The sequence below is a fragment of the Cynocephalus volans genome, chromosome 2 (genome assembly GCF_027409185.1).
Source record: "Cynocephalus volans isolate mCynVol1 chromosome 2, mCynVol1.pri, whole genome shotgun sequence".
Classification (NCBI taxonomy): domain Eukaryota; kingdom Metazoa; phylum Chordata; class Mammalia; order Dermoptera; family Cynocephalidae; genus Cynocephalus; species Cynocephalus volans.
In genome coordinates, this window is record NC_084461.1 from 156,117,431 (window position 1) to 156,189,519 (window position 72,089).

A 72,089-nucleotide genomic window follows, 5' to 3' on the forward strand; every position below is an offset into this window, starting at 1 on the left:
TCCTGCTCATCCTCTGGGGACAAGAACCAGTGCTGACCCAGAGTTTTTATCACCATCAAGTCTAAGTGTCTGCCTGAGCCAAGATTTCTTAAGGGAACTGATCCAGTCTGGCCTGGGTGGAGTGAGGGACACAGTCAGCCAAGGAGAGATGCCAGGAGAGAGGGTATCCCAGCTAGCCAGTCCTCCCTTCCCTAGGGCCAGCCAATAGTCACCTCCCCAATGTGATGCCCTGTCTGCCCCCACCAACACCTCTTATCCTGTCTCTACTCAGACCCCTCATTACCTCTCCCCTGGACACCTCACCTGCCTCTCTCAGATCCCCCTACACCTAGCCACTCCCCATCTGCCCCATCACTATAGTAAGCTTTCAAAAGCACAAACCTCACCACCCCTGCTCAGTAACCTCCACTGCTTCCAGCCACCCGCTGGACACAGCCTTGTGTTAGTTTCCTGCAGCTGCTGCTGTAATGAATCATCACTCACTTGGTGACTGAAAACAACATGCATTTATTCTATTGCAGTTCAGAGCTCAGAAATCTGAAATCAAGGTATTGGCAGGCTAGTTCCTTCTGGAGGGTTCCATGGAGCATCACTTTCCTTGCCTTTTCTGACTTTTAGACATTGCCTGCATTCCTTGACTCATAGCCTCTTTCTTGCATTGCTCCAACCTCATACTTCATCGTCACATCCCCTTTTGTTCTGCAGCCAAATCTCCCTCTGCCTCTGTCTTATCTAAGGACACTTGTGATGACATTAAGGGCTCACCTGGATAATCCAGAATAATCTCCCCATCTCAAATTCCTTAACTTGATCACATCTGCAAAGCCCCTTTTGCCACATAAGGTAACATTCTCAGGTGATTACGACACAGACATAGTTGGGGGCCATTATTCAGCCTGCCACAAGTCCCAGCTCCATGGCCTGGCATTAGAGGCCCTTTGTGATTTGGTCCCTGTCCACCTTCTGGCTCCCTTTCCTGCCACCATCCCCAGGCCCACCCTCCACCACCCTTGGCCCTAGCCAAAATAAACCACTTAGAGTTCATTCATTCAAAAGCATTTACCAAGGACTTGCTATACACCAGCACTGTTTGGGGCATAGCAATGAGAAAAGCATTGGCCCTTCTCTCATAGGAATGATATTCTAGAGCAGTGTATGTGGTCCGCAGACCAGCAGCAGACTCCCAGAAACAAAGCAGCTGGTGCCAGGCCCCACAGCCTCATATGTGGCAGGGCTAGGATTCAAGCCTGAGCCCATCTGATCTCAAAGCCTGGGCTCTTCATGATGAATGTTGCCTAGACTTGAGCTTGGTTCTGTTTTTGATCATTTTTTCAATGCTAGTACTATAGATATTAGGAGGGGAAACTAAGGCACGAGAAGGCAAGGGACCCATCTGAGGTGCAAAGCAAGCTAAATTAGACTGGAAGCAGGACCCAGTACCTCTGGAGCCCTGCCCTGAGCTCTTTGGGTCCTTTTCCTACCCTCCGCTTGCTCTTAGCAATCTCCCAAGGCAGGGAGATACTATTCATGAGCACCTGGACTATCAGCAGTCTCTCCCAGGGCATGGCACTTCCTCATTCCTGCAGAGCCCCTGAGCCTGTGACTTTGATACTCCCAGGTGTCTGGAGGTTTGGAGTTAGTGCGTGGTGCCTCGGGCTCCTTCCAGCTCTCCTTTTTCCCGTAGACCTGTGTCCCAACTGGCCCCTCGAATCTGCTCTCCTTCCCTCTACAGCCCAGCAGAGCTCTTCCAAACATAAATTGCGTTATATTCCACTCCTCCTATTGCTCTGGGAATAAAACACAAAGCTCCTTTCCCAGACTCCAAGGCCTGCATTGCTGGGCTCCTGCCAGTGCCCCAACCCCCTCTCATTTCCCTCTGATCCCCTCCCAGGCTACATGTTGTCCTATCCATGTGGCTTCCCTTCAGCCCGACCCTCCTCTTCCCCCTCTCAATGCATTCAGTTTGCTTAATGTCTGCTCCCCTAGACCACAAGCTCTGTGGGGGCAGCAGTACATGTCTGTGTGTTCACCGCTGCATCCTCAACACCTAGTACTGTGCCTGGCACAGAACAGGCTCAGGGATGTTGTTGAATAAATGAATGAATGAGTGACTGTCTCACTCTAGGTACCCAAGGGCGCTAAGAAGTACCACCCCCACTGTAGAGATTAGGAAACCAAGTCTCGAAGAGAGAAGTTCCAGGAACCTAGTGAGAGCTCAGAGATTCCTGGTTCCCTTTTCTAACTTGGAACATCTCGATGGACCTCCCTGCAAATGCTGGCATCGGGGGCAGGCTCTCAGCAGAATGCAGTGCCAGCTCTGAGTAAAGCGTTTTGCAGTGGGAACAGCCCAGTCCCTCCCCCCAGCTCTGTTACAGAAACACCCAGAGAGGTTAAGAAACTTTGCCAGCAGCACCGAAAGTGAGCTTCAGAGCTGGGATTGGAATCCAGAGGTCCCCACACCTGGACTGTGTCCACTGCATCCCTACAGCATGTCCTGATGTGCCCTTGAGGACACAGGGGAAGAGCGGGGCTGACGTTGTCCTCTGTTCCAAGTCCCGTATGGGGAAGAGGAGGCTGCACGTCCATGGATGTGGAAGAGCCCCATGTCTGACACACACAAACTTCTCAAGAAGAGCTGTTGCTCAGAAGGGAAGTTCCCTTTAAGGGCCTCAACTTGTTCAGCCCTTCAGAAGCTCAAACTTGTTTAGGTGTATCATTTGGCTTTCTGCAGTAGTCTCTTTGGCACATTGGTTTGAGCATTTCTTTGCAGAGCAGCTTGTCCCCACACTGAACGGCTGGCCCCTGTGCTCTGGGATCCTGCTGGCCGCCTTGTGTACGACCACTTTTCCTCCTGCCTTCTTTTTCTGGCTGGTGTACCTCAAGGCTACCTGGATGTTCTGGGGTGCTGGAAGTCAGGCAGACCTGGTGTGAGTCAGAGTCCTACCACGTGCTGGTTGGATGATGTCAGGTAAGCCGTGCAATAGTTCGAGCTGCAGTCTCCTTACCTGCAGGATGATGGTCATGATCAGACCCTGCAGAGACTTAAAACTAAGAGCAAAGGGTCCAGACACTTAGCTAATTCCTGGCATGGGGCACATCCTTCAACAGACATGAATTTCATTCTCCACCATCATCTCTTTCTCCTCCTTTCTTTCTTTCCATATAACAGTGTTATTGAGATACACTTCATGTGTTGTACAACTCACTCATTTAACGTGTACAATTTTAGGTTTCTAGCATCTTCATGGAGTTGTGTAACCATCACCACAGTAAATTTTAAGACATTTCATCACCCCCAGAAGAAACCTCGCACCCTTTACCTGTCCCTTCCCAGTCCCTGCATCCCGCTTCCTGCCCCCCAGCCCCCACGCTGAGACAACCACTGATCCACTTTCTGTCTCTGGAGATTTGCCTATTCTGGACATTTCATATGATACGTGCTCTTCTGTGCCTAGCTCCTTTGACATTGTATAATATTTTCAAGGTTCTTTCTTTATCTTCTGCCTTTTCTTCCTTCCTTTCTTCCATTCTTTTTGTGTTTTATTTCCCTCCCCTCTGCCCTCTGCTTCCTTCTATCCAGTGTCCCATCTCTCCTTCACCAAGTTCTTGGGCTTTATGGGAGCTCTTGGCCATTTGTAGGCCCTGAGTGGAGAGCTCCAGGTGTGAGGCTGTGTCATGGACCAGCCGGGTGGCCCAAATCCCTACCTCATGCCCATGTGGGCTTAGAACAACCCATCTCAGAGCCTGCACTTCTGCATGGCTGCCAAGCAGAGCAGATAGGCCACAATGAGGACTTAATCCTCTTCCTCTTCTGTCTCTTCAGAGTGTTTGGGGAGTGAGAACCTCCTCCCACTCCTCGGAGAGGAAGTCAGGGGAAGGAGAGCAGAGAGAGAAGAGGTGGGAAGCCTTTTAAAGCATCAAAAGTCAAGGAGACTAAATCATGGCCCCCCCCAGGAGTCACCTGAAAGGTAGAGAACTTCTCATTTGCGGGTCTGGGAGTTGTGCCTCTGAAGCTAGCTGGAGGTCTTGCTTGTACCTGTGCCTTTCCCCAGCCTCTACCTCCTGGCTCCTTCCAATGCAGGGCTGAAGGTGCTGCCTTCCTGGGGGCCATGATGGGGAGGAAAGAACTATACCTTCAGGGCCACTGTTGCTATCTTTGTACCCTTAAGAGAAAGGAGCACAGGTGAACAGGTGAGGAAAGAGCTCTTCCTCCAAGGGACCCAGGCCCAGGCACATGGCTTGTTAAGCAGACCCTTCCTCTGATCCTTTTGCAGAGAACAGCACAACCATATTGGGGTTGGGGGCTGCATGCCTCCAGACCCTACGGGAGATGTAGCATGGCACGGGGCAGGGGTCAACAAACTTTTTCTGCAAAAGGCCAGATGGTAAATATTTTAGGCTTTGCAGCCCATGTAATCTCTGTTGCAACTACTCACCTCTACCGTTGTAGCATGAAAGCAGCCCTAGACAGCACATAAGTGAATGGAGTGGCTCTGTTCTGATAAAACTTTATTTATGAACACTGAAATTTGAGTTCCATATTATTCTCATGAGTCACAAAATGTTATTCTACTATTCGTTTTTTCAACTTTCAACAAAAACAGGTGGAGGCTAGATTTGGCCCACGGGCTATCATTTGCCAACCCTGGTGTAAGGAAAGAAATAGATGCCAGTTCCAGTCCCTGGCTGTGTGACCTTGGGCGGGTGGCTTGCCCGCTCTGAGCCTCGACTTACTCATCTGAAAATTAGGATAAAAATGCCTCCCTGTGCAGATTATGATAACACTTAGCACCAATTTATGCAACAGGGGAAATGCTTTGTCAGTGGTAGCTTTTATTTTTTCCCCCTTGGCCCCTTGGCAAAGGAGCAACTGAAATGTTCAGGGCAGGCTTTGTGAATATGTGTCTCAGCTGTGCAACTGAATTGCTCTAGTCAGGTCCTGAACCCAAGCCTCTTGTCTCTCATCTGAAAACGGGGAAATTGGATCAGTCTCAAGGGACCATTCCAACACTAACTATATATAAATGCTTAACAAGGGAGAGAAATTATGCAAAACCCCCAACTGTGTTTGTGTCAAGAATCTTCTGGCAAGGGCGGTGAGGAACGTGTTTTTCATACTAATGAATCAATCTGAGTGTGGAGGCAGATTCAGTAAAATAAGTCCTCATCACGATTTGAATTGTGGGTGCAGAAGCAGGGAAGGTGAGGGTGCAGACAGGGTGCATGGTGGATCTCCAGAGAGAGCCCCGCCTGGGGCGCAAGTGACCTGAGTTTCTCATGCCCCTGCCACAGACTGGCGACTGTGTGACCTTGAGAAGATCACATCCCTCTCTGAGTCCCAGTTTCCACATCTATTAAAGAGAGCTAAGGATTCTGGCAGCTGTCCCTGCCCCTAAAGAAACAGCAATGAGTCACAAGGCTCTCTGTTTTGGGGTGACACTGGTGTTCATTAAATTCACAGCAGTTGTTTGTGGCACAGTGTCTGGGAGGCAGGGATGGGGTGTGCCTGAGACCTGCTGGGCATTGCAGGATGTCCACAGCCCTTGAGGCTCTCCTGAGGCATGAGCACCATTCCCTCCCTCCTAGAGTTAGGAAGGAGGGGGCAGGGTTGTCCCAATTTCTTGCCAAAAAGTGGTGGTACAGAGCCATTAGTTTGTCTGCTTCTCCTGTATCTGATCTGTTCAGAAAGCTGCAGAGTGCAGGGACAGTTGGTGGGGGGAAGGGGGGACCCAGACTGGACATCACAAATCGATGGATGACGCTCGTCCTTCCTCATTCGAGGACTGACCATATGCCATCGTCACCCCAGGACAGACATTCAGAATGGGTGGCAGGGCAGTTCCCAGTGCCCAGAGGATTCAGAGAAATCCCCTTCCCAGGCTGACTCAGGAGACACAGAGTGTTTATAAAATTTAATTATTGTTGAAACGGAACATAAAACTGAAAGTCATGGAGAAACTCCATTCCTGTTGCATCTTACCCAATTCCCAAAGTCACTGCTCTGTACTTCCTTCCCGTCTGTCCTTGTGCAAATAAGGTCTTAATATCACGGTGCTGAGAGGATGCACACAATCTTGTGTCTGCCCCCCTTTTTGTGCCCATTAGCATTAGCTTCTGGCAGGCTGCACGTCCCTCGTCCCTCGTTTTTGTGGCTGCTGGCCTCCCACTGATTCATCCACTCACTCATCCTCGACCAGGCACACTTGCAGGAAACGGGAAGCTTTTCAGTCTGCTGAGAGCTCTCGGGGCCGACCTGGGGCAAACTACTTCCTCTGTCTGATACTCTGGTCCTCATCCGAAAACTGGGGCTGACAATTACAGCACCTCCCTCCCAGGGTCCGGGAAGGACCAGCTGAGTTCATCACGTGCCCCAGGGAAGAAGCTTAGAGCGTGCATCTGCGCATGCCCGGGTGTAAGAGTCTTTGATTCATTCTGCTCAAGGAACCCACAGGCCGCCACTTCACAGAGGGTGGAAAACAAATTTTCCAGGAGCTAGTTTACCCCCAGTAGTAAACATGGTGACTTTGGAAGTTGAACAAAGTCAGCACAGGATTCTCTCCACTCCCCACCTCCGTTCCTGCAGGGCAAGATCCCAGAGGCAGTCTGGGCCACTCCAGACTTGTCCTGTGGGCTTCACTATTCACAGCACCCATGTGGACACAGCTGGCCTACTCCTGGGCTCTCCCTGGCACTGTCAGAACCAGACACACCCTTCCACAAGCCTTGGCCTCTGCTACAGGCCCCTGCCCCCTTGGGACACCCCCAGCAGGCAGACCTCGAAACTCAGCTGTGTGCTGGGCTCACTGTAGGTTCAGGGGGATTTTAGGGATCCCCTATACCTCCCTTGGGAACAGAGGTATTGAGGTGCAGAGGCAACATGAGGCAACTTTGTCCTGGGCTTCTGGACAGGAAGTGGGACACAAGTCCCTGTACTCCAGACCCCCAGACTCATCCTCTAGTGACCCCCATCTCATCTCTAATCAGGGTTTTGGCCCCAAAGGAGGGGGGAGCAGGGCCCACCCGAGCACCTAACAGCCTCCTGCGCATTCCCCAGCTGGCACCACCCCCTCGCTGGGTGGTGGGGAACTGCTCTCAGGGCTGGAGAAAGCTAAACGCACTTTGACTTCCTCACCACCATGAATGTTTGGGGCTAAAGAAACCGTCTCAGCCCCTGCCTACCGGCAGCCCCTGCCCAATGCTGGGGCCAGTGCTGAGGATGCGGGCAAGCAAAGGTTGGGGCCGCCACAACCCCTGTGTGTTTCAAAATGCATGGTATCCTATCCTGCCCACCCGAGAAGCACCTCACGCCACCTGGAGCATCAGCCCACGTCCAGCAACTACCTGTCCTGGGATCTAGTACCCACCACTGCTCTAGTAACCATTGATCCTGCTGGAGTCACACTACCTGGGAGCTCACTGACCCTGGGCACTAATTTAACTTTTCCATGCCTCAGTTTCTTCACCTGTGAAATGGGGATGTTACTTGTACCCGTTTCAAAGGGTTGTTATAAGGATTAAAGGAGAGAATGAATACAGAGGCCTGACAACAGCATCTGGGACATGGGGAGCCCCCAGTGACCACCTGCTCATGGGGGTTTGCTGGTGTGGAAGTGGGGTAGGTGAGGAGCCCTGTGAGCGGCCCAGATGTTTCCTTATTGTTTTACCTGCCATTGTGTCTGCATTTGTTTTGCTATTATAAGCAACCCTATGGTGAACATCTTTATGCAGAAAACATTTTGTTTCTTTCAGATTATTTCCCTAGAAACTGATTTTCTGGAAACAGAATTACTGGCCAAATGGGAGGGACATTTTAAGTCTTTTGTTACACTTTGCCTGTGTTCTAGACAGGCTGTAGTGGCCTCCCTGCTGCGGCCACATCTGAAAGTATAAATCACTTCCTCAAAGCCGTATCAGCACTAGGCTCCTGGAAGTGTCAGGAGGATGGCTGACTAAGGCAAAGGGTGTAGACCACAAAGAGAAGGAACCAACGGCATCTAAAGATGGGCAGAGAGAAGGGGGAAGAGGAGTCCTTGAAGGGGCTGGGAAGGAACCATCTGAGAAGTCTGAGCCATTCAGAGACTGAAGAGCCAATCGGGGTTTCAAACCGAAGAGACTGGCAAGGTGTGCAGGGAGTTAAGCCCAGTATGCAGCTACCAGCAGGCCTGGATTGTCCCAGCTCTGCTGCTGATCTCTGCTAGATGCCCGGGGCATGTGACAGGCCTCTTCAAGCCTCAGTTTCCCCATCTATGAAATGTGCATGACCCTTCGCCTGCCCGCCTCACAGGGATGAGATGTAATGAGGGACGGGAACTGACTGAGAATTGCCTTTCCATATGCACCCACTGGCATGAATGGGCAGGAGCTTCAGTTTAAAAAAAAAAACACTACACTGTTTCAAGGAGACGACTGGTCATGCCAGCCAGTCTCAAATGGTGGTTATTGGAGAGTTTGAGCAGCAGGGCAGGGTGAACACAATGCCAGGGCTCAAGAGATCTGAGTGAGATCCAAATTCCAGAGAGGTGTGGGGACGACACTGGGTCCCCTCTGAGCACTACTTTGTGCATTGTAAAGGAGGGAGCAGAGAGCCTCCCGCTTTGCAGTTGGGCTGACCTGGGCACTCGGGAGGCTCTACCACCTATTGCTGTGAGTCCCTGGGCAAGTGGCTGAAGTTCTTTGGGCTTGGACTTTCTTGTCTGTTAGAAATAAGAATATGATAAATGTATCATATGTGTATCATATGGATGTTGTACAAGGGTAATGAGATTGTGGATGTTAAGTGGCTGACCCATGAGAACCGTTATCATTTCATTGTTTAGCAGCAGGGAGTGGATGACACGAAGGCAGGGGAGAGGTGGAGCAGGAAGTAGGGCTCCCTATGCCTCCCCCCTCCTTCAAGCAGCACGTCCAGTGTGCTGTAAGATATCTAGCTCCAACTTACTGGCTGTGTGACCTCAGGCAAGTTTTCTAACGTCTCTGTGCCTTAGTTTCCTCCTCTATAAAATGGGAAGAATAATAGTACCTACCCTGTGGGGTTGGTATGAGAATTAACCAAGTTAGTACGTACAAAATGCTAAGAGCCAGACCCGGTGTGCAGTAGTAGCTCAGTAAATGGTAGCTCTTGTGTGCCTGTTCTTAGGGCTCAGAGCACAGGCTTTGGACCTAGCAGACATGGTGTGGAGCCCCTTTCCTCCACCCACCAGCTACGTGCCCTTGGACAGATCACTTAACCCCATGGAGGCCCAGGCTCCTCATCTGTAAAGATGCAGGTGGTGGTGCCCACTTGTCAGGGCTGCTGGGAGGGCCTCGAGCTAATCACACAGTAAGCACTCAGCATGAGTGTTGAATATCACGTTTCACCCAAAGTTTGACCTTTAAAGAGAGCACCCATGAAAACTGTCAGACCCACTCCCCTGCAGCCTCTTCTCTCCCAGTGGTGAGTGAATGAATACTCCTTACCAGAGGGGCAAGCTCCCTCTCCCATCTCCCCCTACCCCCTCCCACCCCTGCACTTACTGCCCCATGTGGTCCTAAAATCTTGGAGAAGGGCCAGTCCTGGCCACAGGCTGAGACCACTCCTTGGTCAGTTCCTGACACTCCCAGGCTCCAAAGCCTTCAGTAGCTCTCCAGTGCCTGCCGGTCATACACAAACACCTTGAGCAAGACACCCTGTCTGGCCACACAACCCTTTCTGCTCTCATCTCCCTCTGCATCCCTACGCTCCTCCTTTTCCAGCTGAGCTAAACCATTCCTTATTCTCAGAGCACAACCCACAGTGCATGCTGTTCCCTCTGCCTGAAGAACCTTCGCCACCCCTGTTAAATTCCCACTCATTGCACCAGGCCCAGTTCAAATGCAGCCTGCTCCGTGCAGCCTCCCCCAAGCACCAGGGCCAGAAATGGCTTCTGTGCACACAATCCTGCTGGTGCAAACTTGCACTCGAAGGCTTACACACCCACGCACACTCAGGAACTGACACACACCCACTCTCTTGTGTGCATGCATACCCACCCATGTGTGTTTGTTCACACACACGTACACAATGACGTACCCACATGCACGTGCTCACTTACAGGCTCACATCCACACACACGTGTAATTTTAGTTTTACACTGCAGTGATTGACCCATGCATATTATCACCCATAAGTTACCCTACCCTGATCATCTCCATATCTCTCATATTATTGCTCAGTACTGTTCTGTCAAATTCATTTAGTCTGCCCCACAGGAAGCAGCATACCACAGGAGGGTGGAAGTTCGCTTTGGAGTCAGACAGCACGGGTTCAAACTTGAGCTTTGCCGCTGAGTGACCCAGGGCCTCTGTCCCCGCCAGGAGCCTCAGTTATATGGTCTGTGAGATGCAGACACCTATACTTGCCTATAGTGCCATTGGAATGGTTAAATAGAAAAAGGATGCAAAACACCCGCTCAGGACCCAGAACACAAGCGCTCAGTGAGTGCTACTTTCTGCCAATTGTTTATTCGTTCACCAGCACAATTCACGGATGCCTGCTATGTGCTGGGCCTCCCAGGGACTGCCAGAGCCATAGCCAACTCCTCCCTCAGTGAGCTCCAGGTCTGGTCCCAGGCTGTGACGTGCCAGTGATTAAGGATGTGTGTCCTGGGAGGTCCCTAAATAAAATCCCCTTTATGAGCCTAAAGCCCCCAGACCCTCACTATCTATTTCCCTTCTCGTGGGGAAAAAATAAAAGGGAATTAATGGTTTGTGACTGTTAACTGTCCGTCTCAAGTAAGTCCCAAGGGGTTCTGAGGATGACTTTCTTGGATAAATTTAACCTTATTTGTTATAAAAATGAGCCCAGAGTGTTTGCAAAGCTCTTGCAGGAAGGCTTTGCCCAGCCTGCTCACACCAGCTTGCTCTTGAAGCTTGCTACTGAAGGACAGACAGTGAGCTCTGTCTGTGGACTTATGATTGGGTGGCATCCCTGCCAATCATACCTGCCCCTGACCACTCCTTCAAAGCAGACCCTGGTGACTGTGTTTACTTCCAGAAAATTATAATATAAGAGAGCCATGAAAAAATAATTTCTTTCATGAGCAGAGGGCTGAAGTTTGGTGATTGTGGCATGTTGGATAATACGAGGGTGCTTCAAAAAGTTCATGGAAATTTTTGCATTATCTTTAATTCTTTCTTTCCATAAACTTTTTGAAGTACCCTCATATTGGTTTATGGTATAAAACAAGGGGTACAAAGAGAACACTATGATTGGTTTCTGGGTAACTTACTGTCCCGAAATTTCCACCATGGCATTTTAAAACAACCAAAAATTAGGCGTGGCCTGGAGAAGAGGGTTTCCCCTGATTTTAGCAAAAGCTTAAGGTGATGAGAAAGACCCCTGGCAGGGTGCGACTCCGAGGACATAAGTGATCTACTTCCCCTTTCCACCCTCCTCCACTCTCATTTCCTCTTAAAGAAGAAGGAACTTACTGGTGACCCAGCTCCCAGGGTGTAGGTGAAACTGACCCTCTGGGTCTGGTGGTTCTCCCTGCATTGTTGGGTACAAGAAAAGCAAGAAGCAAGGATCAGCCCAGAGCCCCAGCACACAGTCCCTCAACGGTCAGTTTCTTGGTGATTCTGAAGGAAAAAGCACCTAATGCCTGAACCCATTGCAGGTAACAAAGGAGGGGGAAGAGGAGAAGCCCTTGAATTTCAAAACATTTTGCTTCTCCCATCTCATCTCACGACTCCAGCAGCCTTTTCTTCAGGATTATCTCTGTGTTACAGATAAGGAGATAGAGCTTAGGAAGGGAGATGAGTTGTCTGAGAGCCAACAGCAGGGAAATGAGGGAGGCTCAAACTGAACGCAGGCATTCTGCTTCCAAATCTCACATGTCCTGCCAATCACCCCAGCAAGTGCTTGTGCTCACGTTTGCTGAAATGGTAAATGTCCGCCTCTGTCTCTCTTAGGGCTCCTGCTCACAAGGCTCTTCCAGGCTAGTGGTGAGAAGGTAGATTAGAAATAAAGCTCACACGGGGGAAAGGCTGCCAGAGAAAGACAGCGGAAGCTCTTTTGCTTCTGACCATCTGTGAATTTGGAAAGTCAGGAGACAGGAGAATCACTATCTAACTGAGATTTATTGGGTTTTTTATGCACTAGCTCACACTCACAAACACCTAGTATAAACTTAGTAGAAGATTAAAGATCCAACTTGTATGCCTCTATGACACTCCTGGTTTAGTCTGAGAGACAGACAAGTAAACCAATGCCTAACCCAGAGAGAGCAGTGCCACAGCAGAGGGACTGTAGGAGCCAGGAGGAAAGCAGTAATCCTGGGAGACCTCAGACACGACTGCCCAGAGGAGGCAATGCCTGAACAGAGTCTTAAAACGGGAGTAGAAGTTGGCCAGCAAAGAAGAAAACTAGGGAACTTCAAGCAATAGGAATAGGATGCAAAGGCACATATGCAAGAAATAGCAGGGTAACACGTCCAGGTGGTGGTTCTGTCTGATCATTCGCACTATAAGCAGTGCACTATAATGGAAAAGGCACTTGCATTTATTATATGTAGTCCTGTGAGGTTGCTTTTATTAACTTAATTCACAGATGAAGAAACCAAGGCTCAGAGAGGACCCCAGCAAGGCTTCTCTCAAAGAGTAACACTGAAACTGGGCTCTAACCCCTGGTGGCCGGACATATTATAACACCCTCAATGTGAAAAGATGAGATTCAGATTAGAATAACATTTATTTAGGAATATTATCACTTGGGACACTGTTAACTGCAAGTGGCAGAAACCCACTTAGAAGAGGATGGGGTTGGTGGGGCTAGGTAGTTGACTCATAGAACTGAAGAGACTAAGAGTAGCTTCAAGCACAACTAGATCCAGATCCTCATATGTCATCAGGAATTTAATTTTTCAACCGCTTTCCGCTCAGCTTCCCACTGTGTTGGCTTCATTCTCAATTACGTTCTCCCCTGCGGGGCCACCAGCGTATATCTTACCTTCTTTGCAGACTCAGTGGAAAAGTATGTCCCTTTCCTACTGTTCCAACAAAAAGTGTCAGGCTTAATTTCCTTGGCTGGATTGGGTCATGTGTCTACCTCTGAACCAACTCTCATATACCCAACCCTGGAGCCAGGGCAAAGGGAAAGAGGTCAACCCCACCTCATCCACATGGACAAAAATGGGGAAGGTTGGATCCCAAGTAAAAATCAAGGTGCTGTTACAAAGAGAAGGGAAATTGATGACAGAAAGGTGAGAATGCCAGGTGTTTATCAACAGCACCTACTACATGGCAGACACCGTATTATGTGCTCTCCCAGATCCCCACTAACATCCCCAGCTTCAAGTGTTAGGGATCAGGGCAAAGATGGGCCACGGGGCCATGAAGGGGGTTGAAGAACATTAAACCTACTTGAATCTTTACACATATCTAACAGAGTCTACACAGTGTGGGAATCCCAGCTTACATTCGGTATGGAAGGCCAGATAAGTAAAGGAGGGAGGGCTCCATGCCACTAGACTTTTTAAAGTTAATTATGCATGTTAAAAATGCCTTGGCTAAGTGCTTTTTTTAAAAAATAAAAGGCAGAAATTCCATATGGTAGAAAAGAGAGTGAGAAAGAAAAAATCAATTTACAACAAAGCAAGAAAAGGGAGGGGGAAATTTAGGAAAGGTGGGACAAATGTAAAACAAAAAAGATGGATGACATGAATAAATATATATCAGTAATTGCAAGGAATATAAATGGAATAAACTGGCCAATTAAAAATTTACAAAATTGTCAGACTTGATTTTTTAAATCTAAACAAGTGTTTTCATAAGAGACAGACTTAAAATATAAGGAAACAAAAATTTTGAAAGTAGGAGGGAAAAAAAGACATACTAGGCGAATACTAACTGGAAGACTGGGTGGCTATATCATCAGACAAAGTAAACATTAAGCAAAAGGTATTACAAATGATAAAGACAGTCATCCTATTTTGACAAAGCATTCAATTCGCCAGAAATATAATAACTCTAAACTTGTATGTAGCAAATAACCTAGCTTTAAAAATTTGTGAAGTTGACAGAACTACAAAGAAAAAGTAATAAATAATCATGACAGTAGAAAATGTGTATTATATATACCTCTATCAATACTTGAAGATCAAGCACATAAAAAATCAGAACATGTCATATTTGGAAAACACAAGTAAAACCTGAACATAATGAGCAAACAAAACACTGCTTCCAACAACTAGAAAATGCATATTTCTTTCAAGCATACATGGAACATTTAAAAAGTGGAACATTTAAAAAGTTGATCATGTCCTAGACTACAAAGCAAGTATCAACATGTTTCAAAGAATTATCTTCACACAGAAAAATTATCTGACCACAACAAAATTAAATTAAGTAACAACAACAGCAAAACCCTCACATATTTGCAAAAATATGTCTTAGTAGATCATGAGATGAAGAAAAATCTTTATGGACATTAAAAAATATTTTAAAGTAAACAACAATGAAAATACTGGACATCAAAACTCATATGCTACTAAAGCTCCATTCAAAAGGAAATATATTACCTTAAGTGTTCATATTTCAAAAATAAATTTGAAATTTAATGGTCTAAACACTGAATTTAGGAAGTTAAAAGGAGCAAAATAAATTCAGATAGTAAAAGGAAGAAAACAGTAGAAACAAAGGCAGAAATTAATGAAATAGAAAACAAAGATCTAATAAAGAAAAGAGTTACAAAACCAAAAGTTAGTTGTTTGAAAATTTTGGCAAAACTTAAGATAAAAGTGTAAACAGCATAAGTAAACAATATGAAGAATGATGGGGGAATGTAGATATTGCAGATATTAAGAAAAAAATAAGAACACTGTGATCAACTTTATACCCAAAACAAGGAAGAAGGAAGGTGGCGTAAACAAACTCCTAGGAAAACAGAATTTGCCAAAACTGATTTGGGAAGAAATAGAAAACCTGAATGGTCCTATTACCATTAAAAATAAATAAAATGAATAAAACACCAGTAGTACTTGGCTTTGCAAATAAGTTCTACCAAACACTAAAAGAACACAGATCATTGCAGTCCTACACAAACTCCCTCGGAGGAGGGAAAAGAGGGAAACTCCTATTCGTTTCATAAGGGTAGTATACTGTAGATTCAAAACTGAGTATGAGACTAGCAGAGGGCTTCCAGTCAAGATGGCAGAATAGATGGTCCCCAGCATTTCTCTCTCCCACAAATCAACCAATTTACAACTATTAAAAAGCAATGACAGCCAAGCTGGGGCTGCTAGAGCTGAGGGGAAGAAGAGGAGAGACCTACAGAGTTCATGAAGGGGGAGAAGCCATGAAGAGAGAACGAAAGGATCACTCCCCACCATTTTGAGCCCCCATTGCTTCAAGGCTGGAGCTGGTGAGCACACAGAGTGAGAGCTGGCAAAAGCCACAGCTGTGCCCTTCATATGAAGTTGCTTGGAGGTGGCAGGGGAGAAGAGTGTCTTGGTGGCCCTCAGGCCAGCCAGACCACTAACAGGGTTCCTGTGGACCCACATAGGAGCAAGGAGCAACAGACAACAGAAAAAAGGAAATGCTCAGAGACTGGTGAATCATTGCAAGGGACCAGAGCACAGTCTGTCTCATGGGAAGTGTTTGGAGTAAGGGCGGTGGGGGAGAAGGGCCCACCAGGGTAACCCTGAGGCACAGCATGGGCAGCTGATCTGCCTTCCAATCAGCACAGGACCACTCAGCAGAGACTGGTCAGTAACATAGAATGGCAGCAGGTACAGTCTGCTGAAAAGACTCAGGCCCAGACCAGAGTTTCCACACAACCCAGGTGTACCGGATCTCACAAGACCCAGAAGTACATACAATGTCAACAATTAAAACCTGAGCTGCACAAAAAGCCTTCCCCAGAGAATTAGCAGCAAAGTGGCAATTTAGCTCAACTACAGGGCTCAAGTGCTGGTTCCCACAGAAGTTCCCCCATTACAGAAGAAAGCAAAGGACAACAAATTAGTTCCTGTGCAGAGTTTGAGTGGTGGAAACAGTGAATAATCCAACACAGAACTGAAAAGAAAAAACAAAATACCCACAGATCAGAGACAAAGTTTCATATTAACTAGTAAAGGTCTAACACCACCAAAGAACACCTATAAAATCTAGAAGGATCAGAAGCCCCTGGGCTCCCAAGCCAGGGCAACAGAAGGCCAACAGCCTCAGACACACCACACAATATCCACAACCAGCCCAGTGACAACCACCAGTCACCACAGGAAGCACCCAAGACTCCCGATTTGGGGCAGTGGAGGACTGAGGGCCTCAGCCACACCCACCTGAAATCTGCATCCAGCCCAGCAATGACTGAGCCATTGCTGGAAACCCCCTGATCTCCCCTGCTGGAATGAGAGGGGTGCCACAGGCCTCAACCAGCCCCCCCTTCCTACTCCTCCCACCCTATTTCCTTCCCCTTCCCTTCTCCCCCTCACCCACAATTGCTCCATAACAACATCTTAGAACATAAAAATAATAATAATATGAATAAATGAATAAATTATAAAAAATAAATAAATTTTTAACAAACACGAGTATGAAAAGGAAAATTACAATATAATCAGGAACAAGAGCACAAATACAAAAATTCCAAAGTATTAGCAAACACAATCCAGCAATATTTTTTAAAGAAAAATACAATACCTCATAACCAAGTTAGATTTATACAGAAGAGAAAGTAGCTTTAGTATTAGGAATTTTATTAATGTAACTAAGCTCATCAATGAATTAAAGAACAAACTTTATGAGTATATCAATAGAAGCAGAAAAATTATTGGACAGACTTTAGTACCATTCATTATCTGAAAAACAAAAAACAAAATTTCAGCACATTATGAGTAGAAGAGAATTTTCTTAATGTGTAGAAGTATTAATGAAACACTTCGAAGATGAGGAACAGGACTGGTTATCACATTCCTATCCAATGGCTTACTAGAGGTCAACACAGGAAGATAAGAAAGAGAAAAACAGAATGAGAAAAGAAGGAAACTATTGTTATTCATAGTTAATAACCATCATGTATATAGAAACGAAAAAGTACCTACAGACAAATTATTATAGTGAATGAGAGAATTCAGCAGCATTGCCAGACGTAAAATCAATGTACCTTGTCAACTTTCATAAAGTACCACTTATAATAACAGTTATAAAATTAGACATTGAATAAGACCTAAATAAATATCTTTCAATCATTTTATATTTTTCTTCATAAAAATCTGGAGTTTTTTCTGTTGTTGCTGTTGTTAGATTAGTATCTCAGTGACTGTCTTGTGATTTTTGTTGTTATTGTAAGCAGTATCCTTTTTATAGATTACATTTACTATCTGTTGCTGATACATAGACAGAGAATTGAGCTCCATATGTGACACTGAATTTTATATATTGATCTCATGCCCAATAACCTTGTTATGCCTCTCATATTAATTCAGATAACTTGTAGATACTAGACTCAATAGTATGAAGATGTTTGTCCCTCACCAAATTAATTTGTACATTCAGAACAATTCCCATTAAAATCCAAGCAGTGTTCTCTTAGAAATTGACAAGCTGATTCTAAAATTTACATGGTTAAGAATAAGTCAGGTATAGCCAAGACTTCTCAAGAGAAAAAAATAAGATATAGCAATTAAGCCCTTGTGACAGTGCTGCAAGGACAGACAGACAGACCAGCGGAAAAGAACAGAGAGTTCGGCTAGCACTGTAGATCAGTGGGAAAAAGTCAATGAATAGTCTTTGGATGTTGAAACTGGGAGACAAGGTAGAGGAAATGAGGAAATAAAACAACATTGAATCTCACATGATACACAAAAACCAATTCCCGATAGGTTAATAGGTTAAATATAAAAAACAAAAATTTAACTTTTAGAAGAAAATATAGGATATGTTTGTGACCTTGAGGTAGGAAAGGATTTCTTAGATAAGGACCAAGAAGCCAAACCACAAAGGGAAAATAGATAAACTTGACTATTGAAATTAAGAAATTCTGTTTTTCAAAAGACGTCATAAAGCGAGTGAAAAGACAAGCCACAAACTGGGAGGAGCTTTGCAACACAAATCAAAGTGGTGGTATTCAGACATGTAAAGACCTCTGTGCATCAGTAAGTAAAGGCAGAGGGCGGAGCGGGATGAGGAGAGAAGAAAGGAAGAGAAGAAAAGAGAATGACGGAAGAGAAAGGAAGGGAGGAAGAAAAGAGTAAAGAAATGGATAGAAGACCATCCATAAACAGGTATTTCAAAGAAGAAATGTGAAGGGCCAATAAAAACAAAAAGGATTTCAACCTCATTAGTAATCAGGGAAACATAAATTTAAAGAAAAATGAGATTCTATTTCACACCCACCAGACACAAAATTTCAAGAAGCCCAACAAAGCCAGATGTTGGTGAGTACATAATAAAACAAAGGCCTTCTCCTGCCCCACTGATGGGAAGGGAACCAGTATCGCCACTTTGGAAAGCAATTTGCCCAAACCTACTAAATGTGAATGAAGCCATCTACACTCATGACTTAGCAATTGAATTCCAGATAACTACTCTAAAGAAACTTTTACACGTGTGCACCAGGAGACAGGTCTAGGGATGTCCCGAGCAGCATTTTTTGTAACGGCAGCAAACTGGAAACAATCCAGATGTCCACCAACAGGTGAATGGGTAAATACACTGAAGTACACTCATGCAATGGAATCCTTTATGACAGTGAAAATGGCGTAGCGGTGTGCCCGTCCACACTGTTTAATCCCAAAAATATAATGTTATACAACGATAAAAAGTTCAGTACAGAAAAAAAATCATGAAACATTTACATAAAGGTAAAATGCAGGCAGAACAACACACTGTATTGTTTAAGGATAGAAGTGTTGATGAAACAAGTCAGGTGCTGGTAAAGTTTAGTTTCTTAACCTAAGAGGTGGTTACACTGGTATTTATTTTAATATTCTTTAAACCATGATTATGTGCTTTATATAGAGACTCTTTGGGTGACTGATGTATTTTACTTTAAAATATTTAATGACTGAATGTAACAAAAAGATATGTCTGAGTAGAGGAATTGTCAATTTTTGTGTTCTGACATTTTACTATGAACATGTGATATTTCCAAGAGTACTATTGTAAGTGATTTTTAAGCCCTCTAGAAGAAGAGAGGTAGTTATTTCCTAGCTTGGAGTTAGATTTTCTTCAATAATTTCACTGTTTTCAGTGAGAGTCATTTTCCCAGAGCCACAAGCCGTGTCTGGAATGTTAACCCAAGGGCAGATACCCGCCTGCTTGGTCAAATATGTACACTGCTAACATGGAAAAGGACACCTGAAGCCTCTGAAATGCCAGAGGTGTGACCTTGAGGTGCAGGTGAGGGTGGGAGTTCTGGAGAGGGAGGGGCTGACCAAGCTACAGGGAGAGCTTGGGTCACACCAGGCCTCCAGCAGTGGCCCAGCCAGGATGTGCCCACACAGTGAGGGTGTTACAGGCTATGTCCCTGCTCACAAACCCTTGCAAAGCCAGGCTCCAAACCCACACCTGACGTCAGATAGACTTTACAGAGAGGCACAGTGCTTGCCCCTCACTCTATGTGGAAGGGAGGGGAAAAGGGACTGTGATCTCCCAATGTGCTCACAACTGATGTTAATGCAAGGCAGAGTAAATCTTTGAGTCTTTCTCCCAACCTCCCCCAGCTTATGCAAGGCATGCTGTAGATGCTCTGGACCCATTTCATTAAGATTTGGAAATTGCAAACATTAACTGTGCTCCTACTATGAGCCAACCTATGTGTGGCATGCTTTAACATGTATTTCTTAACACTGAATTATTTCAAGAGTTGGAAAGGTAGATATTTTTACATCAATTTGAGATTCAGAGAAGTTAAGTAACTTGACCAAGGTCATCCAGCATGTTAGAAGCAGAGTTGGGATTTGAAAGCAGATCTACTGAATGCTCCTCCTTGTGAGTTGAAGGGAAGTCTCTGTTGCCTGTGGACAGCCTGGGCGGCAAAGGGTCCTGTGGCTCAGCCCATCCCACCCTTCCTGGGGCCTGCCTTAGTAGAAGCAAAGTTGAGAGGCTAAGCCCTGGCCCCACGGGCCTTGCTCAGTGGCCACCTCAGCCCTGACCTGTGCTTGTGTCTCCTCAGGAAGCCAGCACTGTCCTGCACCATGTGCTCCAGCAATCTCCTGAGCTGCTGCAAGAGCCTTTGGGGGCTTAGGTTCCTCCAAAGACACATGGGAGGCCCTTCAAAGAAGCAATTGGGGGAGCCACTGTCTGAGGAGCCACTGAGGACACTGCCCCATGAAGTAGTGAGGACACTGCCCTCCGAGACTGTCTAGACACAGCCCCAGGACACTGAGGATACTGCTCCTGCTCACCGAGATTTGACTCCTGGAGCCACGAAGGACCCAGCCCCCAAAGCCACCGAGGATGCACCCTAGACTGAGTCTGGGGGTTCCTAAAGCACATGGCAGGCACTGGGGTACTCTGGCCTAGCGTGCTGAGCATTCCCAGACGGGTACTCAGGACTCCTCTGGGGCCAGCTATGCTGAATCCCATGGGTTCAAAGCTCACACTGGTGCTGCTGGCCCTGTGAACAGAAACAGCAGGAAATACAGGGATGTGTGCACATGTGTGTGCATAGATGTGTACCTGTAGGAACATATGTGTTGTCTGAGCAAGGCAGAGGGTATTGCTATAAAGCATTGGCCTCTCACTCCCTCATGGGTTCTGCAGGAGGAAGGAAAGGAAGGAAATTAGCCTTTAACAAATACCCACTGTGTGCCAGATACTTCACCTGCGTGAGCTCTCATAATCCTTCTACCAACATGAGCTTATGGTAGAGATCACCACCCCAACTTTACAGAAATGGAAACCGAGGCTTAGAAAAATATGAGGCCTGCCCAAGACACTCAGCTAGAAAGTGTGCCTGGCACGTAGAAGGCGCTCAGAAAATATTTGTTGGATGGATGGATGGATGGGAGATTGCATGAAAGCCAGGCCTCAGCCCATGCTCTTGACTCTACACTACACTGCGTCTCAGGAGAGAGGTCAGACGTTTCTTTGACTCAGCCTACCCTCCTCCTGGCAAGGCTTACACCCCAGAGGCTGGGGACTACCATATGACTCTCTCTGGTGCTTGTCATCAACTAGAAGTGGTGTGCAGAGGACTTGCCGGGAAGTGTGCCCATTGACCAGGCACAAGGGAGGGAGAGCCAGAGGTGGAGGAAATGTAGATGGTGAAAGGGGGAGTTGGCCCAGCAGCGCCGTCTGCTGGCTGTGTGAGCCGGGGCACATCACCAGACCCTCTAAGCAGCTTTTCACTCCTCTGTCCAAGGGAGTAAGCTATCCTTTCCTATTTACAGGATTGTTGAAGAGACCCCAGGAGATGAGGGTGTCGATAGACTTCCACCCCCAGGGCTTCTCAGTGGCATCCCTCTTCGCTGACCACTGCCTCTCCTGACACCTGCTCTTCCTCAGTTTCCAAGACCCCTCTTGGTTTTCCACCTCCCTGTCCACCCACGTCTTTTCAGTCTCTTTTGCAACTCATCATCCTCTACCTGGACATTAAAGGTGGCAATTCCCCATGGCTCAGTCCTGAGTCTTCTTTCTCTTCTCACTTCAATGTCTCTTCCTCTGTGACTCCATCCATCTACACCCGTGACTTCAGTTGCAAGGCACAAGATGATTGTTCACAGATTTACAACTGCAGCCAGGCTTCTTAGGGAGGCTTCAGACCTACCGCTGCCCCCAGAACACCTCCACCTGGATGTTTCAAAGGCTCCTCACTTTTAGCATGTCCACACCTACACTCTCGACCTCTCCCTGCACCTGCACCTCTCCCAGGGTCCCTCTTCTCAGAAAAAAAAGCCCCACCATGGGCTTCAAAGGCTGAAGGTCAACCTTGGCACCTCCCTTCACCTCATTCCTCGTGGTCAGCCCTCTCAAGTCCTAGCTCCCATGTGGATCCGCCATCTTCTTCATTCTCTCTGCCTTGTCATTTCTCAATCCAACCACCATCGTCTCCACCAGGACAATTGGAACAGCTTCTGACACCTCTTCTCTACATTCCCTGCTCCCCTTCCTCCAGTCCACTCTCCACCCAACAGCCAAAGTGAACTGTGCAAAATGCAGACCTGACCACTTCACACACATGGTAAAACCATCTCAGCATGGCCCTCAGACCCTGCGTGGTCAGCCCTGCATGTCCCTCAGCCTCCTCCTGCACATGCTCCCCTTCATCACTTCACTCCAGCCCTACTGGCCTCTTCCTGTGTGGTTATTTAACTCACTTTGCTCCTTCCAGCTGCCAGGACGGGTACGGTGCTGTTTCCATGTCTCAGAATGCTCTTCAGGCCCTTTGGGCCAGTTAGGTCCATGAGATCTCAGCTAAAATGTCGCTTCCTTGAGGAAGTCTTCCTTGACCCTCCATACGAGGTCAGGCCCCCTGCAGCACACCCTCAGCACTTTCCTTGGAAGCCACTGACAAGGCTATAACGCTACATGATCATTTGTGTGATTCCTTGAACCTTGTCTGTCTCCTCTACTCATGAGGCCATGGGTCCTGCCTGTTTTTGTTGACCGAAGTCTATCCCCTAGAAGAGTGTTTAGCACATAGAAGGATCTCAATAAATATTTGTTGGATGAATGAGCAGAAAAAATATAGAACACAGAGAGTGGGCAAAGCAGATACTTTCAGCAGTTTATCTGCCGATGAAAGTAAAGATATGATTTGCCCATATGACCCCTAGAGATGCTTAGTCTTTTGGCTGAATTCCTTCTGGAAGCCCCAGAATCCCTTCCTCAGAAGTTTTCCTAGGAGTCTGAGGCATGTGAGTCTCTAAGTCATGGCCAAGGAGCTGGAGGCATAAGACCTTGAGTGCAAATAAACTGGTCCGGCTGATCACAGACTCAGCAGCACAGGGCTCCCAGCCAAGGTGCCCAGCGCCACCTGCCACTGCAGAGGACTCCTTCAGGTCTGTGGCTGGCTGCCCCTATCCTTCTGGAGGCGTCCTGGAGCCTGTTCTGGTAGCAGAAGTGGGCTGCATGCTTCCTGGAGGAGGAACATCTGTGGTGGGACCCTGAACCCATGTTCTGTGTTACCATTGTGTTCCAATAAAACTATTGAAACAGATGCTGCCTTGCGGTTTTATTTTTTAACTTCCTGGTGAGGAAATACTCTCCAAACTTCATCATACGGTGTCTTGATTTAGAAGAAGAGTTATGATAAAATTCTGGGGTAAAGGCCAAATTGAAAATTGCCTTAAAAAGTAAGGAGGTTTGCTGGAAGCTAGGTTTCATCTTCAAAGACCACATCAAAAATGAAAGAAGGGCTGGTGAGAAGGACCAGACCTTCATCCCACTCCCCGGGTGAGCCAGGTACAGGGTAGCTGCCCAGTCAGTGTTTGTGGAGTGGAATATTTCCAAAATTGTCAGACACAGAGATGCCTTTGTTAAAGAGAGAAAAAGACATCTTTAAAATGGAAAACGTGCCCATCAAGGAAACCCGCAATAGAGAGTAGCTGAGGGGGACGCAAGTAAGAAATCAGGCCAAGAGAAAATTCACTGATTTTGTGCAAGGAAAGAATCCCAAAGATGCCGATGAAGATTTCTGAGAAGGAAGGGAGCTGGCCAGCGTCAAGGACACTGTCTGATGATCATGATACCAGCCGTGAGCAGTGTCCCCTGGGGAGGAAGCGGGGAGACTGGAAGTGTGGGATTCTGAACTTCAGGCCTCGCAGAAGAAACCATTAAGACACACCTTGAATCTTCACAGGAAGTGGAGAAGAGATTGTGAGTAAATCAAAGCTCACAGGAACTGCTCTGCTCAAAATATGTTTCAGGGGAAAGGCAGAACTGTGTGAGGGAGGCTTGGGAAAGGTGGAGGTAGCGAGCTGAGTTGATGAGCTGTCCCTGACTGAACTGCTAACCGCGAACCCTGACCATGGGTGCGATGAATATTGGGGCAACTTATAGGAAACCAGCAGGGGGTGAAGCCTGAAAACTACAATTTCCAGAATCCTGTTCCAGAAGGTTCAGATTCCACCAGTGGGAATCAGAAGAAAAGCAAAAGCCATTATTGCCAACTAGGCAAAGGGGAAAGGGGAAGGAGACCAGAGAGGCCAGCAAGAACTACCGCAGGGAGTGCGGCGCCAGAGCAGGTGGCGGGCAGCGGGGGCCTGGCGGCTGCACTGAGAATCATACTTCATCCAGCAGAGGGGCTAAAAGGACAAGGTCTGTCTTATGAATATAGCATTTGGACTTCTGTTGGGGAAATAGATCAGAGGCAGAGGCAGAGGCAGAGGGCACGTGAGGAGCCCACAGCAAGCGAGGGTCAACGGTAACATTTCATGAGGACCTGCCCACTGCAGACCTCAAGCTACGTCCTGGGCACCCAAAGGAATCAGGCACTCACGCCCTCCAGAGAGATGGGTGTGTACCTAAATTTACAGTGAAATTAGAGAAAGAATGGGACATGGGGTGAGTGGGGGCCTATCGAGTTGGGGAGGGAGCTGCAGTGTGCGGAGCATGGGGGGATGGACTCCGGCAGCCAGGAAGTTCTAGTGGGAAACACCGCTGGTGCACCCTGGGCCAGGCAGTGTTCAAAAACAGTCTGGAAGCATGGTGGGTGCTAGGGAGTTTCTCAGTAGCCCAGATTGAGGGAATCGGTTTCAGATCTCATCTCAGCTGAGCTGGGTGAGATGGAGAATCCGATTCCATTCACAGCACCTGAGCTCTCACAAAGTACCTGGAGGGTCACCGTAGATCACCCAACCCCATGTGGTCCTCAGGACCAGGTATTGAACGAGAGTTTATCATCCTCATTGTAAGATGAGGAAACGGGGCTCAGCGAGTTTAGGTGGCTCTTGCATGGTCACTCAAGCAGGAAACGACCACTGCCCCAGACACACATCTCCCGCCAGAATTGCAAGCATTCCAGTGAAACTTCAGGAGCCCTCAGCGGCCACTAACAGCCTGCAGGGCGAATGGGAGGAGGCCCTTTTCACCCCATCAGCAGCCCTAAGGGGCTCATAACTCGTTGTTTTGGAGGTCACTGCGCAAGTCAGTGCCATTTCCCCAACCTCCCCACTCAAGGTCACAGAGCATGACTGTGACATGCTTCTCACGCCCTGAGATGCCATTGTGCAAGCTAGAGTACTGCCCTGGCTGGGCCCCAGCCCTCACTCCCTGGGATGTTGCCAGGGTCCTCATGTGCTCGGTGGGCCTGGAAGGATTCCCAAGGAAATAGGGCCTACAAGCATGTGCAGCCTGGGCTGTGCGCCTTCCAGATAAACCTGTCCATCACTCTCTACTGACTTTCATGAGCCCCTCCCTGTGCCCAGACATTATGTCAGGCCTTCTGCAGGCACCATCTCCTTTCTTCCCATGGCCAGCCCTTCACAGTAGACGTCAGCATCCCCATGAACTGGGGCCTGAAGGCAGAAGGGACACACTCAGAATTAACACCTCAAGTAAGTGGCATAGCTGGGATTGCAACCCAAGCCCGTTTGCCCCCACAGTCTAGGTCTTTTCTTATTCATAGTTTCAAATTAATTTTTAAGGACATAAGTGACAATAAAGATATAGTCTCTTTTTAAAATTATAACGTTACAGGAAATGCTAGAGTTCATTTAACCCATGCACTCCCGTTCTTTTTCCCTGGCATTTTCCTCTGAGGAAACTGTTACCCCAGTTTTCTGTTTGATTCAGTTTTATTTGTTTTGTGTTTTAGAAAAAACAAAACTATAGTGTTTCATCCCATTTTATTTGTTTTGTGTTTTGGCAAAAAAATTATGCTGTCCCTAGGGAACTGAATTCAAAGATATGTCTTTGAGTTTCAACCATGGTAGCACATAAAAGTCTCCCTCATTATTTTTAGCCACCGGAGGGTGTTCCATGGCATCGATATCCATAGTTTATTTAACTGTCCCCCTCACCATGGACATTTGAGTTGTGTCTAATTTTTCTGCTGTTTAAACAATGACATGCTGCTCATCTGACAATGTTTCTTGTGCACCTGTGCAAGTGGGGTTTTTTTGGTTGAGTGTGTGTGTGTGTGTGTGTGTGTGTGTGTGTAGCATGAACATACCTGTAAGTATAATTCTGAGTTTGAAATACACATGTTGCCAAATAGCCCCCCGGGAGGTATGGCTCATTCACACTCCCGCCAGCCACACTGGGGAGGACCTGTCTCCCTGCAGCTTCACCAGCCCACCTGTGTCTTTTCTACCATTGCCTGTGGCTTCGTTCATCCCCTAGAAGTTAGAGTAGTCCTCCTAGAGATGCCCTACTTCCAGTACAGGACAGAAAATTTAGGGAGAAATTCTCAGAGTTCTTCTTGGGCTCACAAAGGTTTTTCCATGAGCTCTACCAAGTCCTGCCTTCCTCCCTGGATCTCCATGTGGGAAGCCAGCCTGCCCAAGTCACACAGCTGTTAAGGCTGTATCAGCCAATGAGGGCTACAGGAGTGCTGCATAACAAACACCCTGCAAAAGCTCTCAGCGTATGACATAAGCATTTACTGAGCTCATGACCCTGTAGGCTGGCTTATTTAGGATGGGTTCTGCTGGGATGTCCAGCTTTTCTCCACATTCCTCTCATCCTCTCCTGGGAACAGCAGACCCACCCAAGCATGTTCTTCTCAGGGAAATGACAGGGACATAAGAGAGCAAGCCCAGCAGCATATGTGTACTTCACGTTTCTGGGCATCTTGCCTGTGAACACACCATTAGCCAGAGCAAGTCCCATGGCTCAGCCATGGCTGCAGCAAGTAAATCCACTCCTCCCAGGGAATTGAGGGAGGGTAGGATGTTGAATGTTACTGGATCTAATCCACCACAGAGGCAGAGGCTGGATATGAACTGAGACCTGCCTGAGTCCAGAGCTCTGCAGAGCTGGGACCCTCAGGTTGGAGGAAACCAGGTGACTGGAAATTCCCTGGAGTCCTCTGACCCTCCCAGCTCCCCAGTATTACAGTCGCCTGTAGTCCCCTACACATCTCACATTCATTCTCTACCCTGGCCCACAGCAAGATCTCTAAGACTCAAATCTCAACCTTGGCATTGCCTGATTGTAGGTCCTTCAGTGCCCCCCCACCCCCCTCACCACCACCACCACCGCCCTTTTGAACTGCAATCACCTGAGCAGGGCATTCAGTGCTGCCCCCTCCCCCCATGGTGTGGCTCTGCCTAATGGCCCAGGCTCACCTCACACTCATCCCCTTCATGCCATCCTCCCTCTCCTGCTCAAGTCCTTGGCCCTTCTCGCACACTCTCACTCCATGGTCATGTTCCCTGCAGAATTCCCTTCCAGCTTTTCCCTTGGTCATCCTTCAAATCCCAGCTTGGGCCCCACCTCTATTTCAAAACAGTCCCTGTCCCCATTTCCAGAATAGCTCATCACTCCCTCTCAGGTGCATCCCTCTGCCAGAGACATATCACACACAGCCTGGGGGTTTCAGACTCAGACACCGGCAGGGCCACCAAAGTTCACTGGCATAAGACAGATAAAAAAGGGCACACTGGCGGTTTACGAACAATGTCCCTGTTGTTGATCTATGCCTCTGCCATGCTAATTATAAATATTTTGAGTGTCACCCCAGCCAAAGGGGGCTGCGGCACTTCTGCTGAACAATGATGCTGCTGTGTGGGAATGTGGGCTCAGATTCTGTCTTTTAGGAGAAAATGTCAACATGGATTTTTATCAGTAGTATTAGATGAGTTCATGTTTGTAAAGCTCTCCAAATAGTGCCAGGGACTAATAATGAACAAGTTACTCAATCTCCTTGCACACCAGTTTCCTCACCCATAAAACGAGCGTAATAACAGTCATCACAGGGTTGTTGGAAGGATTCAAATGGGATTATGCCTGCAAAGGGCTTAAGACAATGCAACAAAAGAATTTAGACAATGGTATAGGACAATTCAACTGTTATCACCCGCTGAAGAGCAATCATTTTAAGTACTGCTTAAACACCTTTGTGACTCCCGTCATCCATGAATGCACAGCAGGCTCCTCGGCTCAGCATGCACAGCCCTGCCTTGTCTGTCCCATGTTACCCCTCCATACTCCCACTTGGATGTGGGTTCCAGCCATGACATGTGCACACCCTGCTCTGAATGGCTATGCTTTCTTGTTTTGTCGGTTCTGAGCCTTCCAAATACAATACCATGTAGGCTACCCTCTCCTCTCACCCTCACCGCTCAGTCCAGAATGTTAATACCAAATTAGGGCTGCTCTGGGCACCCAATGTCTCAGAGGGATTTAGAGACAGAGCTCATTCTGAATCTACTCCGAGCTCTTCTCTCAGGGACCCAGTGTCACCTGATCTAGGGGCTGAGCCTGAGAGGACAATTTAGGTGACAGACACAGACCCCTCTGAGACTCATTTTCTCATCCATAAGTTGGTGATACCAGGGACAATTTTCTTTACACTATTTATAACCCAGATTGCTTTTTCAAACGAAGCCCCTTTTATTGTAAACTGGGTTCCCTTCGTTCTCTTGAGCACCTGGATAAATCAGAAAATGGATTCATCTGCATAATGGTGGGAGAAGTTCCTGAGAAACAGTCTGGGTGGCAGGTGGTGAGGAGGAGGGATGAGAAAAGAGGAAAGCGATAAGAGCCACTAAGTTGGGGAATGGATGAAGTTAACCATGCACATTCCCAAAATGACACTAAGTGTTCATTTTGTAGTTGTGTTCATCGGTGTGATATAAACCCTCCTCCGTGTCTCCCTCCAGGAAAAGATCTCCAGGAGAGTATATTGCAATCATGAATGATTTGTGTGAGTGGCTTTTGGGGGGAATCTGAAAAGTGGGTGGAGTTTCCCCTCTGGGTCCACATAGGACACAACAGAAGGGCCCCTAGAGGGAGCAGGTGCCCAGAGGGAGAAGAGATTATGAGAATCTGAGCTGCAGAGCCCTTTGGGAAGTCACCGGAATCTCTGGAAAGGCTGCAGACTTGCCAAAGAGTAGTGAGTGGTGGGATCGAACCAGCCTTGCCTGCAGCTCAAGGCACCAGGAGGCCATAGACTTCATCTGGTTACGCAGGGCTAATAAATTCTACATTGTCTGTCACTGTGAGGAGTAAGAAATGAAGAATAAAAGTATCTATTGGATACACAGAAAGTGGTCAACCATAGCGATGATGATTATTCAAAGTTCACTTTCCATGTGGTTACATCACCCAGAAAATGACTCCCTCACAGTGTCAGAAATCACATGATAGAAATTTCCAATTTAAAGATTCGGGTCTCTTGCAGCATAAAATTCTAAAGCACTGCTTAGAGCTAAGCAGGTGTTTCCAACGATTTGAAATCATTTAGACATATGAGAAGGGAGGGAAAAGGACCATCTCAGCTCTGGGAACCTGTCTCTACTGAAACATGTCACTAAAGATAGGCCCAGCCCGAGCTGAATTATGGCTTGAGCCAACCAGGCAGAGTGGGGAGCCTGAAACATCATGGAAACAAACCATAAATACGTCAACTCCGGTTTCCAGAAAATTTTTCTCTCATAGCTGGAAAAATGTGCACTGATCACCATCACCACACCCATAACAAAGTAATGCCCTCTTACAGAATTTTTTAAAAATCCCTTGTTGGGCTGACCACTCTCTGGAGTGTTGTTTCTTTTTTTTTTTTTTTTTTAATTGTCATATAATTCTCATATAATTGTCATAAAATTCACCCTTTTAAAGTATATAATTCAGTGTGTTTAGTATATAGTACAAAGTTGTGCAACCAACACCAATGACAGAATTTTTCATCATCTCCAAAAGAAACTCCATATCCATTAGCAGCCACTCCCCGAGCCCCTGACAACCACTAACCTGCTTCTGTCTCTATGGATTTGCCTGTTCTGGACAGGTGGCCACACAGACATGCAGTCAGAGCAAACTTGGAGACTACAGTATCACCTGTTGAAATCCAGAAACCCAGGAATCCATGCCATCCTGCTGCTTACCAAACAAAAGTAAAGTATTACCTAAAATTAAAACTCTACTATGCTTCCCTCTAAGTTATTTTATTTGGAAACTCCCCAAAGAAAACTTAAGGAAGGAATAATAACCAGCAAAATATGGGAAACTTCTTAGTGAGTTATTTTCAGAATACTGACTCCACTATGACCATGGAAATGAATGACTTTGTGACTTTGTTTCTGTGTATAGTTTTTATCAACAGAAAAATCAGTTTCACCCTGACCCTGCTAAAATAATGTTGAACAAAGATTGAAAGACATAGATCTGAAGGAGAGCCAAACCATTTACCTGCCCCAGGCACCCACACATTCAGGTTCAGCCCCAACCCCAGCAAAGACTTGCCCCAGAAAAGCCCTGTCTCCCCATTTCTATTATTAAGAAAATGTATCCAAAACTTGGGAATGAGTCTAAAGGTAATAGCATGTCCTTTGAGTTTCTACAGGGGCCATATCTAGCAGGTCCACCCAGGATTATCCGATTATCTAGGGAATTGTCCCTTTGTTTGACTTACTATTTACTATTGATTAGGGCCCAACTCTGCAAAGTTACATGTTAACTCATAGAAGACTGATAAGTTACAAATGTTTTCTTTTTGGCCCATTAAAAATGCAAAGGAATTCTGTCCAGTAGGAAAGATAACGCCAAAGCTTAGGTCCACTTTTCTGTAGGATTGACCAGTTTGGTCTAATTTAGCAATCCTATTCCAAGATACTCTTTCAGTGATGATCTATATCTGTCTCTCAGATATTTCTTCGAACCAACTCTACCATCCTGCTTGTTCTCTCATTACAGAGTTAAATTAATCTGTGTCGTGTTTTGACTATACATTTGTATGTTTAATATTTTGAACGTTATACTTTGACAAAATCTTGGGTTCTAACCACCGCCAATAGGCAGGAGCGCCCTCTGCTGGTGGGGCCGTTTTATTCATTAGACAAGTTTTTCAGGGGCCTACAGAGATACTTGGGATCTGAAAAAAAAAAAAATGCAAAAACAACAAAGTATGAAAGAAAAATGAAAATTTAAAAATTAATAAATAATCTGTTAAACACCTGCAAAATACAATATTTTAAATGTCTACAAACTATAACCTCTCAACCATAGCTCAGCTCAATTCGTAGTTACGCGAGGGTACTTGGGAAAGTTCATGGCAAGATTCGCATTATCTTTCAATTCTATTTTTCCAGGAACTTTTTGAAGTACCCTAGTAAGAAAATTATTTTTAATATGGGATATTATCAGTGCTCACATCTTCTGATGTTGGGGATCCCTTGAGACAAAGGGGGAAGGTATGTCTCATGCATCATTCCACCCTATGTGAAATGAAGATAAAAAGTTATGTACTTAGGGTCATTCTCCTGGGTGCACCAGCTGGTCCTACCTTCCTTGTTTCTGAGATGAGATTGATTCTGGACTGTATAAGCCCAGGCCCACCTGCAAGCCCACCTTGGTTCCCTGGGATCTGCTGGGAGATGGTGGGCATAACTCATGCCCTCTCCTGACCCCTGTGTCACCAAGATACTATGCCACCTCGCTGTGGTACCTACCCATGCTTCAGGGCCACAGACTTGAGGCTAGTCAACTGTCCATGTGGGCAGAAGAGACCCTCTCCCCTTCTGTACAGCCCACCAAACTTCATGGGGAAGTACACTGAGAGGAGTCTCTTCTACTGTCCCGGTGACAACAGCCATCTAATTAGTTTGGCTTCACTAAATCCTTGCTGCAGGTTCTGAGGACCTGGCACTTAGAAATATTTAAGAGTTGAAGCATAGCTCTGGTTTGTTCTCGTTTTGAGTTGTCTTTTAGTAATCCCTCCACCAGTTGGTGTTATTGGCCATCCCACGGGGCAAGGAAGAGATCTCAACAGGGATTTCATATCTTCATATCCACAGGTTCCAGATTTTTTCTTAAAAGATCCTAATTTTGATTTTAATAATCTAGAAGGATCCATTTTGGTCAGCATGAACAGCAACCAAGCTATAAAATACCACTACCTGTTTCAAGCACTAGCAATGCTGAACCAGACCAAAATCACACTGAGAGCCATGGAGTGGGGATTAAAGTTCCTGTCCTCAGTGCTTTGAAACTGTGGTCAGGCCCCACATATCAGTGTTTACAAAACCAAATTCTGTTTTGACCCAATATCAGAGGAAAGCACAGATATGCAAACTGCAGGTCTCAGGGCCTGTACCGAGGAGAACTTTCACTTCCCTCTGGGCCTGGGAACCCTGAGATCTGAGCTCTGGCTCTGATTCAGTTTCTGAGGGAGACTTGGGGGCCTGTAACTTTTTTATTTGTACTTCGGGCTCCCCGGCTACAAAATGGGAGTGACCATTTGCACAAGGATCGAGTCAGGATTGAATAGGATAATGCAGATAAAGCGTCCAGCACCAATTTGGAACCTAGTAAATATTTGTTTTAAAAATTCCTTAATTTTAAAGTAAATAACCATTTTCCATGTTACCAAATGTAGTAAAATTTTCCAGGTCAAAAAAAAAAAAATTCTTTGGTTTGATTTTTGATGAAGGTTATTTCTATACAGGCATCCTAATTTGGGAAGAATTATTATGAATCTTACCAACATATTACAATGTTTCCAGACCCCACCTGAAATTACTCCTTGTTGAATTCAATTACAGTTCACCGGCTGGCATAACATTACTGCTTGCAGAACGTGTTTAAATATAAACATTGACTGGGTTTGATTTTGAGTCTTCTTTTTATATTCTGGAATCAGAATATAAAATCGTTATATTCAGGACCTGAACCAGAGCCAGAGCTCAGATCTCAGGGTTCCCAGGCCCAGAAGGAAGTGAAAGTTCTCCTTGGTACAGGCCCTGAGACCTGCAGTTTTCATATCTGTGCTTTCCTCTGGTCTTGGGTCAAAATAGAATTTGGTTTTGTAAACACTGATATGTGGGGCCTGACCACAGTTTCAAAGCACTTTTTTTATTTTTAATCTTTAGAAAAAAAGCTAGAGAGGAAGATGACAAGCCAGCAAGAAGGGGGTAGAGGTCCTGAGCTGGAGGTTATAAACTGTAACAACTGCCATGGTGATCATTCTTGGGTTGTTTAAATATTTACCCAAGATTTAAATAGAGTGTAACTTTAAAAATATTGGAAGGTATTGAACATTCTTTGGCAAGATCAGATCCTTCCTTCTTCCTTCAAACCAGTGGTCTCAGAAAACAAAAGGGACATGTTATTAGAATGAAATGTAAATGTTTCATTTTTATGCATTGCTGCATTAAGACAGCTGGATTTAACCCTGCTAACCTTGTTATACCATGTATTTATTGCATGGCAGGCAATTGTCAATCAGAGCTGCCCCAACCCAGAAACATCCTCCCACATTTTAATCCTTGCCTCTATTGTGAAGCCCTCCTGCCCAATGTAGAATGCAAACATCTGCCTTGCCAGCCTCCTTTGTCCCTAGGGTGCAGACATGTGACTTAGAGTCTTGCAGCAGCAGCCTAGATCACCCTGGTGCAGAGATGCAGCCAGACACGGGCTTCTGAGGACAGCCCCAGCTCCCAACCAGGCCAGTTCTGCCACCAATCTGTGAGCTTTCTAATAACCTCTCATGCTAATTAATCCTTCCCTGCTTAATACCCAGCTTCTGCCCTGTAATAAGAGCTCCATGAATTCTAATTGAATGAATTTGCTTGAGGAGAAGGACTGGCTCTGCTTTGAACTGTATCTTCCTTACTAACTGGGAAGCCAAAGGCTGCATCCTTCAAACCCTTGGTTGCCAGAGCCTAGCGAGTGCTTGGCACAAAGTGAGCACTACTGAATGTTGAAGATAGGGAAGAGGGAGCAGATGGGGACCTCAGCCCTGATTCTGGGCTGAGTATTACTTAACCTTCTCTATTCCTTCCTGCCTCTCTGAGGTTGCTTTTGTTCTGGCATATTCTTGGGGGCACCTCATCCCTGCCTGCAAAGGTTGGAACAAGGAGCTCTCCCAGGACCATCTCAGACTCAGGCAAGAGGGACACCTGCTTTGGAAGACCCATCCCTGTCCCTCCAGCTGCACCTCACAGGGTCAGGAGGGCTGAGAGGACGTGCCCACCTGCAGCCCATACCTGAACTCTAAACCACACTTGCAGGAACTGAGACCCTGGATTTCCTTGACTCAATTACACTAAAGCCCAGTTCTAGAGGCTGCACAGGCCTTTTCCCCATGTCCAGCCGCTCAAGGGTGGACTATATTGATGGCGTGCACATGGCTAGCCCCAAGAGCAGCTATTTGTTGGGAGATGTGAACAGAGTTTTAACCCTTGGGCATGGATAAGACCTGGGGTGTATGGAATGGAGCCAGGACAGTAAGAGACAGGAAGGGGTGGCCTCATGCCAAGTTCCAGTCTCCTCCTCCCATTATGTTGTGGTGCAGAACTCCAAGGAGCCTAAAGATTCTAGATTTGAACCTGATCTTCCAGGTAGATTTGAAAGTATACTTTGTCAAGATCAAAGGATAGAAGATATTTAACTTAATAATTTGTCTGTGTGTTAGTTAGCTATTGCTGTGTAACAAATTACCCCCATACTTAGCAGCTTAAAACAACACGTTTATTATCTCACCATTTTTATGGTCAGGAATCTGGGAACTGCTTAGCTGGGTTTTCTACTTCACAATCAGGTCTCAGCCCAGGGTCTAGGGTCTATCTAAAGGCTGAAGGAGGGCAGGATCAGCTGCCAAGCTCGCTCAGTGCTGGTTGGCAGCATTCTGTTCCTGGTGGGCTGTTGGACTGAGGGCTCTGGTTCCTCATTGGCTCTGAGCCAGAAGCTGCACTCTATTCCTTGCCAGGTGGGCTTCCTCCCATCAAAGCATGAAAGCCAAGAGGCATGATGAGAGTCTGCTAGAAAAACAGAAGTAACCACCTTTTGTAACCTACTCATGGAAGTGACACCCCATCACCTTCGTCATATTCTATGGGTTAGAAGCAAGTCACCAGGGATCACTGAGGCTATCTCAGAGGCTGCCTGCAACAATTTGCTTGATTTATGGCTCCTAAGTATTTAAATATATGGGATGTGATCCTCTCAAGCTCCAAGAATATTGAGAGCAGACCTGCCTTTTTCCTGTGGAGCCCACAAAGCACCTCCTTGCCATGCCCAACAGGCCCACCTCACAGGCTCCCACGGAACCTGAATGCTTCACTTGTAGCCAAGCCCGGAGCTGGGCCTACAGAGCTCCCACCCAGGAGCACAGTGCTCCCCGGAGCACTACCCTGCATCTTGGACAGAAGAATAAAGCCCAATTCAGAGAGAGCTTCCGTGAAGGACAGAAATTACCACCTCCAGATCCAATTACCAGTTGAGCTAATTACAAAAGTAATTGCAATTGAAGGGTCTAATTACCAGACTGGGCCAGAGAAGCATTTCTTCCCTGCCTTTGGGGATCCTCCTGCTGCCTCCTGGGGGCTGCAGACAGGGCAGGAATCCCATTCCTGAGAGAACAAAAGGTCTGGCCTGTGTCCCAGAAGCCAGATTGTCAGAGACAGGCCAGAACCCCCACTCCCAGCAGGCACCCCCAGCCCGGGGAGTGGCCTCTCTCATTGGGTTTCCGCCCCAGCCCCGGACTCTTAAACCACCTGGTTCACTCCTGTGCCACCAAGAGCCAGCAATTATGAGCAGTGGGCTCCTCAGCCCCGGCATCCAGGTCTTGGCCCTCTCCCTAGCCCTCCCCTGTTCCATATGTCTCCACATCAGGCACTGTCACCCCTGGGGCTGTGTCTCAACCCTTGTCTGACTCCTCCTCTCAAAACGTCCCTCCACACCTGGAGGACCGGCCCATTCCCAGAACTTTCTGCCAGCAGCACCCAGGCCTGCCAAGCCCAGCTTGCCTACAACACCTGCCTGGCCTGGATGAGCCCAGCCCCTGGGCAGCATAGTGCAAGGCTCAAAAACAACTGTGGAAAGAATGAGGGTCAGCAAAGGGCGGCCACAGAGGCAGCTGCCCTCCCTGCCTGACAACAGCTCCAGCAGCCCACTGCCCTCCACGAAGCCCTTTGCAGCTCCCCGCATCCCTCAAAACAGCCATCCATGGGCCATACACCATCAGCATGGTCCACCATTTGGAGCTGGGGCTGAAGAAAGGCCTACGCAGACCCTGGAATCAGGCTTTAGGGCCATTTGGCCAAGGAACACCAGGCCCCACTTCCCGAGGGTGTGACCTGGAAGGAGGTGCATGGGTTCCAGGCAGGCATATCCTCCTGGCCCCAAGGACTCCTCACCCTGTGGGGAGCCATGTAGCCAGGTGGCCAGGGCAGGGTCTTCTAAAGCACAGGAACCTGATGAGAGTCCCTCTTGCCTGGGCCTGAGGTCGCACTGGGAGAGTTCCTTGTTCTAGAGACTTTTCTCAGAGACTGTCACACTCTGCTGCTCAAAATCTTTCATGGTTTGTTTGTTTGTTTGTTTGTTTTTGAGGCCCCGTTGCCCTCAGGACAGAGTCCGCATTCTTACCCGACCCAACCCCACACTCTCTGCCTCTATCACTTTACCCCCTGCTGCTCCCCTCAGTGTCCCCAACGCACACACCCAGGGCTCAGCCACACTGCCCATCCTGGTGGCTCTGCCTGCTCCATGTCCTCCTCATGCCTGCCTGCCCATCTTTGCACCTCTTCTGTCCAGGGGCAGAGCCAGGTTTGGTGGAGCCCCTGAAGTTTACATGATTTGGGGTGTATATCCTGAAGAAGAATACAAAACAATGAATGCAACACACAGTCGAGAGCCCTGGAAGAGGGGGTCTCTGAAGCTCTGGGGTCATCAGCTTCACAGCAGACTCACCTCTCCCTTCTGACCCTTTCTGGTCCCCGCTCTCCTCCAAAACTTCCCCCGCCTCTCACCTTCCTCGGGCGACCTCTTCCTGGCCCTTCCACTGCTCCCACTCCAGCCATGATGCTTTGGGCTTGGCTCAGGATGTTCCAAGCTCCCTGCATGGTGGCATCTCTGTGGGTCTGACCCTCCCACAAGGCTGGGGGTATGTGCCAAGTCCTCAGCATTTCAGCCTGAAGAGTAGAGGCATCTCTGAAGACATCATAAATGAATTAATGAATGATTTTCCCAGAGATAAGCAAACACAGGAACACCTGTTACATGCTCTAGCAGGCTTAAACATTCAGCTGTCCAAGAGCAAGGGCTGCTCTATCAGGAAGGTCTCCTCCACCCAGCCCACAGCTACCAGCCTGAAACTCCCAGCTCAACTCTCCAACTCTCCCCAAGGCCAGGCACCGGGAGTCCACCAGGGGGCAGTGCAGGACCACGAATGCCCATCAAGCTGGCAGAGCAAATAACTGCCTCCGCCCAACTGTGCAAAAAGCTACTGTGCCCAGCTTCACCATCCTGAGACTCCCAGAGTTTCAGCTGCTCTTTCAACATAGGAAATATGGGACCCAGGAATCAGGCAGGTCCAGCATCGAACCCTGGCTCTACCGTTTCCATCCTGGCTGTGTGAATTTAGGCAGGTTCCTTCCCCTGCAGTTTTTATGATGACTAGGAGGGTTCTCTGGAAATGATAAACTGCTACACATGGATTGGTTATTAGTCATTAACCAATTGTCTCAGTCCACTGCCTGATTTTCAAATGATGCCACATTAATCCAACTTTAGCTTTAGGGGAAAAATGCTGAAAATGTCAACCCCATAACAAGGTTATGAAAAACTCTTACTTAATCTTTGTTAAAAGCATCTGAACAGTTTGTTGATTTTATTTTTAAGGGAAACAAGAGGAAACAGGAGTGAACCCTTCTGGGTTCCAATTGAATTAGCAGTTGGGAGTTTATTACATGGGAGACTGCGGGCACAGCAGCATGTCGATTCCCTGCTGCTGGGCCTGGTGCTGTTCTCCCCACCCCCACTGTCTCCTGCCCCTGCCCACAGGCTGGGAGCTCCTCCAGGCTGTGAAGAGGACTGATGCCTCTCTGGAGGCCCAGTGTCTAGCATGGGGGCTAGCACACAATCAGTGCTCAATAGATGTGCACTGCATTGCTTTGAGGAAGGCTTTGGGAAATTCTTTCCCCCATCCACTTGGGTTTCTGTCTGCATCGTCAGGAGTCTCTGGCTGCAAGCCCTGAACTTTGACTTAAGGGAACTTAATTTATTGGAAAGATGTCAGGTAGCCCAGAAAAATAAAGGGAAAGCTGGGAGACTGAGCTCAGCACCCACCAGAGCAGCTCTGGGGGGCCCAGATGCAGAGAGCCCTTCTACTGTAATGAATGACCCCTGGTGGTCTCTCTCTGTGATTCAAAACCCCAGGCATCAGGCCACCACCTGGTCTGGCCTGGAGGTCACAAGGCAGCTTAATGGATAGCCCCAGGACAATGCCACACACAACACAATGAAGGGGGCATGGAGGCTGTGTGGCCAAAGGCCAGCCAGAGTTCATGACACAATCCGATGCAAGTCTAGGCTGAGCCACCAGTTCCCGTCACTCCACCTCTGGTCCCAGGGCCTAGCCTGAATCACGGAGCATGGAAAGATGGGGAGGTGGGAAGGAGCAGGCAAGATTCTGCCTTTAGAGTGTGTGCCAGCCAGCTGAAGAGGCAAGAATCGTGAACAAAGAGCAGTGTGAGGGAGCAAGGGCCTCGGTGCAGACGGGTGAAGTCCTGGCTGTTCATCGCAGCTTGCCAGCCACTCGCTCTGCAGCCTCCAGCAGACCCTTGGCTTCTCTGGGTTGTGTCATCGGTAAAGACTTATCTGGGTGAGTGTATCTGCCCCCAGCGGTCCCTCTGTCCAGCAGTGCTTTACCTTCAAAGAATCCCAACACTGCAGTCACTGGAGCCCACAGAGATGCAAGGGCTCAATTTCCCTCTGCCGCCACACACATGCACACACACATGCACACACGCACACATGTTCACACACATGTTCACACACGTGCACACACTCACACTCACTCGCCAGGCCCCAGTGAAGAAGAGGCCCCTCCACATCTGAAGCCATTAAACAGCAAGTTTCTAGAGCCAGGGAAGCTTGTCTCGCGTTGCTCCCTCCACTCATTAGCTGGGTGATCCTGGGCAAGTCACTACCATTTAAGCTTGTTGGGAATCCTTGCAGCCTTCCTACTCCAGCCTCTGCTTGTAGACCCGTGCCATAGATTCCAGGGCGAGCCATCCAAGGACAGGGTGGCTCAGTGTGGCCCATTCCTGCCGCTGAAGACAGCAGAGTGCATGTCAGGAGTCCTGTTATACTCAAAGGCACTACTTACCAAAGCCACGCATTATTGTTGGGGTAGTGCTAACTGCTGTAAAAACAGACCCAGAAGTGGACGAACACTCAAATTCGGTGGAAGCTTCTGACCTGCTCAAGCAGTAGGCCAAATCCAGAAAGTTCAGCCAACCCAGAGAGGCCCCCCATTTCTGACCCTATTTTCTTTCATTTCTGCTGACAGACTGAGCAGTTCTTGCCTGAGCGCATGTCTTTCTTGTAATACCTTCTACAGTCTGCAGGAAGGGATGGATTCGCAGGCACGTTCAAGCTTCTTACTGCCCCTACCCCACCCCCCACCCCCCACAGCTACTGGTTCATGGCCCTTTGTCTTCTTCCCGAATTATTCTAGGTTACGGTGCATTAGATGTTGTGCGGCTGCATAACACGCGTCGCCAGCTTCCCTGCCTGTCACCTTTATGTCCTCCCCACCCACTGCCCAACCCCTGGGGCCACACCACCACACTTTATGTTTGTAGTTAGGACAACACCCTCACATCAGGGTACCTGTTCTGTAGTAATTAGCATAATACAAGCCACAGGGACAAGTGGATCCATAATGAATAAGAGCTCAACACGTCAGAATTTGGTTTCTTCTCTACAGATAGTCCTGACCCCGTGGTCCTGGTTGGTGGGGTTTTCTCCTCACAGTGATGTGAGGACCAGGCTTCCGCCACTTGCAGCAACCTGCCCTTGAAAACAAGGACATGTTTCCACCTCCTCCAGACTTAGGAAGAGAAGGAAATGAGGAGGGACACACTTGCTCCTTAAAAGCCTCGGCTCCAAAGGGGGACCCATCACTTCTGCCCGCATTCCATGGGCCAGAACTCAGAACTCAGCCTGTGGTCACAACTAACTCCAAGGAAGAAGAGAAAACAGATTCAGGGGAACAGCCAGCAGTTAAGAGGGAAGCCCACCTCCCATCTTTGGGGTGCTCTGTGTTAGGTTCTGCAAGATGGAGGAAAGAGAGAGACCCAAGCCAGGCACCATTTTAGCCAAAAGGTTTATTCCACTAATGTGGAGGGGGGACTGAACCAGATCAATTCCCCCCAACCAAGGAAAGCAGGAGGCTTCCAAGACATTTAGGGAGGGTTCAGACAGAATAATGGGCAATTTCAAAATCAGTGGGATGCAAGGTGACACAGCCCTTGTGGTCCAATAACATTTGGTCAGTTAGTGCATAGGCTCTTGATTAGCTACGATCTCAGTACAAAGCATTCCAGCCTGAAGTCTGCTAGACACAATCCACAAGACATTCCCTTGATGATGACAGTAATGTTTACCCCTTCCCAGGAGAGGAATCTCAGATCCCAGAGCAGAAAAGGGAAAGGGGAGGGGGAGAAGGGCGAAAGTTGCTTAACCTGGCTGTGCTGATGTCAAGCTAGCCCTGAGGCCAAATACTCCGTCTGACCCACCCCACATGCCTGGTGGTACATCCATTCGTTCAGCCAATATTTACTTAGTTTCTAAGATGTGCTGGGAACCAGTGATAGAGATGAGTCAGACGCTGTCTGTGTTAATGAGTCTCCAGCCTAATGGAGAAACCAAAGAAGCGTGCAGTTACACCCCAGTGGGACGGGGCTGCTGGCTGCTGGGGAATATGCAAAGCAAGGGCTGCTGAAGTGCTGAAGGTGTATGCGCAAGACTTCTCAGAGGAGGTGACATTTAAGCTGGGACCTGCAAGATGTGAGGGACTTGTCCCAATGAAGGGGGAAGGTTGAGGGTAAGTCCCAGGCAGTGGCAGATTGGGCGGAGTGGGGCTGGCAGAGAGGACAGAGACCTGAATCCAGTCCTCCTTCAGTGGTGAGCCCCTAGGAGATGGTTCTATCTTTGGTCATGAGAAGGGAGGCCAGTGGGGAACAAGACATCCAGAAAGTGAGATGTCAAGTCCTGAGGGAGTATTCGCTTCCTATTGCTGCTGCAGCAAATTACGTCAAACTGAATGGCTTAAAACCACTCAAGTAAGTATAATAATCTGACAGTTCTGGAGGTCAGAAGTTGGAACTGGGTCTCAAGGAGCTAAGATCAAGGTGCGGGCAGGGCTGCAGTCCTTCTGGAGGCTCAAGGAAGAAACCCGTGTCCCTGCCTTTTCCAGCTGCTGGAGGCCACCCACATTCCTTGGCTCATGGCCCCCAGCCAGCAAACGCATTGCTCTGACCTCTGCTTCTATCATCACTTACAAGGACCCTTGTGACTACAGCAGGCTCACCAGATAATCCAGGATCATCTCTCCATCTCAAGAGCCTTAATTTAATCACAGTCCCAAAGCCCCCTTTGCCATGTAAGGCAGAGTATTCACAAGTTTCAGGGATTAGGACATGAACACCTTTGGGGGACACTCTTCGGCCTGCAGCAGCTGGTCATTCACACCAGCAGTCACCAGGAGGGACTCAAACAAGGAAAGGAGCATCTGTGCAGATGGCTGGAGCATGGTGGTGGGGGAGCCCTGAACACTCAGAAGTCAGAAGACAAGGTGGCAGCAGCTGGTAGCAGGAAGCTCGTGGGCAGGATGGGTCCCCTGCCATGGGTATCTGCTTTTGCCTGCCCTAAGTCCACACTCCCTCTTCTGGTAACTGCACCCCAGTTTTCCTAATGGAAATACTTCTGTACATTCTTAGCCGAGGGTGGCCCATGACCTTCTCATCCCCTGGTTCAGGGGTGGGCATATCCCAAGACAGGGCAATGAGACCTTTCTTAAAAACTATTCTGGAGCTATCGGGAAGAGACCTCTGAAACAATACAAGGGGAAAGCAGATTTGAGTAATGGAACGAGACGGTGACATTGTTTGAGAACCTGCATCTAGCTATGCAATTCCAACTCTGAACTTCACAACTAAGTGAAAGAAAAAAAGAAGTCGGTTTAATCCCATTTCTAGCAGTTGCAACAGAACAAGTTTTGGCAACTCCATTCCCCAGTCTCAGGTTTAGAGGCCACCTGCAATGTCTCTTCTCTTCTCCCCAGTGCTCCCCTTCCTTCAAGACTGTGCTTAATGCCACCCTTCTGAGGAAGCCACCCTTGATTCTGATTCTCTGGCCCTACATTAGGGTCCCAACCTCTCAGGTGGCCTTCTCACCCAAAGTGCCTTCTCACAGCCCCCTCGACCTTCCCTGTCCTTTCACCTTAGGTAAGGAGCTGCCTGTCCTTTCTCTGGTCACTTACAGCCCCAGGAACATGACCATCCACGAATCTGTCAGAACCAGATGCTAAGCTGCAGGACAGTCAGCAGCTGCCACCTGAGATCAGGGAAGAGCAGCATTATTGGCCCCTCGCCAAAGGTTGCTATGCCCTGTTCTTGACAGGGTCCCAAAAGCCAGCATGGGGCTTCTGACCCTGGGATCTTCTCTGCAAGGCCAAGGTCACCCCCAACAGAGGTACACAAAGACTCAAGAAGGGTTCCTGAGGGTCTTGGTGCCTTAGCCTTTCTGAGTCTCTGTTGCCCGATGGCCATGAGTATCTACTTAAATGCCTCCAGAGACAGGGCGCTTATCACCTGTGGCAGATCTTTCTCTTGCTGGACAGTGGGTCCAGGTTTACTCCCCAAACTTGTCTTTTCTCATCCCTCCAGGAAAGCCTGGCTGGCTACCTCCCCCACTCATCCCCAGCACTGCCCCCAGCCCCAACATTGACTGGCTGTGGAGTGGGATAGTCTGAGGTGGCAGCTGGAGAGGGACATGTGGGCACTGTGGTCAGGCCAGGCACCCACTCCTCTCCCATGGGTCATTTGCCCTGGAACGTCAAGGCTGGAGGAGGCCAGAACAGCACATTTCCTGGTGCAGAGACTTACTATAATGCCCAGACAACAACACTCATTCCTGGGAGGTGACCTCACATTGGAATCAGCATTGCCCCTGCATCCAACTCCAAACATCCCAGCTCTTCAGGGCTTCCAAAGAACCTGTGATCCCTTTGCTGCACTTGGCCCCTGGCAGGCTCTCAGTAGATATCTGAGGAAGAAAGGGTGGGAGGAAGAAGTGTTTCTGAGCACCTCTTGGGTGCCAGGACCTTTTACTGACACCTCGTTTACTCCAGCCCTCGACACAGGTGTGATTGTTCCCATCTTCAGAGAGGGAACATGACTTGGACAAGGTCTCACAGTGAATGTCAGAGCAGGGATTTGAGCCCAGCCTGTGTGATGCCTGAGCCACCCCACGCTGTGCCCATCTCAGCCCTTCCTTCCTCAACCAAGTGCACAGTCAGGCTCCTCTTGAAGACAGCAGGTCCAGCTGCTGTGACTTTTTCCTGCAGCAGGAGAGGTTGCAGCTAAAAGGAGGATACAGTGACAATTCAGGATGGGGAAGGAGATGCAGCAATCTCTCCATATCAGAGCATCAGACTTTATGAGCCCGGCTGCTCCTCGGGACTGGCTGGGCAAGGCCTCTGTTCTGCTCCACATCACCTTGTTCCAGAAGCCACCCCCAGATCTTCCATGCTCAGTAACCCACCTGGGGAACAGCCCAGCCAACCCTACTACTTAACAGGTTTACAAGTTGACAGGAATCCTGTAATGGTGGGGAGGCAGCATGGTTAGGAGCACCCCACTCAGTTATTCCATGAACATTTATTGTGATAGATGCCACTTATCAAGTTCCCACTACGCATGCTATAGGTTCCAGCTGTGCAACTTTGGGCAAGTCAGTTCTCTCTCAGTCTCAGTTTCTTATCTGTAAAATGCAGGTGATTCTAGTGGCTGCCTTAAAAGATGGTTGAAAGAAGTAAATGAAATGAGTAAGCCCTCAAATAATGTGAGCTGCTGTTCCCTCACTACCTCTAATGCTGACAACACAGCTAAGAGGGAGGATTTGTCGTTCCTGTTTCACAGATGAGAAAGCTGAGGCTCAAGGAGGTTGTCCCTGCTCAAGGTCCAGTGGGTAGAACTTGGGTAATACCAGAAGCTCCCTTCTTACCATGCCGCTGTTTCTATATTTATGCACCATCATCTCCACTCCCACCAGCACATCAGGAACCAGGGACTCTGAGGCACATCAGGCCTAATCCTCTATCAAGCAGGGGAGACAGATATATAAACAGACAATTACAATTCCAGGTAGTAAGAGCTGTGCTGAAGGGGCTAGAGGCTAGAGAAGAGCAGAGAAGGGGCCCTGACTCGGCCTGGGGGCCCTGGGGAGACCTCATGAGAGGTGACCTCTTAGCCAGGCCTCTAGAGAAGAGGGCTGTATAAGAAGCAGCCTCCCGATTCCTGGGGAAGCAACTGGAACTGTGGTAAGAACATGGGCTCAAAGTCTGGCTCTGCCCTTAGCTGTGTGATCTTGGAAAAGTAAGTTTGCATCTCTGAGCATCTGTTTCCTCATCTAAATAATCACAGTGGGAGACTTAGCAACAGTGAGGACCAGAGAAGATGGTTTTGGTGAAAACACCTGGCCTGTGGTAGGTGTTCATAAGTTACAAAGTCTTCTCTCAGTCTCCAAATGCTTATTGAGTGCCTCCTGCATGCCCCACCCTGGACACAGGTATCCTTGTCCCATTTTACAGACAAAAATGCTCAAGATCAAACAGCTGGAGTGACTTGCCCGAGGTCACACAGGTCCAGAGTCTACTTTGCATTCACTGAGTGCTTACTAAATGCCTCATGCCCCATCTAATCCACCACACATCTCTGGGAGGATGAAGTTATTTGCTTCCATTTCACAGAGGAGGGAATGAAGATCCAGGACGGGGCCTTGACCTGCACAAGATTGTCAAGGGCCTCCTTGGTAAGGTCTTGATAAGGGCAGATGTCAACCTTCTTGGGGACTTCCTGCCCACTCCCGCCCAAGCATCAATACCACTGGGCCCCAGATATGCCCCTGGACAGACCCAGAAGTCAACACACAAAACCTGGATCCATAAAGGCTTGATAAGTTGTCTATTTGACACCCAGGTCCCATTTTTTAGTGGAAATAAGCTTATCAGAGATAAGCCAATGGAACAGTAGCGGACACAGGTAGTTTCTTCACTTGTACATAAAATAGAAATAATAATAACCCTCCCTCTGTTTCCCATGACTGGGATGGCAGAACCCCATGCTGATTTCCTTCTGGAATCTGCCCCTCATGTCTCCCGCCCCAGCTCCAGGCATGGAGCCCAGCAGGGCTGGCCGGCACGTCACAGCCCTCAGCCGCAGGGTTTGGCCCCAAGTTTCAAGACTCTTGGTTTCTATAATGGGAAGAAAAGCTCTTTCTGTGGAGCTGTTGAGAGGAGAGGATGGAAGCAAACGATTGCTGCACCCATGAGTGAGGTCAACACAGAGGAGAAAGACCCGGAATCCTGAAGCCATCTTTCAATTGTCCGGATGCAGCCTTCTTTTCAGCTAAAACAACCCTGCAGAATATTTAGTTACAGAAACCAATAAATTTCCCCTTTTCCTTAAGCCAGTTTGAATCGGGTTTCTGATACTTGCGACAGCAGAGACTTGACAAATACAGAAACCCAAAATGAAGCTAAAATATCACATTTGCCATGAAAAAATACCCAAAAAAAGCATCAACCCTTTAATGGTAGTAATTAAACAAACAAGAAAACAATCAAATTAAATAAGAGTGTTTTATTTATCTAGAAAGCAGTACTTAAGGAGAGAACTATTTATTTGGGGAAGAAAAAGGGACAGTCAAGCTCATAGACTAAAGACCAGAATGGTGGCTGCTAGAGGAGAGGAAATGGGGGGTTTCTCTCAACAAGTGCAAAGTCTCAGGGATGCAAGATGGGTGAGTTCTGGAGATCTGCTGTGCAACATGGTGCCTGTGGATAATAATACAGTAAAAATACCGATACTGTAAAAATGATACACTCAAAAACCTGTTAAGAGCATAGATCTCATGATAAATGTTCTTACCACAATCCATTTTTTTAATCCCTGAAAAGAACCTATTGAACTGAGGAAGGAAAAAAAGAATAAAGAAGAAAAAGGAGACTTCTGAAAATCTGAAGAAGGCAGCTGAACACTCAAGGGAGAAACCATTATGGATCAAGTGCCGTGTACTCGGTGCTTTCTGACCATGACTGGGTCTGATCCTCAAACACCCACTTTCACAAATGAAGGAAGTGATGTTCAGAAGGAAGAGACACTTAGCAAGAACACATAAAATTTGCATCGAGCTTCACCTCACCCCAAGCCCAAGGCTATTTCCTCATCACATCATTCATTCAACAATCATTTATTAAGCACCTACAGACTACCAGATCCTGGGATGACTCTATAGTCACCGTATGAACATCACAGAAGGTATCTGTAAGAGGGAATCCATGGGGAAAATCAGGGCCAGCACCAATGGGAACCAGGCTCCAGAGGCTGCCACCGTCCCCAACTACTTCTTGGGTCTCCAAGCACAAGGTAAAAGTTCACGACTGTGTGGCTATACAGCCTGTGTATGTCCTATAAAACTAGCACACCCTCTGGCCCCAGGACCAGCACACCCTCTGGCCCCAGGACCAGCACACCCTCTCGCCCCAGGACCAGCACACCCTCTCGCCCCAGGACCAGCACACCCTCTGGCCCTGGGACAAGCACATTCACTGTTCCTGGGTTTGGCACACCCACTGTCCCTGACACTAGCACAGTTCCTGTCCTTGTGACTGACACAGTCTCTGATCTTGAAAAAAACACTAACAGTCTTGCCTGAAAACCCTCCAACTCTTTCTTACAAAAACAAGAAGAAAACCCTTGAAGGTAATTATACAACCTCTACTCACTGTTTTCAGTAAAAAGCAAATCTTTTGTAAATCTTTAAAATTCCATCCAGAAACTGCACCAAACGGGAGACTGCAAGAACTCATAGCCACACAGGGTCAAGCTGGATCCAGCTCAGCCAGGGCGAAACGTGGAGTGGCCACCATGTGAGCACTTTCTGTGTGCACCCAGCGTTGGGCTGTGAGCCCACATGGGCTCCTGCTTCCCTGAATGCCTGGGGTCCCTCTCAGGGGAGTAGTGCTGGTCTCCATCAAACAGATGAGAAAATGTCAGCCCAGAGTGGGGGGAGCACATAGTGACTCAGAGCACAGAAGGGCTTGAACCCAGACCCCTCTGTCTCCAGAAGCAGTCCTACCTCATCTTGCCACCCATGCCAGCACACTGAGAAACAGTAACCAGGCAGGAGAGCTGAGCTCCAAAATAGACAGTTCTTTATTGCTGCAAAAAGCAGCCAAAAGCCCCCCTGCCTGGCATCTACAGAGTAAGGTTGCAGGGAGTCCAAGGAACAAAGTCACTCCCATTCTGCCCTGACATCCTCAGAATATATCGCAGCACTCTGGGAACAGTCTCCTTCGCCCCATAAATAATTGAGAACCTGTGCATCCCGTGGCATTTCTGCTGAAATCATCACTCACCCACACTCTCTGAGCTTCCTTCAGAGCCAAAGGAATTCTTGCTGATTTTTTTTAAGTATAGCCTTTTGTTGTTACTAGTTTTAGAACTGAGCATCCACTGACCACCCAGGACCATGGTCTCAGGCAGTGGCGACACCTGGACGCAGGCCCGTCCCCAAGGAGCTCAGACCCTGGTGAGAGGAAAGAGAGAGACTCAACAGATCATTAGGGCTGCTATGATGTAAATTATTCACCAGAATTGGGGGAGAGGGGAGCAGGAAAGGAGGTTGGGGAAGTAGGTAAGTGCAGACTGGCCTGGCAGATCTGTGTCATGCAGGGAGGCAGGAGGAGTCAAGGGAGGAAAAGAGGTGGACCCCACTTCCCCTGTGGAGCTGGCCCAGTGAGCGCCACACTGGGAGAAGGGCGTTCTTAGAAGGAGGCAGGAGGGAGAACCGTGGGGAGGCAGCCTAATGTCAGAAGGTTCTGCCATGAGCTACGTGATTCCTCTGTTCCCTCTGTTCTTCAGTAAAGCCATTAGACTCACAAAGTCATGGCATACAGGTTTTTTTGTTTGTTTGTTTTGTTTTGTAGAGATGGTGAGGGTAGCAAAGTGTGCATGCTAGTAGTCAAGAGGCCAGCCCGAGATGACACACACAGATGCAGGAGCTAAGGACCACCAGGAGGTAAGCAGAGAAGGCGCTGAATTAGCACAGGCTCTGAAACTGGGGAGTTTAGCCAAGTTCATCAACATCTTCCAGAGGCAGGTGGCCCCTGGAGACACCTGGCAGCAGAGCATGATGTGTTGAGGTGGGTCCACAGAGAAAGGAGTGTCTTACTGTGGGGTGGGTGAGGGGTCTGGAAGAGGGGGTGACACTGGAGGTGGAGGTAGGAAGATGAAAAGAGGGAAGCATTTCAGACAAAGGAAACTGAGGGTGGGGGACGTCTGCTGTCTTGGCTTCCTAGCCTCTGTTTATGGCTTTGTTTTACCCATCAGTAAGCTCCATACCCCACAGTCACTGGTTTAATGATGGACACCAGACCTAAATCAGCCAATGAAAGTCTGCCATGGGACCTTTGCTGGAAGACTTAGGAAAAAGCTTCCTTTTTCCCCTGGAGTGCCTAGTGGTCACCATGAGGGAGTGCCTGCCTGAGAATGGAGCATCACAGCAGAAAGCATATCCTTAAGGCATTTTTTAAGCACCTCTGCATACCTGAAGCTCCCTCTATCATTCAGTGTTCAGTTACATAAGCCAGTAATTTTCCTTTTTTGTTTAAAAGTATTTGAGTGGGCTTATTACACTTGTGACCTCCAGGGCTGTGACACTGGGTGCAAAGACCTCCATGTGGAAGGTAGCCAGTGTATCCAGGAAGGGATGAGATGCTCACACGGAGCAGGCTGTGATGCGAGATGACATTGTGTAGGCAGGATGTGGCCAGGTCATACAAGGCCATGATGTGAAGCCAAGGATGGGCTGCGGGAGCCAGAAAAGGATTTTAAGCAGGGGAGTGGTATACTCAGATATATATGTGTGGACTCACTCTGCTTATTCAAATGTGTTTAAAACCTAGAAAGAATTCCCAAGTAGAATGTGAGCCAGACATTTTTCCTCTCATTTTGCAGCATGAAGGTGCTATCCAAGGTACCAAGATCCCCCAGAGGGCTCTTCCAGGAAAGGGAGTCTTGTGGGAGGAGATTGGCATGCTGGCTCATACATTTGAAATGCCACCAGTTCCATTCCCTTGCATCTGCACAAGTGGAATCAGTCCTGTGCTGTCTTCCTGCTCGCATAGAGGGTGAAGAAAGACTATTTCTGTACTGGCACCCTCTGAAACCAAACCTCCTCAGGACACATACAAGTCTTTTGTCCTTGCCTCTGCCTGGCCTGAGGAACAGGGGACTGATAAAGTTTATGGACAAGAGCACCAGGTAATGAGTTCTTTGATTCTGGAGGTATCCAAACAGTCAGAATGATTAACACATTGGGTTGGTGGTAGGTTGCCTTCCCAGTTGGCCCCAATTCTTCACCTCTCCCTATATCCAAGCCCTTTGTCATGTGACTTTGGAGTTTCTCCCATTAAAGGAACAGGGTAGATCTCCCCTTTCTTTGACCTTAGCCTTGGCCACATGACTTCCTTTGGCCAACAGAATGTGGCCAGAAGTGACAGTGAGCCTATGCCATGCTTAGACCCTAAGAGGGCTAGGTGTTTCCACTTGCTTCCTTGCACCTCCACCATCACCATGAGGAGAGCATGCACCAGTGAGACCACTCTTGGGAGGTCATTCTCCCTGTCTCTACACATCTTGCAAGCAGAGGCCAGGACTGGCTACATAAGGGGCAGGTCCCACTGCAAAATGAAAGTGCAGGTCCCATGCTCAAAATTATTAAAAATTTCAATACAGCAATAGCACAACATCCAACCAAGTGGGGCGCTTCTTTGTGCAGGGCCCTGTGCACCTGCATGGGTCCCACACCCATGAATCTAACCCCAGCAGAAGCAGTGACAGCTTTTGTTTTAGCCCCAGGGTCAGTAAGCTATGGTCCTCAAGTCCAGTCCAGTCCACTGCCTGTTTTTGTGTGATCCTAGAGCTAAGAATAGTTTTTACATTTTTAAATGGTTGGGAAAAAATCAAAAGAAGAATACTATTTTGTGACATGCAAAAATTATATGAAATTTAAAACTCAGAGTTCATAAAGTTTTTTCGAAACCCAGCCATGCTTATTCATTTATGTCTTATCTGTCTGTGGCTGCTTTTGCATGACAACAGCAGAGCTGAGTCACTGAGACAGAGACTGTATGATTCACAATGCCTACAATGTTTTCCTTCTGACCTTTGACAGAAGTTTGTCAACCCTGTCCTAGACTAGACAGAAGACTCACCCAATTAACTCCAGCCTAGATCAGCATAGTGCCAGCTAACCCGCAGGGCTCTGAGAATGAACACTTACTGCGGTATGCTCCTGAGATAGAGATGTGGTGTGTAATGCGGCAGTAGCTAACTGATCAGGGTGCAGTCTACATGGCCAAGTCTCAAACAATGGTATGTGGGATGATTTCAGATGTACAAGGAGGAGCCTTAAAGGGCATTGAATAGCATAAGAAGAAAGCAGTGTTCTGTCCATCCTTTTTAATTCCTTCTCTTTTTATCGAGGAGGAAGCCTCAGCTTGGTGCTGGGATGTCTTTAACACTTCTCTCACTCTTAAAGAACAGACATAGAGCAGACCTTGAGCCCCTCAGGTAATGGTATTTCTCTAAAATAGAATGTGTTCATTTTCATTGTATTTATTTTTATAATTTCTTCTATTTCTGGCAAGCAACACTAGTTTTCTATGTATGTCAGTGTTTTCATTTCCTTTTTAAGTTCAATTGTGTTCAAGTTCAATTTTTTTAAGTTCAATTGTGAGGGGATTTTTTGGGGTTTTTTTTTTTTTTTTTTTTTTTTTTTTGTCCTTTTTGTGACCGGTAAGGGGATTGCAACCCTTGGCTTGGTGTCAGCCGCACTGCGCTCAGCCAGTGAGCGCACCGGCCATCCCCATGTAGGATCTGAACCTGAGTGGCAGGAGCGCCGCTGCGCTCCCAGCGCCGCACTCTCCCAAGTGCGCCACGCGGTTGGCCCTGTGAGTTTATTTTTTAAAAATTTTAAATGGTGGTATTATTTTAGGAAAAATATTGAGTAATTCATGGTACAGATGTACGTAAATTGGACAAAAATCACAAAGATGGTGAACAAATGGCTGAAGTTTGGGACTGATAGAGACAACATCTGAGACCCCTGTCTTCTATCACTGTGGAGTAAACTTGCAAGCATGTTAGATCTGGGATGACATTGCCTGGTTCCAGCTCTGTTTCTGCCTCTTACTGGCTGTGTAAACCTCGAACAAGTTACTCTGCCTCTCTGAGCCTCAATCCTCTTGCTGCAAAATGGAGATGATAACACTTGCCTCCCAGGCTGTAGTGAACACTGTTGGCTGCCTGTCAGCGTCCTTCCTCTTTTGGCCCATACTCATGAACCTCAATTTTGTTTAGGTATATACTACCCCTCCATGAAGCCATGAGCTTCAGCGAAGCGGATTCCAGCTCCAGAGGTGATCTAATTCCTCTTGCCCCTTGCCAGTGGTTTTTCTAGGATTGGATGTATGATCCACTGAGGCAGGAGAGACTTTTGAGAAAATTTCATAGCTCCCAAGAGAGTGTCACCAGAAATAGTGCTCTCTTTTGTTTGCCTGGGTATTATTGGATATAGATGTGATTCCTAGAACCAGTGTAGCCAGTTGCCTCTAGCCCAAGGATGAAGCCAACATCAAGTATAAGAGAACAGGCAGGTGGTGACCCCAGGCTCGATGATGTTTGTTGTTAAGCTGCTGAATCAACCAAGCCTGAAGCTAACCCCACCTCTGGAAGTGAAATATGCAGGCTGATAAACGTCCTTATTGCTCAAGCCAGTTGGAGATGAGGTTTGGTTTCTGTTACTTGCAACCAAAAGAATCCTAATTAATCTGTACCAGTATTGGTACTTTATGTTCTAGGTTTAAATAGCTACATTAACACTTCTGCAAAATGGTCTACCTGGTCTGGCTATTATTATACAGACAGTCCTTTGTACACAGGCATCTATAGCAAAGAGGACTCTCATTTGCTGGCCAGTACTCCTTCCCCTCTTCTCCTATAGGAACAGAATCCAGATTTCATTCAGGGTAGCAGTGTGTTCAGTTAAAACGCTACATTTCCACCTTCCCGTTGCAGCTAGGTGTGACCACGTGACTGAGTTCTGGCCAATGATATGCAAGTGGAAGTGAATTATAGGAATTCCAGGAAGTCTGCTTAAAGAGAGTTGACCTAGCCAGAAGTGCACTGCTTTCTGCCCTTCCTCTCTTCCTCTTCCTTCTGCCTCAAGTGAAGCTGTGATGGTTGGAGCTCCAGGAGTCTTTTTGGACCATGCGATGACCTAGAAGATGGAGGTTCTGTGCAGCAGAGCATAAAGATGGAAGGAGCTTGGGTCCTTGATGAATTCCTGGAACTTCCTACCAGCCCTGACCTGCCGACTCCCTGACTGCTTTTATGCATTACAGTAAACCCTTGCGTGTTTAAGCTATTGCTTCTTTGGGATTTATGTTTCATACAGCAAAACCCAATCCTTACTGATACTGTATCTAATTGGAAGTTCTTCTTCTTTTCAAGAGTCTGATGTCTGCAAATACACAAAAGTGAGTCTAGAATAACTTTCAACACACAAAAGACCTGCTATTTAATATGATCTTTATTGACGCCAAAGAAACTTATGGCTGTTAGGAGAGTTAAACAGATGATTTATGTGATGCTTAACCTGGAATTTAGTGCACAAAAAGCACCCAAGTTATAATGGGTTCTAGATTATTTCTATTTGCTAGTCCAACCCTCTTATTAAACTTGTAAGGAAATGAAGGTCCAGAGAGGGGCAGTACCTTGTCCAAATTCACATGGCCACTTAGTTCCACAGCCAAGACTAGAACTCACATTTCTTCCCTTTTGCTTCACTGGTCTTTCTCCTATCCTGAGCCCTCTTGCAAGGTAATGAGCTCTGCCATTAAGGAAGTGTTCAGGGGGCCCTGGGTGACCACACTCCCTCCAGGGGATCCCTCTCCTGGGCAGCAAGCTCAGTTGAACAATCTCTCAGTTCACCTCCAAGTTCAGGATCCCACGCCTTGTCCAGGACCAGTATGAAATGGAAGGACTGGGAAGTCCTGCCTGCTCCCATCTATATGCTCCCCTTTTTCTGTTTCTGTGATGCCTGTGGGTATATTAATGCATGACAGAAACGAGGACAAAAGTGAGAACAGTAAGTAGTCTAAGCCTCCAAGCTATCTGGAGCCCAGAACACAAGCAGGGTGGGTTTATAGCCTACTTCCTTCTTTCTTCTAGGTCTCTGATGGCCTTAGAATGGATTTCAATTTCCCTGTCTCCTATAGGGAAGGTGGAAGCCATGTGACATCAGGGTGGCTGACACAACCACGGAAGAGGGTCTAGAGGTGTCTGATCTTCCTTGAAGACCATAAAGGAAGGCTGATTGGAAGTCTCCAAAAACTGTTCTGAAGCAGCCTCCCTGCCAGAGGAGTATCTGTTATTGGCAGAAACTTATCAGCATTTTTCCTAGTGCTGTTATTAAGGCAGCCAGCTTGCCCCAAGCTGATGAATTTTAAAAGAAGCATAAAATAATTTTTTTTAAACCTTGAAGCGAAAGAGTAATGAATGTTTAAAAGCTTGGCTTATTTGAAGCTTCTCTCTACAGCAGATTAACCCATTCACTGATCATGGATTCAAAGAAAAAAAGATTATTAGCAGATTCTAAAAGCCATGTTAGGCATGAAAACATCTCCAACTATTTAATTCTTCGAAGAACCCCATGAGGCAGACATTGTTATCATATGCCCCCTATGCCCCACCAGCTGTAACTAGGGGAGATGGACTCGAACCCAGGCCTAGGAGACTGCACAGCTCCCTCTCTGGTCTCCACACTAGGCCCAGCCATGTGCTGATCTTCCACCGCAGGCTCAGCCCTGGGAGTCAGCCAGGACAGATGGCCCACTTAGACTGCCCAAGGACAATCTCTCGTGCTTGCCTGCCAGCTCTCAAACCTTCCAGCCTGGCAACAAGGTCAAAAGCTTTTTGGGGAGCAGGGAGAGGAGATACTGTGGGGAAGCTGCTTGGGTCACCTACTCCATTCTCATGTTCATTGGGTCAGAGGAGCAGTCTGCCATACCCTTAGAAAGCAGAGGGAAATCGAGTCCTGGTGACCCAAAAGGCAGAATCAGAGACTCCAGAGAAAAAGTCACATGGAGGCAAGTTTGAACTCCATAGAAGATCAGCTTACTAATAGAGCTGCCCACCTAGGCAGGAACAAATCACCTGTCACTAGAGGTATGTAAGCAGAGACCGAACTGCCACCTTCTAAGAATGCAAGTAAGGAATCCCTGGCTTGGGTGATACTGGCTATCAACAGCATAGAAATAACCCTTGTTCCTTGAGAACTTCTCACAATCAGCATCAGGTTGTGTACCCAGCCCCTGCTCTGCCGGGCCCTGCTCTGGGGCCCCATTTAATCCTCACAACAAATCTGCAGGTTGGGGATCATTAGCCCCATTTTACAGATGCTGCAGAGAAGGTAAGTGGCATATCCAAGGTCACACAGGTTGATCTATGTGCAGCTGTCCTCCACACCTGCCATTTACCACTCTGTATCATACATGAAGTCAGTCCTTCTTGTGGAAAGCAGGGGGGGGTCTCATTCATAATAACAAAAATCACTATGTGTTGAGCATTTGCTACACACCAGGCACTCTTCCGTGCAATTTACAGATGTTGTCTGTTTAATCCATCCAAATCATCATTCCCATCTGCCCTGTGAAGGAACTGGCCTCCAGAGCTGAAGTGGCTTTCCTGAGGCCACAGCAAGAGGAAGACAATGAGAAAGAGGAGAGAGTGGGGATGGCCGGGGCAGCCACATGGAAAAGCAGAGCTAATGGGACTGATGGGAAGCAAGCTGAGGAGGGCCCTTCAAGACACAGGGCCTGGCAGCAGAATAGGGGATGTTACCCGTGCTCACATGGCTTGTATGGCTGGCTGTGTAGCCTTGGTCAAGGCACTGCTCCTCTCTGAGCATGAGACAGGCCATGGCTTGAAGCAGAGATCCAAGCCCAGCAGGGATGAAAGGACAATTTGGGAAACTGAGGCAAGCAGTTAGTAAAAAAAAAAAAAAAACTGCAATTCCATAAGCCCAGAGGGTCCCAGGTCTACTTACCAGTTTTCCAGCTGGAAATGCTAATTAATCCCCCCTGCCCCAGAGGGACTCGGGGATGGAGTCCCCACTGCTTGCAAAGCTAGCTCCCAGCCATTCAGAGAGGGAACTGGGGTGGCCCTTGGAAGCTGTCATCTGAGCCTCCCGCACTGTCAGATCCCACTTGCACAATTCGCCTTCTTCCAACCAGGACCTGCAAGGGTTTTAGCTTCCATCTAGTTTCCAGGGAGTTGCTCCCCAGGTGCCCTTTGTTCATTTGTTTATTCATTCAGTAAATGTTTATGAGGCACCAGCAACATACCCATTCCAAGCTAGGCACTTTCAAGTCCAAAACCCTTACTACTCTGGGGTGGGGCTCATTACCCCCATGAGCCCAGAGAGAGGAAGCAATTCAGTCACAGTCACACAGCTAAGAAGAGGCGGGGTCTGTACTCAAGCCATCCCTTGCTGTCACCACAGCCAGCCCTGGGCCACTGTGTCTGAAATGAACCCACAGCCCAGGGCCTGCTGTCTGAACCATGTGCTTGTGTGTCTGAAGGTCCCGGATTTCCCACCATCCTGGCACCTGTCACAGTTTAGCAGGTTACCATGGTATCGTTCCCCAGCACCCCGGGCAGCGGGGACCACCATCTGTTTACACGGCTGTCAGAGGAATTGATGTCATGCAGAATTGTCAGCTCAGCGGGCTGGGAGGAGGAAGAGTGGGCGGCTCTGAAAGCATCCAAGCCATCAAAACTCATCTCCAGCAAAGCCCTGAGTGAGTCGCTACTCCCCTGGGGTGGACAGAGGAAAGGAGGGAAGCTGAGAAAGAACATTTTCTGAGAGGAAGAAGCAGGTAGCAATAGTAATGGTTAATATTATTCTTTTCATTTTTACAATCATTTACAATTCACAAGATCATGCTGGCTTCTCACAGCCATGGAAGGTGAACATTGCCATTAGCTCCACTTTATGAATGTTCCAAAATATAAAAATGAGGCTCAGAGACGTGAGGAGCCTGCTCAAGGTCAAAGAAAAACCAGAAGTCAGGTCCAGTAGGAAAAGCTTCCTGATTCTTGGGCTAAGAAGTTGGTCATCACTTTTGCCTAAGATGAGAGACAGGCCTGCCCCAGGATGGACATGCCCAGGTAAGCACAGGACAGTTTGCTGTTGACCACACCTGCAGAAAGTGGGAAGGAAAGGACATGAAGGAGACTGGGCTGACAGCCGGGAGTCCCAGGCTCTAATTACAGATCTGACACAACCAATACTGCAATAAGAGACAGAGCAGCTGGAAGTTGCCCAGGGCACAAATATCCAAGAGACACCTCAATATCCCTGAAAATGTTACGAGGAGAGTGGAAATTTGTTACTTGCCTGTTCAGCATCAATCCCCTCTTCTTTAAGAGCCTATCGGTTCTCCTGTGGTGAACCAAAACTCCTCTAGTGTCCCTCCATTGGGGTTTGGACAAGGCTGACCCACCCCCAGATGACCTGGGTCTAATCCAACCAGTATATCTCAACCCCTAGTCATAGTGATTGGCTCAGGCATAGACACATGACCCAGGACAAGCCAATGAGAGTCAGGAAAGAGAATCTCTCCCTTCTGCTATGCTACTAACAAGAGAGAACACAGGCCAGAATCAGGCTGCCATCTTGCCACCACAAGGGTAGAGCCTGCCTGAGAAGGGAGCCAACATCATGGAGAGCAAGGCCCGGGAGGGGAGAACAACAGATTTTCTCCTCTGGATTCAGCCAGTGCTGAAGCAGAATCTACTGGACTTACATCAACCAATACATTTCCCTTTTTGCTGAGATGATTGGGTTGGGTTTCCTGTCACTTGCACCTGAAATAGTCCTGGTTGGTTCACCTCCAACTCATCTTAGGGAAAGAACCCTATGGGTTTGGGATGAATCGATGAAGAAGCTGCTTGGAGTAAGACCCCCCCGCCCCAGGGAAAGTTGAAGAAGGAGATTGGGGAGGTTTACTGAAGAGTGTTGGTTTTGCTGGGTGGAAAACCAGAACTGAATTGCTAGAGTAGAGGAAAGGCCGAGGCTACCACCGGAATAACGTTTCTCCACCCGTCTCTGTGTAGCACCCAGCCCCACTTCTAAAGAAATGTTGACCAAGTATTTAGAAATTATTGACTGGAAGGGACCCGAAGTATTAGCCTGCTTAAGTGACCCACTGGTCCCCAGCTAGCCCCACTATAAAGTCTTGTGACCTTGGGAAAGTCCTGTCCCCTCTCTGGTCCTCAGTTTTCTCATCTGTAAGGTACAGACTCTTATTTGCATTTTGCTGGTGAGGAAAGGAAAGCAGAGAGTGGACAGGATTTTACTGGTGTGCAGTGTGGCAGAGTCAGAAGGAGCATGGAATCTCCTGTCCCTCACTGGGAGGTTGTGGTCTTCCACTTTCAAATAAACAAAGCTTCAGGTGGGATGTTCTTCCTTTAAAAATATATCTGTTCTTTCTTCTTAAAGTATAGACTGACATATTTATGGGTGAAATACGATATCTTGGATTTGCTTCAAAATAATATGGAAGAGGAAGAGTGGGGAGGGGTGTAGATTAAACAAGATTGACCAGGAGCTGTTGAAACTGGAGTAATGGACACATGAGGGTTCATTATCCTACCCTCTACTTCTGTATAAGTTTGAAATATGCAGGATAAAATGTAAAAAAATAAAAATAAAACCTCTGGACTACTCTCCACATGGGCTGCTTTGACGCATTTCAACATGCTACATCCAGAACCTGGGACAGGCCCAGCCAGTGGAGATAAAAGAGGTGCATCAGAATAACTGATGAAGATGATAATTTGAGTTTCTGATTCCTGTGTTTTTTCTCTTCTTTCAATTGAATCAAGTTGGCTGATTCTTGCTACCTGACTTCCAGGGAGGAAGAGGCAGGACAGAAAGCAAAATCTGCTTGAATCTTCATTGAAGGGGAGAATCTTATTGAGGTTGGCAGGAGGGGAGTGGAAGAGGTTTCCCCAAGGCTGGAGGGTGTCCCACCTTGGCAAAGCTCCTTAGTAGATAGCTTTCCAATGCCAATAGCAGCATAGAAACCATAGAACCACCAGTTCCACAGATTAAAAGGGTCATTGTAACAGGAACTGGGAATATCTCCGTGGTGACCAATGGGCACCGATGCCCAATGACACAGGGGGCCTCTCGGAGGCTTTGGCAAGATCTAAGAATGCATGATCTTTGCCTTAAACCAGGGGGTGGGCTGCTCCCATACTGTCTAATACTGACCTTATTGTCTGTCAGGTGGGATGGGGATTTGAATTTAAAGTTGATTTGAAGAAAATAAAGGTCAAAATGACAAATCTTATGTTACATATACTTCACCACATTAGAAAAAGAAAAAGAAACACATAATGGTGAGCACGTGAGAGGCAAGGCAAAACCAAGCAGGAGGTCTTGGGCCCAAAGAGCAGGATTCTGACCCTGGTCCTGCTGTTCATGAGCCGTGAGGCCCTGGGCAAGTCCCTTCCCTCCTCAAGACTCAGCTTCTTCATCTGTAAAATGAGGGAAACCGACCTATGCGAGGCAGCTGCTGGGAGGATGGAAATGAGGGGACCCCACGCAGAGCACAGTGCAGGGCAGTCTTTACTTCTATTTTCTTCTCTTACCAACACCCCCCCACCCCAGCCACCCCCATTCCTCTGCGTTTAGGAAGAAGCCATTTAAATGGAACTGTAATTAATATGCACTCAGCAGAGGCTAATTAAGAATTTCTTTTTGCTCCTTGATTAAATGACAGTCTAAAGGCTGGTTTTTCATTTTCTTGGTTGACTACACAGAGTCCCCTGGCGTCTTCCACACACAGTCAGGGGGCCCCAGTTAAATCTGCAAGCAGGAATAAGTCATTTCTAGAGCTGAGCGCCCAATTCAGGATCATCTTGCCGCCCACCCTGCAGAGAGGACAAAACTCACACAGACAACTCTCAATGTCCTCCAAACCTGCTCCTCTCCCAGCCTACTCCAGCTCAGGACGTGGAACACCATCGCCTGAAACCACCTTTGATTATCTTCACTCCTTCTCCCCCTCCCATCCCTCACCACACTGCTGGCTGCATCCCACCCACCAGTGGTCCACTTTTCACCCTTCCACGCCCCCTTCCATCTCAAGTCACCTCTTCTCTTCTCTAGAGCTTCCTCACTGGTCTTCTTGCTTCCCTCTGCCCCCTCCTCCTCCCCCCACATGACAGCCTTAGTTTTTCCAAATATAAAGCAGTATATTTAAGATATTAATTGAAATCTTCCAATGGCTCTGTATTGGGCTTAGAATAGAAATCTATCCCACAGCCTGACATGCCAGCATCAGCGAGCCCCTGCCTACTGCCCTATCTCATCTCATTGATCATTGTCACATCTTTCTTCATACATCTCCAGCCCCACTGGCCATCTTTCTGTCTCTTGAAGACCTAAGCTAAGATTTTTCCTACTTCCAAGGCCTTGCATCTTCCCACAGCTGCTTCCTTCTCATTCCTTAGAGGTCAGATTAAATGTCACCTCTTCAGCTCTTGCTTCCTTTCACCATGTGATCTCCTTGTGCCCGCCGGCTGCCCGCCACTTTCTGCCATGAGTAGAAGCAGCCTGAGGCCCACACCAGATATAGCTGTTTCTGAATCGTAAGCCAAATAAACCTCTGTTCTTTATTTTTTTAAAAAAGTCACCTCTTCAGAGAAGCTCTGCCTGACCACCCCATCTAAACTAGTCTCTCCCCCATAACTCTTTGTTATGTAAATGAGCCAAAGACGGCCCCTGTGTAGTGGTCCCTCGGTTATTTCTTCCCAGCAGGCTAGTACCAGATAGCTCAAAAGTCTGCTGGCGCCAAACGCAAATTTTCACACATCTGCTTGTTTTAAAAATGGCCCAAATAAGCAGATTTTTTAGCCATTTAGAGCATGCCAGCTTTGCATAGTCCACAAAACTACACCCCACGTCGGCTGGCCACTGGTAAAATAGAGGCTTGTGGTTATAAGACCCCAGGCTGCATTACCACCCTTCAGAGCAATCAGACCCAGAGAGTCCCTGCTGTGGTGATGCTGAGCGACAAAACCTAGACATGAAAGCCCATGTCCAGCCCCCCCTCCTCCATGAGTTGCCTTGCCTTCCTCCCTCTCCCACCACCCCCTCGCAGTGGTGGCCCCTCGCCCTAAGCCCTGGACAGTCTCATGCTGTGAGGGTTTGCTGTCTCATGCAGCCCTGTCAAGCACCACCCAGTAAAACTGTTGTGTGCTATCGCCTCTCATGGTCATACCATTTTCCTCGATCTGCCCCCAAATTCCTCAGACCGTCTGCACTCTTTATCCACTACCATGTTTTATTTTCTTCATAATACGTTCACTCTCTGAAATTATCTGGTTAATTTGTTTGCTTGCATTTGGTTTCTCTCCTTCATTAGAATGTAAAGCCCATGTAATCAGTCAATAAGTCTATGAAAAAGATATTCACCCACACTCATAATCAAAGAAATCTCAAAGTAAAACAAGAGCTGTCATTTTTCATCCAAGGTGGTAAATGTTTTAAAGTTTACGATGACACATATTGCAAGAGTATGGGAGGAAAAGAGATATACTCACACGCTGCTAGTGGGAGTGTAAACTGGCACAACATCCTGGAGGGTAATTCAAAACTTAAAGTGTACATAGCCTGTGAGAAAGCAATTCTACTTCTCCGTATCAACCTTAGAGAAGCATCCCCACATTTTCATAAGGAGGAATGTTAAAAAATAAATAACTGAAAGAGGACTTTCACTTCCAGGAAGATAGAGTAGATGTATTTTTCCCTATTCTTCCTATAAGTACAACTAAAAACTCCGGGCATATATATAAGAGAAATATCAAAAGACTGAAAGTTGATGAGAAGAAGGCAGATGGGACAGGGACCTCAGGACCCAAGGTACAACACAGTAGCAAGTTCCCTGGGTTTTCTTTTTGTCTCATATGCGCCAGACTTGAAGCTGAAGAAGCCAGCAACTAAGAAATAGACACAGACCACAAAAAAAACAATCCAACAAAACCCTGCTGTCTCTAGACAAAAGAACAGGAAATGTGCAGCCTAGAAAGACAGAAAACTATTAGACAACTGCTATACTCCAGAAAAACTAGTCCCACCCTCACCCACACCAACAAAGGACAAGTAGGGAGCCTGGTTCTCCCTCCTCACCGGGCTGTAACAAGACATCTCTGCCTCCCACATGGTGTAGAAGGCAAATGGAAAACAGTACTGAGCCCCACACCCCACTGTGGTGTCCATGGAGGCCATGTGGGGAGCAGCAACAAGACACTCCTACTTTTCCCAACCAGCGGGGTATAGATGGAGGTTTAGTGGGAAGCTGGAACTCGCACACCCACCCAACAGTAATGAAGAGTTCTCCCACCTTGAGTGCCAACGAAACCAGGTGGGGAACCTATGACTTCTACTCCCATCTGATTCTTTTTTCCCTTTTTTTTTTTTGACTGCCTGGGCTATTTTGAAAAGACTATCTTCAAGATCTGAAATTCTTTCTTCGGCTTGCTCTAGTCTGCTGCTCAAGCTCTCTGTTGTGTTTTCTATTTCAATAAGTGAATCATTTCTAGGAGTTCTGCAACAGTCTTTTTTAAGGTACTAATCTCTGTAAATTTCCTCCTTCATATTCTGGATATTTTTTTCTCATTTCCTTGTGTTCTCTTATTGAGTCTTCTTTTATCTCTTTGAGTTTTCTTAAGATCATTGCTTAGAATTCCTTTTCAGACTTTTCAAGGACTCCCTGTTCGATAGGGTCTGGAATTTGAGCATTAGTGTATTCCTTCAGTGGTGTCATATTTTCTTCTTTGTTTGTAGTTCTAGTATTTTTTCATTTATGTTTGGTCATCTGGTAGAGGACTTGCTTCTTCTGTTACTCTGGGGTTGGATATAGTATAAAGATTTCCTCTTCTATTAGCAGGCTGTACTGGTGACTCTTCCTATATCAACATTGTTGAGTGAGTGGCAAGTTGCCTGTAGAGTGGCCTTTGCTGCTACTGTGGTGGTGAACTGTGCTTGTGGTGACAGAAGGTGTGGCGGTGTCTATATTACACCACAGTGGCTCCTGTTCCAGCTTTCCATAGCCTTAGATTGGGCCCCGGGGCCATGCAGGTCTCAGCTCACCTTGGTGGCTGCTGGGACTGTGGGCACTTCCCTTCCCCCTGGGGCCTTAGACTGGGCCCCTGGTGCCACATGGGTCTCTGCTCACCTCGGCAGATGCTGAGCTGTGGGTGCTTTCCTTCCCTCCAGGCCTTAGACTGGGCCCCAGTGCCACACAGTTCTCTTCTACCATTTTTAAAGAGTATGTTCCTGTGGCTTTCCTAGCAGTCATTGATGTACTTTTTCTTCTACCCTCATCTGGCAATAACATGGCAGCATCCCCTTTCCCTTGCCAGACAGTTTCAAAAAAGAAGCTATCTAAAATAAAAGGTTTAAATAAGATGTAAAGGCTCATAACATGATACCCAAAATGTTCAAGTTGCAATTAAATCACTTGTTATACCAAGAACCAGGAAGATCTGAAACCAAATAAGAAAAGACAGTCAACAGATATCAACACTAATACAACACAAGTGTTAGAATTATTAAAGCATCCATGATAAAAATGCTTCAACAGGCAATCGTGAATATCCTTGAAGCAAATGAAAAAAGAGAAAGTTGTGAATTACACACAGTCAGCCCTCTGTATCCATGGATTCCACCTCTGTGGATTCAACCAACCTGGGATCGAAAATATTAGCGAACAATCGTGTCTGTACTGAGCATGTACAGACTTTTTTTCTTGTCATTATTTCCTAAACAGCACAGTATAACAACTACTACATAGCATTTACATTGTATTAAGCATTATAAGTAATCTAGAGATGATTTAAAGTATGTGAGAGTATGTGCGTGGCTTCAGGAACCTCAGCATCTGCAGCTTTTGGTACCCACAGGAGCTCTTGGAACTAATCCCTCATAGATACCAAGGGATGACTGTACACTAAAAATATTCTCCAGGAATTAAGGGGAAATCAAGACATTTTCAGGTGAAGGAAAACTAAGAAAATTGCTGCCAGCAGAACCACCCTAAAAAAAATGACTAAAGGAAGTTCTCTAAACAGAAAGGGAACAATAAAAGAAGAAATCTTGGGACATCAGAAAAGAACATGGTAAGCAAAACTATGGGTCAATACAACATATTTTTCTTCTCCTCTTAAGTTTCCTAAATAATGTTTGCTGATTGAAACAATAACTTTAACACTGTGTGATGTGGGTCTAAATGTATGTAGAGGAAATATTTAAGAAAATTAGATTATAAATGAGGGACAGTAAAGGGACATAAGGTTTCTACACACATGAACTGGTAAAATGACAATACCAGTAGACTGTGACAACTTATGTGTATATAATGTAATACCTACAGCGATCACTAAAAGACCTACCCAAGGAGATACACCTGAAAATCTTATAGGTGCTGGGAGGGGCCCTCAGCCCTCCTCTCCACCCAAGGCCCCTCCACAGCTGCCACAGTCAGGTGAGGGGCCCTCAAGAAGATCCCAGGACCCCCAGTGCTCCCTCAGGACGTGGACAGTATGTAGGTGGCAGGAATGGGGGGCCAGGATGGTAACCTCTTCCCCAATAAAGCCATTTCATCCTTTCCAGTTTGGGATGGAATGAGGCCTCTTCTTCTTCTATATACCCACTCCCCTTTCAGCTCTCTCCCTGAGCAGGGGAGCAGTTGAGGGGAAGCAGGGACACAGTCTCCCTCCACAGAGCCCTTGTACATAACCTGGAGTGTGTGACCTTCAGAGCTTTTCACTTGTACTTTATGCAAAATGGTTCCTGTGAGGGCTGCAAGCTGGAGGGTAGTGTGGGCCACAGGGAGGCACCTGTGGAGGAGGGGGGTACATGTACACCTTTTTCCCCCCAGAGGGGCTGGACTCAGCTTAGTTTGGGGGTGAGGGCTCCTGCACTTTGCCACAGGCATGGGGAGGGTTCTATCCCACCCCCCCTGCCCTCCCAATTTGGGTTGTACTTTCTAAGAAAATGATTCCCCCTACCCATCCCCATCCCCAGAACAAAACATGTTGATCATGTGTAGTATTTCCTACTGCACTGAGAAGCTGCAATGACTAAGATTAAAGCTTAACACACACACGCGCGCGCACACACACACACACACAATATTATAGGTAAATCAAAATGCAATTCTAAGGCATGTTCAAGTAACCCACAGGAAGGAAGAAAAAAATAATTGCAAAAAAAAATCTAGTAAACAAACACAAAACAAAACAAAAAAGGAGTCAGATTTAAGTCAAAATATAATAATTATATTAAATGTAAACTGTGTACACCAATTAAAAGACAAAGATTGTCAGAGTGGACTAAAAGACATGACCCAGCTATATTCTAAGAAACTCACTTCAAATATAATGATATAGGCAGGATGAAAGTAAAAGTGTAGAAAAAGATATATCCTGCCAACGTTAATCATAAAAAGCAGGAGTGGTGATATTACTATCAGGTAAAGTGACTTCAGAACAAAGAAACTACCAGAGACACAGAAGGACATTATATAGTGATAAAGGGGTCAATCCACCAAGAAAACACAGCACTTTAAAATGTGTATGCACCAAAAACACAACTGCAAAATGTATCCACCAAGAAAACACAGCACTTTAAAATGTGTATGCACCAAAAACACAACTGCAAAATGTATGAAACAGAAACTGATAGAACTGAAAGGAGGAAAAACAAATCCACAATTACTTTTGGAGACTTTAACATTCCATATCAACAACTGATAAAAACAACTAGACATAAAATTGGCAAGGATATTGAAGAACTTAACACCACTAACAAACTGGTTCACATTTATAGACTATTCCACCCAATAACAGCAGAATGCACATTCTTTTCAATTGCCCACAGAACATATACTAAGGTACATTATATCCTGCGCCATTGAAAAAAATAATTCAACAGATTTAAAAGAATTGAAATCATACAGAGTGTACTTTTCAAACACAATGGAATAAAACTAAAAATCAATAATAGGAAGATAGGAAAATCTCCAAACACTTGGAAATTGAATGACACGCTTCTAAATAATATATGGGTCAAAGACATATAATTACATTGAACTGAATGAAAATGGAAATACAACATATTAAAATTTGGGGCACAGCTAAAATAGTGCTAAGAGAGAAATTTACAACACCAAATTTATACATCAGAAAGGAAGAAAAGTCTCAAAGCAGTAATTGAAGGTCCCACCTCAAGAACCTAGGAAAAGAAAGCAAAATGAACCCAAAGGAAACAGAGAAAATAAAATAACAATAATAGCAGAAATTAGTGAAACTGAAAAAAGTAAAACAACAAAGAAAATTCAAAGAAACAAAGGCCTGGTTCCTTGAAAAGTTCAGTAAAATTGACAAACCTTTGGCAAGGTTAACAGAGGAAAAAAGAGAGAAGACACAAATTACTAATATCAGGAATGAAACTAAAGAGATCGCTACAGACCCTGCTGACATCAAAAGGATGATGAGGGAATAATTACAACCACTATAAGCACATAAATTTGACAGCTTAGAAAAACTTAGTTCCTTGAAAACACAAACTACCTCCACCTCGCCAAATAGGAAATAGATCATTTAGATAGCTCCATTAAGGACATTGAATTCATAATTTTAAATCTTCCAAAAAGGAAATCTCCAGGCCCAGATGGCCTCACTGGAGAATTCTACTAAATGTTGAAAGAAGTAACACCAATTCTGCACAATCTCTTTCGGAAAATAGAAAAGAAGCAAGCACTTCTCAATTCATTTTATAATGCTACTATTACTATGATATCAAACCAAAGATAAATACAGTACCTAAAAAAGAAAGAACTACCACCAATGTCCTTCATTCATTTCAATATCTGAAAATCAATCCATGCAACCCACAACTTTAACAAACTAAAGAGGAAAAATCACATGACGTATCAATTGATGCAAAAAAAAAAAAAAAGCATTTGACAAAATCCAACACCTATTTATGACCAAAATTCTCAGAAAAATAGGGATAGGGGTGAACTTCCTCAACTTTATCAAAACATCTGCCCAAAATCTACAACTAACACTCTACTTAATGGTGAAAGGCTGTAGCATGTTTTCCCCCTAATATTAGGAACAAGGCAAGGATGTGTGATCTCATCATTCTTATTCAAAATAATGCTGGAAGTTGTAGCCAGTGCAATAAGACAAAAAAGGAAATAAAAGGTATATAGACCAGAAAGGAATAAATAAAATGCTAGTATTTGCAGAAAGTTGTAAAGGAAAAAAAACCCTAGAACTAATAAATGAGTCCATAAAGGATGCTGGATAAGTTAAACATACAAAAATCAATTGTATTTCTAATACTATCAATTTACACCTGGATGCTAAAATTTAAAAGTGGTGGGAGAGGGCAGGGAGAGGGGCATAGGGAGAGATTGGAAAAGGGGCATAAAGAATAAGTACAATTTGTAACAATATGCATACTAGTAATATTGATTTGATCAACATATGTCAACATTGAATCCCAAAAATATGTATAATCAAATATGATTCACTAAAAAAAATAATTAATTTTTATAAAAAATCACCCAAAGAAAGAGAAATACTTAAGTATAAATCTAATAAGGCATGTACAGGACCTAAACACTATAAAACATTGACGAAAGAAATCAAAGAACATCTAAGTTAATAGAGTGACATACTGTGTTCATGGATTGATTGGAAGACTCACCATAGTAAAGATATAAATTTTCCAGAAAATTGAAATACAGGTTTAACACAATTATTATCAAAATCCAAGCAATGTATTTTGTAGATATAGATAAGATTATTCTAAAATTTATATGAAAAGGCAAAGGAACTAGAATAGCTAATGCAGTTTTAAAAAATATCAAGAATAAAGTGAGAGGAATCAGTCTACCCAATTTCAAGACTTATTATATAGCTACAGTAATGAAGACTGTGAAATTGGTGGAGGTATAGACCATAGATCAATGAATAATAAAGAACCCAGAAATAGACCCACATAAATCTATGCAGTTGATTTTTGACAAAGGTGCAAAAGCAGTTCAATGGATTTCAACAAATGGTGCTGGAGCAATTGGACATATGCAGACAAGAAGGAGAAGGAGGCAGAAGCAGCAGCAGCAGCTTGACCTAAACCTCATGTCTTTTACAAAAAGTTAACTCAGAATGGATCAGTCTTAAACATAAAATGTTAAAGTATAAGGACTTCTGAAAAAAAATAAAAAACAGGAGAAAATCTTCAGGGTCTAGAGCTAGGCCAAGCATTCTTAGGCTTTGACACCAAAACTCCAATCCACAGATGGAAAAATTGATAAATTAGATCTCATTAAAATTTTAAGTTTTTCTCTGTGAAAGACCATTTTAATAGTATAAGACAAGCTACAGACTGAGAGAAAATTTTGCAAACCATAATCCCAACAAAGAAAAAAGATAATTTTATATTTAAAATTATTAAATATATATCTGGAATAATCATATATGCATATACATAAATATATATGTATTTGTAATTACCAGAACTTCTCAAATTCTCTATGCTCAGTGAGAAAAGTCAGATTCAAGAGGTTGCATACTATATGATTTTACTTATATGACTTTCTGGAAAAAGCAAAACTCTAAGGGTAGAAAACAGATCAGTGTTGCTGGGATTGGGGTTGACTAAAAAGAGGCATGGGGGCATTTTTGAGGGATGATGGAAGTGTTTTTTCATATTGATTGTAGTGGCGGTTCGGTTATATGATAGCATGTGTTTGTCAAAATTCATAGAACTGTACACCTAAAAAGAGTATATTTCGTTGCATGTAAATTTTACCTCAATAAACCTAATCCAAGACAAACCTCTCAGAACTTAATAGTAAAATAATAAACAATCCAATCAGAATATAGGCAAAACACATGGGGAGACATTCACCAAAGAAGGTACACAGATGGCAAATAAGCACATGAAACAATGTTCAGCATCATTAGCCATCAGGGAAATGCAAATTAAAATGACAATGAGATATCACTACACACCTATCAGAAAGGCTAAAATAAAAAATGGTGACAACACCTGATGCTGATGAGGATGCACAGAAACTGGATCACTCCTTTATTGCTGGTGGGAGTGTAAAATGCCACAGCCACCCTGGAAAAGCAACCACCATATGATCCAGCAATCACACTCCTGGACATTTACCCCAGAAAAATTAAAATGTTTGTTTATGTAAAATTCTGTACATGGATGTTTATAGCAGCTTTATTGATAATAGCCAAAACCTGGAAACAACCCAGATATTTTCAATAGGTGAATGTTAACACAAACTGTGGTACATCCATACCATAGAAAACTGCTCAGCAATGAAAAGGAACCAACTATTGATACACGGCAACCTGGATGAATCTCCAGAGAATTTTGCTGAGTGAAAAAAGTCAATCTCAAAAGATTACATACTATATGATTCTGTTTATATAACATCTTTGTGATGACAATGTTTATATATCATCTTTAGAATGACAAAATTTTATAAATGGAGAAGAGGTTGGTGATTGGTACGAAGGAACTGGATGTGGCTATAAGAGAAGAACATGAGGAATCCTGTGCTGATGGAATGTTCTGTAACTTGACTGTATCAATATCAATAGCCTGGTTCTGATATCATAGTTTTGAAAGATGTCACCATTGTGGAAACTGGGTAAAGATTACATGGACTCTCTCTGTATTACTTTTTACAGGAACATGTGAATCTACAATTATCTCAGAATAAACAGTTCAATTAAAAAATTAATAATATAATTGCAGCATTGCTTGTATTCAGGGGGGGGGAAACTGGAAACAGCTTAAATGTTAATCAGTAGGAGAATGGTTGACCATAATGTTAGCTCCATAAAGTGGAATGTGCAGAGCCAAAAAAAAAAAGTAAAGGTTGCAGAACTCTTTATACGGCATGGTACCACTTATATTAAAATGCAAACACACAGACAGTGTGGTTCTTGTATAAATGCCTACATCATGTATTCTTAATGGTGGCAATATTGCCCCTCAGGGGTCAGAAATTGATTCATAGGGGTCTAAAAAAACCTAACTCTTCTTGTGTTTAAAGCACAGATATACCTAGAGTACATCAACAGATACAATTTATCAGTAGTATTAAAGCACTTTCTTGGGGGGAGATTAGGGTAAAAAAAAAAGTCTAAAAAGTCTCCTTAGTAGAACAATAGTGGGGAAAAAAGAAAATGGTTAAGAACCCCAGGCTTATTCCAGAATTTCTCAACTTCAGCACTGTTGACATTTTGGGTTAAATAATTCTTCATTACAGGGGCTGTACAATGCATTGTAGGAGGTTTAGCAGTGTCCCTGGCCTCTACTCCCTAGATGACCATAGCACTAGCCCCCAGTTGTGGTGATCAAATATGTCTCCAGACATTGCCAAAAATCTCCCTGGGGCACGTTGACCCGCAGTTGAGAACCACTAGGCAGAGGACGGAAGCCACACTATGAGCCCCAGCAGTGGGGCAGGCTGTGTGTCAGGAGTGATGGACGCATAGTGCCTTCATCTTTGACAGGGAGAATGTATTCAGGGCTTACTCATGTTATTAAAAATTCATTTTTCAAAAATGGTTCTCTCTGGGAAATGCAGTTCTGGAGGGGGAAATAGGCCTGGCCAGCCCTTGGGACTTGGGGCCCTTCCCTACTTGCTCTAGGACCACCATCAAGCACCCACCATGCGCCTCAGTGTCCCCCTCCTCTTGCACACGCCCTCACACTGACACTCTACCACTCACTCTGTACTCCATATTTCTTGCTCATACCTCCATTGTCTGTCTCTACTCCACCTGAAAACCTCACTCATCCCTGGACTCCAATGTCCCACCCTTCAGGAAGCCCTCGTCACCTCCCGCCTGCACTGAAACAGCCCTCAGCTGTGATCCCACAGAATTTCAGGTCCTGCACAGGGCATGTGCATACGGCCCATGGCTGTTTACAGAGCTGCTCTCAGCTGGGTTCCTTTGCCCTTGGAATTCTGTTTGGCTCAGCGAGTGTCAGGAACCAGCAAAGGATGGGAGCAAGGAGGACAGAGAGGCAGATGTTTAGTGTCCGGCTTCCTCCCTGCCAGTTCCCCTTTGGAAACGTCTGAGCTCCTCTGCCTAAGGCCACGGCTTCTGTGGGTGGGCTCTACCCTCGCCACAGCTCTTGCAGGGTTTCAGCCCCGCTCCTTCTCTTCTCTAAGCTGTCCCCTGCAGCCTAGAGTGGTAAAAGCTTCCCTGGTGCTACATCACCTTCTTAGTTCCTTAAACCGCATCTTGCAAATGCCCCCTTTACCCAGTCCTCTTGTTGCCCTTAGTGAATGGTTGTTGACCGTCCCTGAGCTGAGGCACATATCCCAACTGAGACATGAGTGACTTGAGGACAAGAGCTGTGTGTTGTGGCTGTCTTTTGTTTTTAGTATCAGAAACCCCACTGGCCAGCACTGACTGGTCCTAGAACATGGGCAGGGCTCAGTGAATGTTCACTGAATAGATGGATGGATGGACAGACATAGGATACATAGAACAGACGGGCAGACGGACAAATGTATGAATGGGTGAGTGGATAAGTGCGTGGACGTACAAACCAAATATTAGTAACAGGTGAAATTCCTCAAGTAGTCACTGCTTGTCAGGCACAACACTGAGTCCTTTATACAAAGGGTTTTCAAAAAGTTCATGGAAGGATTCACATTATCTTTTAATTCCACTTTTCTGTGAACTTTTCAAAGTACCCTCATACAGATTCACTACAAACACAGTTTATCTTTCCCCTCTACTCACACTCAATACAAGAACACTTGGACTGAACACTTCACCTCTAGTTACCAAAATGTGTGTGGGTCTTTCCCCACTAACAAGCAATTCTACAGCTGATGACGACTGGGTATGACACTATCTACCTGGAGATAGCATCAGATCCCACAGGGTGAGGGCACAGTCCCAAAAAACAGCTCCCCACTTCAATGCCAATCAAAAGTACTAAGTTGTCACCTGTACTTCTAACCAACCAGCTATAAATCAGGGTTCCCACAAACCCCTCCTTGGTTCGATTAATTTGCTAGGACGGCTCATGGAACTCAGGCAAACACTTAACTTATGTTTACTGGCTTATTATAAAGGATGTTACAAAGGATACAGAGGAATAGCCAGATGGAAGAGATATACAGGGTGAAGCATGGGAGAAGCAGAGCAGAGCTCCCACGCTCTCTCCAGAGACCACCCTCCTAGCACCTCCACGTGTTCAGCTATCCAGAAGCTCTCCCAACCCTGTCTTTATGGGGGTTTTTTGAGCCTTCTTTACATAGGCATGATTGATTAAATCATTGGCCATTGGTGATCAAGTCAACCTTCAGCCCCTCTCCCCTCCCTGGGAGGTCATCCAGAGGCCCTCCAAGAGGCACCTCATTAGAACAAAAGATGCTCCTTTCACCCAGGAAATTCCAAGGGATTTAGGAGATCTGTGTCACCCTCAGGAAATTGTGAAGGTCTTTGGAGCTCTTTGTCAGGAAAAGAGTGGAGGGGAGCAGAGACCAACATATATATTTCTTATTACATCACAATATCACATTTACTCAATCTCCATAACCAGCCTGTGAGACCGGAGTATTATCGTGAAGAGAAGATCAGGAGGGTTAGGTCACTTGCCAAAGGTCCCAGTTACAAAGTGACAAGGACCCAATTTCAGGGCCACCAGCCTCCAGAGCTTGCAATTCTGATATCACAGGGATGTGGCTGGATGACTCCAGACCCCAATATTCAGTGCTGCCAGCAGGGGTTCTCTCCTGGGGCCTC